The following is a 72,089-nucleotide window of genomic DNA, read 5'->3' on the forward strand; positions in this document are numbered from 1 at the left end:
CTGGCAACATCTGCATCATCTGCTCTCTCCAGCATGCAAAAACGATCCATGCCAGCGGTGCCCTCTTTGCAGACTAATTGCCCAGTAAATTAAGTTGATGTTTTTTTTTTTGTATATGTGGCAAAAATCCTTACCATAATTTTTTTTAATATAAAGATACATGCTGGTTTCATGAGCAAAGAAAATAAAACATTTTAGGAACATGTCCTCCAACCTCCCACTGACCTGTCATATTCCCTGACCAAGTCCTTTGGTCTTGTGGAACTGTTGTGCCAGTGGGACCTACACCACAATAGGTAGGTGGATTTAACTCTTTGCCTTACTTGAATAGCTAAACCTGAGATAATTCAGCTACTTGGGGAATACACATGTAGCTGGATGTGTATAGTATATAAGGATGTGTAATAAAATGTGGACTTATGTAAAGAAAATATGAATTCATTTATTCAGCTCCCGTGTCATTAACATGTGTATAGAATGTCTAAATGTATTTAAAGCATAAAAATGTGAAATGAATAATTGCAATGCCACCATCATCACCACCCAGTTTGTTTTCAACATCACAAGTATAGCACCATAGCAGTGAACAGATATATAATACAGTCAGGAAATTGGCATATAAACTGAACAATATGTGATATATTGATTTATGTGAGTGCTAGAAAATCTTTAACTTAACAAAAAGAAAGTGAAATGAATGACAACTTCTTGAGTAAAACAAACAAGCTTGCCCCATACATCACCCATTCTGAAGTGTCATTTAATCATGGTAAAGTGCAAACTGTCTGAACTGCAAATTGGTTGCACAAAATAATGACAAACTGTACATCCACAAAGAATATTCAAGTTCCTGAAAAAAAATTCACAACATAAGATATTGTATTATCAGTCAATCTTATACTACTACAGAAACCCTGTACATGTTTCTGTTATAGCAAACATTCTGTTTATAGCACGTCTGAAACATCACAATATAGCATGCAATGAGCCTTCACAACATAGACATGGGTGTCTTTCTTTTACAACAAAAAAAATCAATTTATATCCCGTTCACAGTTTATAATTGCAATTATGCTAACACATAACACAACCAAACAAGAAGACACATAATTACAGGGCCAGTAATTACAAAAATCAATGTCAATGATGCAAAAGTAGACATTTTCCCATCACGCTGCTCTGTAGTTAATAATACTAAAAAAAAATTAAATAACAATGAGCAAGTTTGTGGTCTATTTTTTACTTCTTGGTCTATAAAGAAAGCTGAAGTTCAGTGCTGTTCATGTTCAGGCTTGTTGTCATCCCTGCGGCACCACAACTGGCTCACAGGTAAGATTTTGGATTGGCCATGGTCTGTGGTTGGTCACCGTTTCTCTCAGTGTGACTGTGTAGATCCTGCAGGGGTTTGCACAGTTTGGAACTTTTTCTCTACTGTAAATCTTATTTTATGGGGTGCCTGTTTCGACCCATCCAGTATAATAAACACCACACCTCTGCCTGCATTAGGGGGCTTGTAGTGGTGCTTCGCGTCTACATCTTGTTCACATCTATGTACAGAAAAACTGTAGTCCAACAAGTGCTGCTTTAGGCTGGAAGGGGCTGGTCCCTGTCTGGGGGGGGGGGGGGTTCATCCAGTGGTGAGCTCAGATCTGGATGGCTCCAACGTCTCTGCAATCTCCCCAAGCGCATCCAGGAGCTCTGTGAATGATGGCCTCCGAAAAGCCTCCATCTTAAACATGGACAAAAGAAGCTGATGGTCAGGAACACAATCACAGAGACTACAGCCCATTATGTTGAATCGGTTATTTCATATTAAAGGTTATTGCTGAAACTGAAAATGTCCTACATTACTGGCCTGAATATAAGTCGACGTTGTTTTCAAGAAAAATTAAAACGTGTTACAAAATATTCTAGTTGTCATCATCTTACTGTGTTTTGCTTTGTATTGAACACACATTTAAGTTGAGCTATTTTTTGAGATTTTGTAAAACAACATTTATGCTGAGGCCAATAAGATGAGTAGGTTGGTTCTAGGCTACAGTAGAATCATTAGTCTACTCTGCAGACAAGGAAACTCAGTCCAAAAACAGTTCACGCTATTATCCTTAAAAATAATGATGTACTCAGTACTAGTGTGCTTGAATTGTATTATAAATGAAAGCTTTCTTATTAATATGAGATTACATTTGTGATGACACAATTTTAGCTCATTTATTATTTATTTATTTGTTTATGAAGGCCCCTGGTGGTCTAGTGGTTAGGATTCAGCTGTCTCATAAACATGGCCTGGGTTCGATTCCCAGTCAGGGAAGTTTTGTAAGGTTTATTGGGTAGTGGTGGCCTAGCGGTTCGGGAAGCGGCACCGTAATCAGAAAAGTTGCCGGTTCCCACTGAGGTGCCAACTGAGCAAAACCCGGTCACCACACACTGCTCCTCGGGCGCCTGTCATGGCTGTCCACCTCTCAGCACATTTCATTGTGTCACCGTGTGCTGGGCTGCAGTGTTTCACAATCACTTCACTCTCACTTGTCTTTTTTGAAAACTAAGCAAATGTCACAATCCTCCAGGGCGGGATCCAGGGTGAGCTGGGCATGATTGCCGGTCCTGGGGCAGTGAGTGCAGTCCCCGCCCCTTCTTTCCCTCCTTTAAAAGAGCACCTGCACCTGCGTAGGTCATGTCTGTGGGCCATACTGTGTCTGGTCAGTGGGCTGGCAGGGCCAGTGCCCCAGGCAGACCCCAAGCAGGCCTCGCCAGCATGTCTTGTCAGAGTCGGTGGGGCGTGTGGGGGCCAAGTTCATGCAGTGAGAGGGTTGTAAAAATGTTCCCATGGGAGTGAGCCTTTCCTTCACTCCTTTATCCCAAGGCAGATTCCATTATGTTTTGTTCATCCCGCATTTCAATAATCTGTTTTTTGTTTAAGCACCTGTGCCTGGGTCCTCCCTTTCCTTGGTGACATCAATCCCTAACTGTTAATATCCTTTGGAATAATTATTATTTGTTCAATCAATTAAAATAATAGGCATGTAATTATAAAGGTTAAGAATTAATTAAGAATTATGGGAGTTGTAAGTAAATAAATCAAATAAAAAAACTAAAAGAGAAGATCCCAAGATCTTCCTGGTTAGAGAGTGAGGAGAACAAATACTAAATACACTTTTGATCACTACGATCAGCAGAAGGTTCCTGCCAGTCACTCACTAGACAGCAGCTGGCTGCCAGCTCCAGCAAACGTGATGGACATCCAGTCACCATCTTCCTAAAGGTGGACACATCCAGGCCATAATCCTGTCAGCCACAGACAAAGCAAGGCATCAGACATCACAGCGGAGACCCATGAAACTTCGATCTTCAGATTTCAGTGAAGGGTTGCATGACAAGTACACATGTGGCAGGGCTAGACTAGCCTAGCAGGTAACCTATGATCCAGAAGAGCACAAAGTCATAGGTTCAAACCCCACTTAATACCATTGTGTCTTTGTGAGCAAGACATTTAACCCTGAGTGTCTCCATGAGGGGACTGTCCCTGTAACTACTGATTGTAAGTCGCTCTGGATAAGAGTGTCTGATCATTGGGTAGGTTTTTTATCGCAGAAGCACAGTTACAAATCAACCCAGTTTATAAAGGAGCATTTTAATTTGCTGGAGATGGGAGGGAATCCATACCTGTGTTCTTGGAAGGATTTCAGGGTCTGCAGGGATTCTGGCCAGTATCTCACATAGCACAATCCCAAAGGAGAACACGTCAACCTGGGAACCAGGAAGAAAAACGGTCGCACTTCAACCATCTGTTTGCCCACAAGAGAGTTTTGCAGTTATCTTTTTTTTAATAGTCATTGCCATTTCAAACTCGTTACCTTACGGTCATACGGTTCTCCCCGCAGCATCTCCGGTGCCATCCAGAACGCAGAGCCAACGAACGACAGTTTCCTTTCCTTGGCAGGAAGCTCCACCACCTCTCTGGCCAATCCAAAGTCTGTAACCAAGGCCTCTTTGCCCCGTGTAGTGACCCGAATCAGACAGTTCTGAGCAAGCAAATAAAAAAATAAAAAAAAGTAAATCAGGAATCACAGCACTGAAGCCAAACATTCTTTCCTTGTTTTCTGCCATTTAACACTCGTTAACAACTTGATCACAATGAAAGCCTTTAATTAGTGATAACTGCACATCATAAAAGCTCCAGTGTGACGTGTCCATTTGCTGCATACTTGCCCAAAATAAAACCTTTCATACTGATTCATGTAGAGTCATATATGTTTGCGTACTTCGGTAGGTCAGGCAATAAGCAGATTTACAGTACAGGCCAAAAGCTTGGACACACCTTCTCATTCAATGTGTTTTCTTTATTTTCATGACCATTTACGTTGGTAGATTCTCACTGAAGGCATCAAAACTATGAATGAACACATGTGGAGTTATGTACTTAACAAAAAAAGGTGAAATAACTGAAAACATGTTTTATATTCTAGTTTCTTTGCTCTGATTACTGCTTTGCACACTCTTGGCATTCTTTCAATGAGCTTCTAGAGGTTGTCACCTGAAACGGTTTTCAAAAAGTCTTGAAGAGGTGTTCAGCACTTGTTGGCCCCTTTGCCTTCACTCTGCGGTCCAGCTCACCCCAAACCATCTGGATTGGGTTCAGGTCCGGTGACTGTGGAGGCCAGGTCTCCACTTTTTGTTAAGTACATAACTGCACATGTGTTCATTCATAGTTTTGATGCCTTCAGTGAGAATCTACCAACGTAAATGGTGACTTTTTGTGCACACTGAAGAGAACATGAGCTTCCGGGATTTGACCGACTGTTCATAATATTGGCCACAAGGTGGCAGCCTTGCTCAGCAGAAAAAAAATATTTCAGGAAGAATTAAGATCATGTTTCATTTTAGATCCATATTTCTGAACTTCCCCATAACAAAGACCATTACATTTGGCCATTAGTAAAAAGGAAAATACATGAAGAACATCAAAAATTAAATAAGATCTGATCAGATCTGATCATGAGGTCCTTATATCTTAATGTCTGCAATGGGCCATATTCTTAGCCTTTGTTCTTACCTATATCCACAATCAAAGTGCAAACTTATGCTCAGCCATGTCTCCATGCTACGGTCCTAATGGGCTGTAATTGAGCCGGATTGAGGTGCCAGCAGAGTAGGCGAGACAGCTGATCTGGGCGCAAACCCAAGGTACGTGTTACGCAAGCAGTACGCTTGCTTCCTGGAACCAAAATTGCTGATGGATGCAGGGCAGGCTTGGTTCTCGCTGCATCTGGATTGCATTAGTTCTGGAGCCATAACCCCTTCTCTCCCAGCCGGCGCGGTATCCTGTGATTATAATGCTATCTGGGGAAATCACTCCAATGCCAGACCCAACCACTAAATTTAGCATACGATGCTATCCTGAGAGCCAAAGGACTGGGAGAGTTCCTGGAGAAAGAACTGGGTGGGTTTGGAGCAGAAGGGGAGGATCTTGGAGGATGAATTTGCTGCTGAATTAAAGACTTCAGTCTGACCCTGTAATATTCAGCCCATATCATAAAAATAGGCCCTATTAAAATAATACAGTAGGTTACAAGTATTTGTATGAAATTGCAAAATCTCTGAACATAGCTGGCTGCCAGTAACTGGTTTACACAGGAGGCACATTTATTTCTAAAATTATTTATGATTGACTGTCAATACCATAAGTGAGGATTTTAATAATCTTAATCAACTAACCTATATCTGTATTGACTTGGTTAAATAAAATTGCATACAAAAACAAAAGACTAACATACAACTTTTATTGACTAAAAATAGACAAAAATGTCATCAGATATCATTGACAAAACGTTGACTAAAATATTCAAGAATAATTCTGACTAAAATATAGGGCTGCACGATTTGGGGAAAAAGACATATTGCAATTATGTCTTGAATTTGCAATTATGTCTCTGCAATTGAGATCAATATTGCGATATGCGATTGCGATATGATAAAGGACACTTGCTTGTATATCAATGAAAAGTCGCATACAAATTACTAATAAGTAGTTTGTATGTTTCACTTTGAAATGAAATATTTCACTATAACAACTTGAACTGCCCAGTGCTTTCAAAATAAAATATTCTACAAAATTAAATAATCACAAAAAAACTCTTTTACATTACTGTCGAACGACAAACCCTGGTAAGGCTAAACAACTGTTTTGATTATATTTGGCCACTATAAAATCCCGTATTATAGTTCTTACGTTTCACCAAAACGTTGTTTGGAGGCTGACTTGAACACAGGAATGCATAGCCTTGCTAGCTTAGCTAAGGTTAATATTTGTAAAATGAGGTGAATTTCTTTAGGAAACCTTCAAAGTTTGAGAAAAGTTAACTAAACAGCTAAGAACAGTCTAAATAGTTAATGCCTACGTTTAGCTAAAATGTTGTTTGGAGGCTGACTTGAACACAGGAATGCATAGTTTCGCTAGCTTAGCCTATCTTAGCTAAGGTTAAGACTAATAAAACGGGATTTTACAATGGCCAAATATATTTAAAACAGTTGTCCAGCCTTATCTGGTTTTGGTTTGGAGCGTACAGCGGTTTGTACAGCCCCAAGCAGCACAAGAGTGAGGCATTTTTATGCACTTCTCTCCCTAGACATGTATATGCTTCACTCCACAGCACAGCCTATCGCAATATGGCGGCGGCGACGTTGACGTACATGTACCCATATGAGTCACGAATCTGAGGTCTCCATTGAACCGAATCGAAAGTCATGCGACCAAACACGTCACATTCGACTGAAGTGAGACTTTAGTCAGCTCGCAAACTATGAGAGAATGACTGATATGTTGCCGATTCAATCCATGTACTAATCATTTAAATCGCAGTTTTTTTGCGTTCATGTAATCGCACAGACTGACATCGCGATTACGATTGCGATTGCGATTAAATTAATCGTGCATCACTACTAAAATATGACTGATATTTAATCAGAAATTTGACAAGACTAAAATGAGTATGGACGTGACCGAATAATAAAGACTAAAATGACAACTTGATTCAAAGACAAGACTAAAACTAAAATTAAGACAGGCTGACAAAAACAACTATACAACACACTGTGAGTATTAACAATAATTCCAGAGTCTCCTGCTCAGTACTGGCTTGAGAAAAATAGTTTGAGAACAAAGGAATCCAATGAGGAAACATTTCTGATAAAACATGAAAACATGTCTTCCAAAATGACCATGCGGGCATCACAATTAGTTTTTAAAGAAAGTTTTATGAACCACATAGAGGAGTGAGATTCAGTGGAGCAATCAGATTTCTACAAAACTAAATAACTTCACTAGATTTTTGTGTGACAATTTACAATCACCACCCCCACCATGAAGGCACAAGATGAGTGAATGTCTTGGCATTCTCCAGAGACTGGAGAACCAATGTTCTGAAGCTGCTCTGTTGATTCATGGTTACCCAGCAACTTAACAACCTCTATGATTTCACAAGTCTTGTAAGTTTGCTCATTCAACTAAAGGCCTTTCCATTCAACACTTTGTTCATGCTCAACCTTTCACCATGCTGGAAGAAAACCCAGATTTTTAACAACTCTCAGCATTACAGTCTCCTTTTTCATTCCTTCCTTGCATTTTTCTTTTGAAAATGGGAAACACATCGCCATTTATTCCTAAGACGAATGGTCTGTCCCTGGAAAAGTCACAATGTTGTATGTCAGTGGTGTCATTGGCATTTGTAGTATTGGTCGTCACATGATTGATGGGTAAAGGGGGGAGTGAGCAGAACCCGTCTGGCCTTTAAGCTCCCAGACAATCAACGTCTGTGTATTTGTGTGTGTACAAATTGTGTCTACATGCTTGTGAGTGTGTGTCCTGTGTCCGGTTATTTGCAATAAACCTTGCCAGACATCATTATCATGACAATGGCCTGGCCTTGCTGGTTCACCCCTCTCTCAGGAGGCTTGCCGGCCGCTTGTTTGAATCCTGGCAACCAGTTCCTCACTACGTTACACTCCTGAAACACGGCAAAATAAAAACAAGACAAACGACCAAGCTTCTTGTTTTTTATGTTGCAAGTTAAACATGTTTTTTTGTGCTGTAGCTTTATTTACATTTAATTTCAATATTATCAGGGTGACATTGAAATGGGATCAGAATAGCTAAGAATGGAAAAGAATCTAAACTGATACCCTACAACAATACACATGCAACAAAAATGCATTTCAAACAAACCACTGTAGCGTAAATGTTGCGTTTAGACACATTAACATATGTCCACTGCATACACACTCATTTTGTTTAATTTTATGAACGGAAATTTGTGGATCCACGTACTCGGTCTTGTAATTACTGTCTGGATTTGTAAACAAATTAAGAAATCAGATTTACCAGCTGATTTGAAAAAAAAAAAAAGTCCCCAAAACTTGCTAATCACAGATCATAAAGGCCAAGCAGGAAGCGGGCAAGAAGTGAGAGGAAGTGCAAATTATGGTGTGCTAGTTTGAAAAGGAGGTGCTCTCAGATGGATGTGATGGGTTTAAATCAAGAGATACTTGAAGCAATGCCAGATGAATGCCACACATGGAGGAACACAGTCCTTGAAACATAAACCTTTATGACTAAGTTCAAGATGGAACAGACCCAGAAGTCTCACGTCAGGCAAGTATTTTTGATTAGAACCCGGGCAGAATAACACATGAACTAGACATGTTTCATTAATGAGAACCACCTCTCTCACATTCTAATATCAGATTCTGTTTATACCAGCAGGGTTGCAAATGAAGTCAGTCAATGCAGCAAACTCCTGCGTTTTCCCTACTCTGTTAATCATTAGTTTCACTGTATCTGAAAAACAGTGAAGCTGTTCGACTTCCCTTCACTGCATGTCTTATTTCGTCCATTTTCACACTAGTAAAATGTGTTCTACAAACTCTCCTGTTTCAGGGAATTTCTGGAGGTGTAAATTAGCAACCACCACTAGAGACGCCTGGCTGTTATTATGGAGGATAAGTGACTAAGAAGACCAATGCTGACAGATATAGTCTGCCAAGTAAGGAAAGTATCACAACTGCATTTTGACTTAAGATGTCAATATGAGCATGACAAAACACACAGTTCAGAGAAACCAGATTAGCTAAATTTGCCAGTATGCCAAAGGCCATACCTTGGAGTTGAGGTCCCTGTGGTAAATGTTCTTGTAGTGCAGGTAGATCATGCCCCTGGTGATGTCACAGGCCAGGTCCACTTTCTCCCTCCAACAGAGAGGCATTTCCTTCCTCGCCAGGAGTTCTTCCAGACAGCCGCCACTAACATACTAAAGATTGGAGACACCCTCTCGTATTGGTCAACTGCATTTTTAATACTGCATTTCATACCACTGTAATACAAGGGACCAGTGGTGGCCTAGTGGGTACGAGAACAGACTCGTAATCAGACCCGTGCGAATCCCGAACCGCAAGGTGCCACTGAAGTGCTCCTGAGCAAAGCACCGTCCCCACACACTGCTCCCCAGGTGCCTTTCATGGTTGCTCACTGCTCACCAGTGAGACACATTTTGTTGTGTGCACCTTATTCTTTGCTGCAGTGTTTCACAACGACAATCACTTCACATTCACAAACATACATAAGCACACTCACCTCCAGAATTGGATATAGCTTGTCTTCCTTGACACAAATACCAAGATATCTGTAAACAGAGAACATATGTTCACAAAATTAAAAGCACTGACAAGCAAGTGACCAGCTGAGCAGTTCTGAAACTTAGTCGAAATTCTTATTTATATATATTTGCTGGATTAAGTTAATAAAGTTAAGATGCAAGTTCTACTTGGTAAATACAACCTAGCTAAAGACTGCTGAGATTACATACGCCTCTTTATGGCATCATTATTCCCTTCAACAACTTTGAAAGACAGAAGAAACACAAACAGAACCAAGATCTCAATCTGATCAAAGATATTTGTGAGATTCTGACCTGTATAAGAGAGCTTCAAACATCTTGGTGGTAGTAGCCTAGTGGGTAACACACTCACCTACAAACCAGAAGACCCAGGTTCAAATCCCTGAGCAAGACACTTAACCCTAAGTTGTTCCAGGAGGGGACTGTCCCAGTAACTACTGATTGTAAGTCGCTCTGGATAAGGTAGTCAGATAAATGCTGTAAATGTAAATGTAAATCTTGGCTCCAGATACCTGATGCTTTGGTGTATCAGAGCTATTTGGTCAAGTAATCTTATGGCTAATTGTTAAATTTATGCACATTAGTGAATAAAAGTATAATTATCATCCTGGATTCAGTGAAATCAATACAAAGTACAACATACTATAGGTTTCTATAAAACTAATGTATGAAATTATGTTATTATTAAAAAAAAAAAAAATATTCAAGGTTGTACCAAATTACATTTTAAGTTATAAGGAATTTTGGAATTGAACACAGCGGGGCAAAACCTGAACTGTCTCTGTGGCTCCCCAAAACAGAACAACATGTAAAAACGAACAAGACTTACGGCTGGTTCAGCCTCCTTTGTGTGTGTATGGAAAAAATCTCAGGTTTTGGACCAGGTTTCTAGGTTCTGTAATACAGAGTACTTGTTAACTGTATTCTGATAGCTTCTGTTTGCATGTTTACGCTCACACAGGTTCATTTGATATGTGCCTAACCTGACCTTGCATAATGTAAGAGGGGAAAATGATGCATTATGATTGATTCGGCAAACAAAAAGCTCAACTCATTTATGCAAGAATGGTGTCGCATAAACCACGGCTTGGTTAGAAGTACATGTATTAAAATTTGCTTAAAGTAATACCTCTTCCAAAAAAAAACTGTCAGTGAACAATTTTCCTTTTTGGCCACATTTACGCCACCAGTTAAATGTAAAGCTTTGAAAGGTGTGCAGTAGCAGCAGATTGCATAATCTGAAATGCCTCACGGCAGGTGTCCAGGTGGGACGTGTGAAGGGCATATCTGAAAAGCAAGAGGAGTGTGAATAATTGATGGATGCCGGCACTGAAGCTCACCGAACAATGTTGGGATGGGAGAGCTTCTGAAGCAGGCTGATCTCGCGCACGATGCTGTCCTGGTCCACGTCGTTCTTGTAGATCTTTACCACCATCACCTTGCGTGTTGTGCTGTGCTTCACCTGTGTCACCATGTGTAAAAAAAAAAAATAAAAAATCACTTTTGACAATATAAACAGACATGGATGCATTTTCTTAATATAATGAACATGATAAAAAAAAAAAAAACATAAAATCACAACACAATGACCTATTACTCCAAGACTTGTATATAGTTAATATTCATACTAACAAACTAATAGAATGTAATTGTTCCACATGGTGACCTAAATGCCAAGATCAGTGCACATTTACTAATTACAGCTCAGTGCATGCGTGGACATTAACCAAAAACTGCACATAACATTGCTTTCTTTCTGACAGTTTCAGCGTGTTTTCTCTCTTGCTCCCCATTCCCACCACTTTTCTCGCTCTCTGAGCAAATGAGTCACTCTCGTCTGTGTTATGTGCCACACACTCATAATTGGAAAGAGGGAGGTGGGCGAGGGCAACAAACACATGCTGTACTGTTGGGCTCTACTTGCTCTCTTTCCATGTGAGAGCATGTGATCAAAACATTACGCAGGAGATCAACCACCAAGTGATTACCTTGTACACTTTGGAGAAGAACCCACTCCCGATGAGCTCGGCGGTGAAGTTCTCCCAGAACTCGAGTTTCCGGACGGCCGTGCGAAGCTTCTGCCAGCGGTCCACGTGGCAGTACGTGTCTGAGGACTCCCCGTAGAGTGTTGGGCTGGTGGGCTCTGAGGAAACGTCCACCTCACACATCCTGGAGATGTCCGCTGGAGACAAACATTATATCTTAATATCTGTATCTATACATTTCAGAAGAACCTATCTATATAAACCTATATAAACCTAAGTATCAACTTACTTTCAAGTTTATTAATTAAGGACAAAAATAACGTATTAATTTAATATAATAGTGTAGAGGAACATGACAAGATGAAAGAGAAAAAAAAACAAAAGCACAAATTTCAATATGGTAAGTACTCAATTATCTTAATGAGAAGAAAAGTGCTTCCCCTACCCAGTGCAGTGTGAGACAAAAGATGTGGAACATCTGCTCAGCTCGGACCGGCCGCACTGCTCAAGTGTGCTGTTTATCAAAGGCCACAAAAGATGCGCCCGGAAGATTTCCTTTGAAAGATGATTTAAAAACTCCATACAGGAGGCTTTACTGTCCCGGCCCACTCATCTCAACGAGACACTGTCAGCATGAGGACATTCATTTCAAAGTGAAATCTGAAGGACTTCTGTATTATATGTCATGAGAATTATGTTGATTGCAATTTTCCCAATTACAATTGCAATTTTTTTATGATTTATAGTCAGGCTTAAAAAAAAAAAAAAACAAAGGCTAATAAAGTAAGAAGCCACATGAAAGAGTGACTAGCCGCCAAATATTAGTTTTTGACAAGACATGCAAGCTGCTGTTTTTTTGCTTGGTGGAGCTTCAGACATATGACAGGTTGGTGTCATTGGCACAGGAAGCTGGTGACGACTGACTCATCCACATGCACTTTATTACACATCAGCGCCTGCATCTGTCTTCCAACCAAAATGTCACACAAGCATGCGAGGCTGCAGGTCACAGCGATTTTTCAGTTTAGGCATGTTGACAAAATGGTTCTTCCCGCACCAGAATCCAATGTATTGGGACATTAATCTAGAACAAGGTTCTTAGACTGACCTCAACTAAAAATTCAGACCTCATCATTGTGTAGTTATTTTATTCTGAATGGCTTCTCATCTGGAAAGACAAAAATTATCGATAATCTGATTAACCCTGATACAAAATACAAGTACAATGTGAGCATAGATTTATCGCACATTGTTAATAAGACATAAAATACCTGACATTGTGTCTTTAATTCTAAATATCTTCACTTATATTATTTCATTAGCTGATGCTTTTAACTAAATTTCAGACAATGGTGTATTTTTAAGCCATGCTACCTCGCCATTGGTCTTAATTCTGTACTTTCTGAGCATAACGCCCATTCTGATGGAGGTGAAGTATGAGGAATGAAGAACTAAAGTCCATGTAAAGGAAGGAGATGTTTTTAACACCTTTAACACCCTAAAGATATTACAGATACTAACTGCAGAAACTGTCTAAGATGGGTGAAATTGTGGTGTTTTACCAGTACAAGCCAGACCACATAAGCATCAGAGGGTCTCCCACTCCATCGTAAGATATATGCACCTGTCAGTAATGCATACTGACATCTTACAAATTCAGCTCTGGTGGTGCAAAACATGTATCTCTGTACCAGTCCAGCAAAGCTGCTAGTCATGGGAATGAAAAAGCGGTGATGCCAGTGGAAAGCGCCGCCTGACACGTTGACACAACTGGCCCAGCTCATGTCGATCAAGACCGAGGAATCATCCTCAGTTGTTCATCATGAGAGGGGGGAAAAGAGAGAGAGAGAGACAAAAACAAAAAAAAGTCACACATGCGACCTTTGTCTCTCCCACAAGGAGCAAACAATTGTGAGCTTTCATGCGACGACCCCCCCCCCACACACACACACACACACACACACACACACACACACGCCTGCCAAGCGATTGTCCAATGAGGGAAAGTGCTTACACTGCAGCCTGCTTCTGTATTGCTTTCACACTGCAGCAGGGTCTCCCACGGCCAAAGCGAACTTTTTTTTTTTTTATCTGATCCCTTTGGAAATACCTCTGCAGGACACTGTGTGATCGTTACGCTGGCTGTGGATTTGTTCTAGAACCGAAACTTTCGCGCAAAGTCTTACATCAGCGCTCTCTCACCTTCTTTTTTTTATCTGAAACAACTACGACGAAGGTTAAAGCAACCTCTGTTATCACACCAAACACACACCGTAAGCAGCTCGACAGTTCTGACGTCCGAAAGCTGAAGTTAAGCCACAGCGTTAGTTGTGTCAGATTCACCGAAAATAAGGAGGTCACAGTGGGGTGAGAGATCTCTAACAAGGGCCTTCAGTCACCAGCCTTCCATCGGAAGGAAGCAGACAAGATCGCAACGTTGCCTGAAGCACCCAATGTTACAAGATGGGTGACAGATGTGAAGGTTAAACTGATATTTACTGAGCGGAAAGCCAATTCCCAGCAGGCTGTGAGGTGGGGTGGCCATGAAAGAATGACAAATTACGCACATGTGAAGGATGCAACTTTGGGGCGGAACACATGGCCAAAAAAGTAATAGATGGTGGTTATTCTTGGCCAAATATTACACCACACAACATCATAGATAGGGTAAAATGATTAAATCACAGATTTGTAAAATGCTAATTGTCTGATTTAAAGAGTAAAGGTTTAATAATAAGTCAGTTGGTGAGAAAAATCTCATTGTTCAGTAAGACAGGGAAAATATACAATGTTGGTGATGCTAGTGGTATGTGGTACATAACATGTATCTGTGAATTGCTACTATAAATAATGGGAAGTATTCCATATGATGTCAAAGTTCCAAAGATTCCACCCAGTAGAACAGGAGCCTTTTTTACACAACCAACAACGTTTCGATTTCCTCAGGGTGGCTGCCAGTTGGCGAACCCGATTACCTCCTACTGTGCTCAATGTCACATTAAGGAGACTTAACAACATCACAGGATCCATGGCGCTGTCTGCACCTTCACAGCAAACACAACCAAGAGTGATACAGGAAACAGGAATGACATGGTGTACTTTTACACATAATCAATACTACCACATTGCCTTCGGGTTAGGCTGGAGATGCTGATTAACCTGCTTTTTCCAAGGGTTCTGAGGATGTCCTCAAGACCAGCATGAGAAGTTCACTTAGGAACTACATCACATGCCTGGTGACTCTCTCTCCCATTATTCCCACATAAAACAAATCTACAGTAACTGAGAATATAATCAGATTTACAGATTTACTTACACAATATCTAAACATATTGTGGTTTAATTATCTGGTTTTGAAGGATGAAGTAGCGGTTAAGGAAGCGGCCCCGTAATCAGAAGGTTGGCGGTTCAAATCCTGATCCGCCAAGGTGCCACTGAGGTGCCACTGAGCAAAGCACCGTCCCCACACACTGCTCCCCAGGCGCCTGTCATGGCTGCCCACTGCTCACTCAGGGTGATGGGTTAAATGCAGAGGACAAATTTCACTGTGCACTACAAGTGACAATCACTTCACTTTCAACTAAACTAACATAGAAATCTGCAATCTTAATACTTAATAAATGGTCTGTCATACTGACAGGCCCACTAGAAAAACTAAAAAAAAACAGATTTTTGGACTAGAATAATAAACGTGTTCCGAAAACTTTTTGGGGAATTGTGCACGATCCCACTGAGCCAAACAATATGTCAAACTGCGAAGAAAGAAAAGCCCCACGGCATGACATAAAAGTCGAGAATGTGTGCATTCAAGTCGGGTGTGTATTACCAAAAATCCCCAGAAAACTTTTTTTTTTTTTTCTCCCCCAACACTTTTCAAAATTTGGTCCGGGTTTGAGGGCCCCACCGAATCAACAAATTGGTCATATTGTGCAGAGAAGCCAAATCAACTCCCGGGTCAGTAGCTTCAACGGCTACCCGCAGGGGGCCAAAAACCTGTTGCAACACAAGAATAAATGGTCTGTCATACAGATAACATCATTTAGTCCAAATCCAAAATGACCCTTCACCCTTTTTGAAAGCAAAGGAGAAATATTAATGGTTCCTGTGGATTTCTGGAAGGAAAATACCCATGTGTGTGATACGGACATAGTTACAGTAATGGTAAAGTCAAATCCCACACTGTACACTGCAACACTATGCAACAGTGGAACAATCTGCAGGTCCACGTGTCCACTCTTCATGACATTAGCAGAAGCCAGCAGAGCAAACGCTGAGTTACTTTCTCATGCCCTAACATAAGACGTCTGTGACTTTGGCATTTAACAGCCTGGAGGATTAACTCACAAAACAGAATTTCGGGGTCGACTGAAAAGCTCAAGTCAGTGCAACTTTAACCAATTTATAGAACATCGAAGCATTTCCTACGAAGGTATGAATGATTTAAAGATATATATTTATATAGCATTCTCACCCATGCAAGCATTGGATGAACGCTGTGCTCTGTTGCTGACCTCACTTGCCCCTCTTCCCTGTGACGCCTTTTCTTGTGAATTCCAGCCTGAAATCCGAGCACGCAACACGTGAAGGTCTGCTTCAGCATGGGTCGTGTTTCCTATCAGGCCCTGAAAGGCTCAGCATGATGGCTAGGCTGATTCTCTCCTCCTCCTCATCCTCCTCCTCCTTCTCACATTCCCACCCACACGCGCTCCACAGGCGGAGCCCAGAGGGTGGGCATCACGGCATTTCTGAGAAGTTTCTCTGCAATCTGCGGCTGTGAACAAGCGCAGGTAGGTGTGGCCACTTCTGGTTGCCACAAAACTGAGATTATGCTCTTCTGAACATATGTGGTGTATTTTGGCAAACCGCAAGCTTGCATAAATCAGAAATCATAACAGAAATCCCTCTCATGAAACACGCATAAAAGCATTGAAGAAAAAAAATATATATATATTATGCAATTTGTCACATTAATACAAACAGTAAATGATTCAAACAAATGTGCAATATAATTGTGTATATATTCAGTAAGAATGTATAGTCATTTTTTTATTAGATTTTGAAAAAGAATCTACTGAAACCCCAACCTAATATTTCATATACATTCTACTCAAGCGGCTGGATCTGGAAATTGAAATAATTCAACATGAAAATAAAGACAAATTGAATAAATACTGCATAATCATCCAAAAGAAAGGAGCAAAGTTGTGAGAATATTCCAGCCACGGCCAGGCCCTGGTCTGTGTGTGGGAACCCTGGCAGCAAACGCAGCTCAACTCATCAGAGATCAATTGTGGGCGAACAGCTTCCCGCCAGCATAATGACTGTTGTGAACAGCACAGCATTTGTGAAATGGGAGCGACGCTGAAAACCATAATTGCGCCGGGTAAGTTCATTCTTGTGTCTTATATCAGAACTGAGAAAGGCCAACTGCCAACATCGCCGCCACCGACCAGGGATGTGTATGCAAAACACTGAACATGTCTATTCCTTCACATATGCCCCATAATGATACAATATCGCCCATGGTGTGGACTGTCCCGTGAGACGCTTTAAAGATAAAAACAGACCACTTATGCATTAAAACTGTCCTGGATTTTTATGTCCCTGAACACATTTGTCCAAACCTATAGGAAATAGGAAGAACACAATGTTTTATGACCTCCGATGGGGATGATCTGCAGAGTCTGCAAGGTTCTGCTCCAGTACAGGAAGGGAGGCAACCTATGGGCGTGGGATCATCAGAGAACATGCTGAGATTGAGAATATCGGCTCCAAAATCCTATTCACTTCAGCTCAATATGTAGACCCGAGTTTGGCCGCTAGTCTCAGGTTGCACAATGAACGTGACACCTGATTCACAGGTATGAGAAAGTTTGGAAAATCTGCAGCTTCCAACCCTCGTGGGAACCGGGTTGAAAAGCCACGTTGCCAGAAGGGCACGCCCTTCACAGACCTCAGTGTGGGAGAGGCCCTGAGCCTGAAAATCTCCTGGTTATGTCACTGATTGGGCCCCCGGCATGGGGACTCATTAGGTCCTTCCGCTCCAATGCCCCAGTCCACCCCAGTGCACTGACCACCATACACAGGGGCCCATGGGTGTCACCGGACTCGCTCCCCAGTGCCTCCGAGGCAAGCGGTGCATGTCACACGGGTCACAGAGAGGTGAGAAGCAAGCAATTATCTGAGCTCTGACACCCATTAATATCCATGCTTTTTTTTGTTAATGGCTCAGTATGGCTCAGACACACATACACACATTTAGATACAACAGAATACAGCTGCATCAGAAAATACTCCTCACCTCGTCTGTGTAAACACATCTTTACTTTTGAAGAGAACACTGAAAAAAAAAAAAAAAAACAATGCAGGGTCCATGGGCACAGCTGATGTGGCACACTGGATTTCCAACAGGGCCGTTCTAAATGCCCTTCAAAGGCGCAGACAAGTGGGAATCACAATGCAACATATTCACTCATTTCAGAATTTAAATGCACACTTCTCACTGAAGGAAATAGTCCTTCAGACCTCTGCGGTTTGTATTTCGTCCAGAGTGACCCTCTGGTGTACCGCGTGCATAATATGAGATAACGTACCAAACCGCAGAACAACAACAACAGCAGCAAACTCAATGAGTCGACAAACTCATCAAGGTTATCAGGGCAGGAGTGCTGATGCCTGGCCTCAGTATCGGTATAAAAAATCTGTGGGACGGCCCTCATACGCACCAGTCGAACATACAGCGCAGTGACATGGGGGGGTGGGGGGATGGGGGGTGACACAGGGCATGCATTTTTTTTTTTATTCATACACATTACATCATATACTTCCTAAAAGGTGATATAAAACTAAAAGAGTTATAACCCCTACTGAGCAGATAAGTAAGGGGGAAGTTGTGGCTGTGCTTTCAGTTAGAGTAGAGAAGTTTGTAAGCAGGCAACCCGGGAGCGTGGCGCTCCTTTTTACTTACTCCACTGGTTCAATATGCTATTCATATGCATCTCGAGGGAGGGAGGGCCGGCTGGGCCCGTAGTCCGTGCGCACAGAAAAACCCAAGCAGGCCGGGTTCAGCGAGAGGCTTTATCCGGCTACTGAGAAGGGCACACACACAAAGCACATACAAGCAACAATGAGCACGCACACACGCACACGCACACACACACACACACACACACACACACACACACAATGTGAACACACACTAGGTGACATGAAGCCAGCCTGGTACATACTTTATGGGGAATAAACTACTATGAATGGTAAAAAAAAAAAAAGCAGTAATGCACGTTTAGTGCACTTCACGCACTAACCTTCATGCACAGTCCCTGAATATAAAGTTTGTCTTAACAAAAAAACATCCAAGCAGAAGTTGACAAAAGCAGGATTAAGCGTACACGAATCGACTTAATAAAAATGTAAAAGTTTCATAGGACGAGTACTTACAGGAGTTGATTTATTTTGACTTATTTTTTTTTATTTTTGTCCCCCTGTGATTTAAGCACTAGAGCTGCTCGCTGCTGCCTGCCGCGTTCGGCGTCTCTTCCCGGCGCCCGACGTCCGGCGGACGTGGCCCCGCCCCCGCCTGCTCCTATTGGCTGATCGCGACAGCGCACTGTCGATGACTTGGTAGAAGGTGTAAAGCGGTGTGTTTTTTTCTGTCTTTTTTTTTTTTTTTTAAATCACCATGTAAAAATGTGTTTATATAAACACATACATTCATACATTCATATGCAACACTTCGTCAGTGCTATCCGTAATTCACAAGCTAGATTCTAATCCAGATCAACCAAGCCTTGGTTTGTTTTACACTTTATGCTTATGCGACAACCTGATGTGTCCACCCTTTTTATTGAATGTATTTTCAGTTTATTTCACTGTCTGCTCCAGCTGGATGCCGTTTTGTCTCTACTGTGTGCTTCGCTGTGTGTGGCTGACGACTATGAAGCCTCCACCAGCCTTAATCTTTACTCGAATGCTTAAATTTACATGGACAAAATGTCACAATATTACAGAGTGTGGAGGTAGAAAAGCAAGAGTAGGCGGAGAAGAAACTCTTGTTTCTGGGCCATCTGCTAGGGCTGAGTCTGAGCGCTGCGTTTTTGAATCATCGGCCTATTTACAAAAAGCTACCCACGTTAAGCATAAAGCGATTTTTCAATTAAAAATATAATTAAGTAGCAGGCTCCTCAACATTTCTGTCAAATGGTACATTGGTACATGAGTATGTGTGAGACGGGCAGTGAGTATGTGTGGAGAAACTGCACCATCAGCTGTTGGATGTGTGACCTACAAATAAAAGACTGGCACCTGTAATAGCAGCAAAAGGTGGTTCTACAAAGTATTGACTCAGGGGGCTGAATAATTACGCACACTACACTTTTCAGTTATTTATTTGTCAAAATGTTTGGAATCATGTATTATTTTTGTTCCACTTCTCAAGTGTACACCACTTTGTATTGGACTTTCATGTGGAATTCCAATAAAATAGATTCATGTTTTCGCCGTAATGTGACAAAATGTGGAAAAGTTCAAGCGGGCCGAATATATATATATATATATAGAGAGAGAGAGAGAGAGAGAGAGAGAGAGGTATAAACTCACTAGGATTTTGTATTTAGGAACATAACATTTTAAGTATGAAACAGACACACAGACACACACACGGACTCAAATACAATGCCCTATTGTTGATTAATTTAGGTCAGTAGGATTTTTGTTCAAAAATAAATCACATAATCATACCAGAGTGACCCACACAGTTTTATTAATGTTAATGTAAATACATGAACAGATAATTTGCAGATGCATTCTTAAGTACAGGCAGCAATTTAGACCAATATACCTACCTTTACCTTTAATTGCATATTTCATTTTAATTTTGTCACCTTATGTTATATGTTTATAAGTCTCCACATCACTTGTTTTGCTGTCCTTTCCATCTGCAGCATTTTAATTATAGGGGATCATTAAATATTCAGTTCTTCTGTCCAACGTTCACATCAGTAGATCAACTTAAATTATTGTTACTTTTGTTTTTTAATAAAGCTAATTGTCTGCACTTTTCTGAACAATCAGGAAGATTAAAACACTTTACACACAGCACTATTATTTGATTCTGAAGCACTGAGTAGCCTCACCCCAAGTTGTCTCAGTTTTCTTTTTATTAGCACGTGAACGGGGCCTTCTGAAAATCTGCCCACACGTGCAGCATCTCGCTCGGCGTGAAGCCGTTGGCAATGATGAGGCTGAAAAAAGTGCATCTGTCGTAGTTCAGGTGTCGCACCTCAAACAAGTTCCTGGTGAAGAAACGGCTGGTGGAGTAGACAGGACTCACGCCCAGCACCTCCAGACACAGTCCAACATACACGTCCTCGAGGGGTAAGGGCCTGACGAACCTCGAGGCCCACGAGATCTTTTGGGCGAGGTCGGCTGAAAAGACATACCCAGCCCCTGAGACGTAAGGCGGCAGGGTGGATTGTGGGTAGACCTCTTCGGACAGGTACCACTTGCTGCTTTTGTCCCGGCGAGGCCGTCCGTCTCTGATTACTGACCCCGTGATGTAATTCTGCTTGGCGGGTCGGGGCAGGCGTCCGAGGAGTTGATGCACGTTCAGGAAAACATCTGCATCAATCTTCATGGCGTATGATGCATGCTGGCAGTGGCTGGACAGCCAGTTCATCATCATCATGGTCTTGATGGTCAGGTTCTTGTAGCTGTCAAGGAAATCCATCTGGATGATGTCACCGTGTCCACGGCTCTCTTCCTCCAGGCTCTCCTGGACGCCCTTCCCGCTGACCACGCCCAGGAAGAAGAGTGTTAACACTTCCACGTCTGAAACCAGACCACCCCGACCCCAGGTCTTTCTCACCGCTTCTCTAGAGTCCAGATCCCCCGGCGCCACCGGGACCATCAGAACCAGGAAGGGTCTCCTGTCGTCCCTCCTGCACGCCGCGGGCTGGTTCAGGACGTACTTGTAAGTACTTGGCGAGATTATTTCATACAGCTCCATCGGTGTCGGCGTGCGCTGCTGCTTCGTCTTCTTCAAACACGCGCGGACCAGACAGACGGCAACGAGTCCCGCCAAGATAAAGTACCTGGCCATCCGCCATGTGTGCGCCCTAGACATCACACTCCCTTAACGCCGACGCCCGGCCACCGCCCTTCCTCCGAAATGTCGACGGCGAGGACCTGCAGAAAGGCCCCGGCCGAGTTCTGCGCCGCAAGGAACTGTTGCGACCGAGCAGACCACGTGACGCAGCGGAGCGCCGCTGTTTACATTTCACTTTCGCTTTCGTGACCCCGCCGTGAACTCTGGACGAGGCGATGTAGGTTTCACTAAAACAATAGTGGCAGACATAAAATGTAATTCATGTACAGTACAGGCCAAAAGTTTGGACGCACCTTCTCGTCCAATGTGTTTTCTTTATTTTCATGACCATTTACGTTGGTAGATTCTCACTGAAGGCATCAAAACTATGAATAAACACATGTGGAGTTATGTACTTAACAAAAAGTGGTGAAACAACTGAAAACATGTTTTATATTCTAGTTTCTTTGCTCGGATTACTGCTTTGTACACTCTTGGCATTCTCTCAATGAGCTTCAAGAGGTCGTCACCTGAAATGCTTTTCCAACAGTCTTGAAGGAGTTCCCAGAGGTGTTTAGCACTTGTTGGGGTCCAGCTCACCCCAAACCATCTCGATTGGGTTCAGGTCCGGTGACTGTGGAGGTCAGGTCTCCACTTTTTGTTAAGTACATAACTCCACTGAAGTTTTTTTTGTGTAAAAGAATGCCATTCAGCAATCCAATGCATGGTTCCAATGTCAAACCAGACAGGTAACACTTGATACCATTTCTAATAATTCAGAATTTTGAGTGGGCACAGAGATCATCACCATATACAGAAAATGGTCTTTATTTCTGAAACAGATTTCTTGGCTGTAAGCCTTGCTGAAATACACTCCCTACAGGCGTGATACAGGTACTGCAGCCTGCTGAGCAGGATTTAAGGCAGAACTGAGAGTCGAACAAGGAGCTACTTCAGCATTGTATTTTACTTTATTATTCTTTTTTGTATTATTTAATTTAAATGTATGTATTTTTCCCAATATATATTTAATAGATGTACTGTATATAAGAACTAAAACATATAGTAAGAGGTTTAATAAGAAAAATAATTGAGAGAAATAAGTTCACATTCAACATGCAAACGTTTAAACAAAATGTTGGTTTATTGAAATGAGGGTTACAAACAAAAACCTGTCAACTGTTGTTCATCCACTTCGAAAAAAAATTAAAAAAAATAAACAAAAGAAAAATTAAAAATACCAACAGAAATGCAATTTACACAGTTTTTTTCCAATATGTTTAGTCTACTGGTATTGTAAGGAAATGTCTGGGAGGAGTTGTAGAAAGACTGGAAAATGCTGTCTTCTTTTTTTTTTTTTTTTTTACATAATTTCAGTGTGTGTGAAGTATATAAATGTTTAGTACTCAACAAAATGGAAAGTTGCCATTTTCAACTAAAGTCTCTTCTGACTGCAGCCTGTGCTGTGTTTCCATTCATAATATTCCTTAAACATTCACTTTTTATTATAACAGGTCCTGCCTTGAACTCTTTAGAAATTAAATCAAAATATAAAACAAACAAAAAATTTTAGCTAGCTCTGTGTCCTAAAAACCAATATGTTGCAGGAGTAAAATGGCAAACCGTATGCATATTTTACAGCGAAGGTTCATTGCACAGCGCCAGCACAGACGAAAATGGTGAGCAATTCTGAAATGAGAGATCTAATGTGCGCGGCATGCCAGGTAGGTATCCTGAATATTCATGATCAACTTAGCACTTTCTTTCTTTCTTTCTTTCTTTCTTTCTTTTTTTTCTTCTTTCCCTCCAGTAAAGGGGTACAGTAAAGGGAAAGGGAATGGACAACTGGTATGTGCCACACACACACAAAAAAGACTCCAAAGCTATTTCCCTCAACTGTGATGGACGTAGTGAAACGTTTTCCTTTGTCTTTTATGTACAGTAAATACTGCTGATGTGTTTGCTCCTGGGTGGACATTAGGACTGTTTAGTAAACAATGAAAGAAGTTGTGTAGAAGCACCAAGACTAAATGACATCAACAAAGAAAACGTGGCCCTCGCTGCGAAAACAAGAACAATATCACCGCTGTCACTGGTGTCACAGAGGACATTGTATGTTGTCTGAGGGCGAAACAAAAATGTGCCAAGCCAGACTCAAATACACCTCCCCCCCACCCATCGTGTTTTATTTCAACCCACCGTCCATGAGTACTGTCTTTGGTGCACCCGTGTACAATATAGGCACAGTTTGGAGGCTTGTCACGCTCAAACTCTGAAGTCCATACCTTGACAGCATTATGTTCTGGTCACACCCACGCCTGGGTTCTTCCTCCTTGTTGTAAAATCAACCAGCAGGGGTCAGACCGCTTGGACAGTAGTAGAGAAGGAGGGAGAGAAATGGAAGGAGGTGGCTTGGCTCAGGGCAGCGACTTTGGTAGCTGAAGGGAGTAAGATGAAGGGGGCGAATGGGGCTGAGGGAGGAGAGGTCATGGGTTGTGCTTCTATGATCGTTTTCTTCTGCCCTCAAAATTTCTGAAGTTGGAGGGTCGGATCTTCATTTCAGCAAACTCAATGGAGTGCTCATGGCCTTTCCAGTGGAACCAGTTGACACCCTGAGGGACAAAGCAGAAAATATTTTCTCAGAACTTGTTGATATGCAATGTTTCTGTGTTGAACTGCACAAGGCCCACTGTTGTACCTTGCTGTGACTGTTGTCACCATATCGTCCCATGATGTTGACCCGATGGCAGTTCTTATACCAGAAGGCACCCTTGTAGGACAGGGCACAGTTGGTGACAGCAATGTCATTGTCGTGATCGTAAGTTGAGAATGGGCGCCCATGGTGGTAGGTCATTGAGTCACCTGATGTCACAAAAAGAATCAGCAGCGTATTTAATAATTCAACAGTGTGCACCTTGAGGAACACTTGTACGTCACAGCAAACTGTGGCTGTACCTGCAGTACCGCTGTAGCCTCCAACGTGGACCTTGAAGCGGCCACGAGGTTCAGACACGGAGAACTTGTCATAATGGGCGTAGGCCGCTTCACCCTTGTCCCTAAGATCTACCCGAAGCTCATACTGCCCTGTTGTGGTAATCTTGTGCAGATTAGAGAGACCTGAAAGGAAAGATATGTTAGTCTGACACGACTGAAGCCACGACTATAAACATTGATTATCTCAAGAGGTAGATATAATAGGCATCAAGTAAAGCTCTTGAAGGTGATGTATTAGAAGCAGGAGAACATTGACGACAACCACTCTGTGATGTTGGACGATTATGATGAAAGCATCTCCAAAATAGATGGTGTTGTTGGTCGTTCCCAGAATATAGTTAGTACCAACCAAAGTGGTCCAAGTGGGTCAATATGTGCCCACATAATGCCGACTGCTGATCATCAGAACATCTTTAAGCAGGCTAAGGAGCCCTGGCACAGGAAAAAAAAGATTCAGGAATGCTATGAGGAACTTAAGGCTCAACGTGTGACATGTTGCCATTTATAGGACTGAAAGGATCTCATGGTGCCAGAGAACATCTTGGTGCCAGTTACCACAGGACTTCAATTGCTGCTTCCAATTGGTGGTAGTGGCCTAGTGGGTAACACACTTGTCTATGAACCAGAAGACCCAAGTTCAAATCCCACTTACTACCATTGTGTCCCAGAGCAAGACACTTAACCCTAAGTTGCTCCAGGGGGACTGTCCAGGGGGACTGATTGTAAGTCGCTCTGGATAAGAGCGTCTGATATAATGCTGTAAATGTAAAAAAAATTTTAAAAAGCTTCCATAGGTGGGAACTTTTCTGGTAGCATGAGGGGGATCTACAGAACGTTAGGCAGGTGGTTTTTAATGCTCATTCTTAACTATGTGTCTTTCCAAAAGTAGAACTTACCCAACCAGAATTCATCGTTCATGTCTCCAAAGCCTGCGGTGTAGTTTCTCCAGTTACGGAAGAATTCAACTTTACCACTCTGGCGCCTGACAAAGACCTAGGGGAAAAAAAGACAATCAAATAAAATAAAATGCCTAAATAAATCCTCCACAAGTTCAACATATAATTCTTACAGATCCAGCCCACCCAATAAAAATACAGAGGAAAGATATGTAACTCACAATCCATCCCCCACCGTCCGTGGTCATGTCGCAGTAGACCTGCAGAGGCTGGCTCTCGTCCCCACGCAGGTAGATGGTGTAGAGCCCTGAGGTGGTGTCTCCATTCAGCAGAGCCTGCGCACAGTCCTTAGGGTGTCTGTAAAGCACACCAACTGAACAGGCACAGAAAGCAAGTAAAACTCTGTACCAGTGTTTATATATCAGTGAATTTGGGGAAATGTTGGGTTCTGGCATTGCCGAACCACTGATGGCGCCGCATGGCATGAAAAAACTCACTGGTGGTAAAGAGGGTGGAGATGATTCGGCTCCTCTTGGGCCCTGCAATTGCTTGTAGTAGAACGGTGTATTCCGTGGAGGCGCTGAGCTGAGACATGCTGTAGGAAGTGGCTGTGGGGCTGAGAACCACTTCCTGTCAACGGCAAAACCAACATTACACACTTTTGGTGCAATTCGAGGAACACGGTTCCTTTAAGTGTCTCGTAATAATAATTGAACTCACTCTCATTATTGATTAAAATGAACATTATTATCATCACTATAGCCTACCCTGAGGGTTTTATCAGCGGACTCGTAGGTCAGGAGGTAACCTGTGATCTCAGCACGGGGAGCCGTCCAGGACAGCATTGCACTCTCCGTCTGAATGTTGCCGGCAGCCAGATTCTGAGGTGCATCCACGTCTGTGGTAGAAGGCAGAATGTTCAATGTAGAATCAATGTTTGTAGCAAATTAATTATGACATTTACTTATTTCACTTGAGGATTCAATCAGACAAAACGGGGTTATAATTATGATTGCACCCATTAGGTTTTTGCAAGTGTCTAAAGAGGATTTTTATACAGTACATACATTTTCAGTCACATTACCATCGTGTCCCTGAGCAAGACACTTAACCCTGAGTGTCTCCAGGGTAACTGTCCCTGTAACTACTGATTGTAGACGGTGAAAGGGTCTGAAGGTTACCGGTTGTGAACTCCGTGGTGGTGGCTGCGCTCTTGGCAGAGTCCCGCACAGCATACACTTTGACGGTGTAGTGGGTGGCAGGTATGAGAGAGGTCATCTCAAACTCCACAACATTACCCGAGACTCGCTCCATCACTGGGGAAACTGCACAACACACAAGGTGACAGCGGCCACCGCTTTATTGTTAGCGGCCTCTTGAAAATATTTTCAGACGGTGCTTTTGAAAAAAAATGAAGCAAGTGCAGAGACTTGCTCTGTTAAAATGCCACTAGCTGGCACTGTTACTTAAGGGTACCTGTGTCAGCGCTGTAGGTGATGACGTAACCGTCCACAGTGGCAATGGAGGGCTGCCAGTGCAACAGGGCCTCGGTGTCTGTGATGTTCACTGCACTCAGACCGCGTGGCTTGTCCAGAGCTTACAAATGTACACACATAAACAATAATAAAACTCAGAAATATGTCACAATAGCCACTGCATGGCTGACTGTAGCGTCCGATTTCTGTTTAAAATTGAGAAGGCTTTTGGTAAGGTGGCTCTCACCTGTGGTGACTGTATCAGAGCCAGGTTCACTCTCCTTCAGGCCCTTGATTGCAGTAACGGTCACTTGGTAGGTCACTCCAGGGGTCAGGTTGGGAAGCACTGTCTGAGACACAGCTCCATCCACCATCAGAGTTACTGGACTCCCTATTTAGGGGGGAATAAGACATATTCTTCTTGTAAAACTGCTGCCTTTTTTCTTTATTGCAGTAATGTTAAAGTAAATGCTTAATTAAAGATATTTAAAAGCATTTTCACTTTCATTTTAAGACCTCGAAATTGTTTAAATTATCAGTTGTTTGAACCATTTAATTACACATGGGTTAAGTGTGATCACTTGCCAGTGGAGACCATGGAGATACAGATCTTATTTACCACTAGAGAGCAGTAATTTAACAATATTTACTTATTTGTAACCACAAGATTGCTTTTAACTGGATTTGTTTAAAATATTTCTTACCACAAGAGGGCAGTATTTAAACAGGATCTAATTTACAGTATGGCTTACCACTAGAGTGCATTATTTTACCAGTATTTATTTTACAATATTCATTACCACTAGAGAGCAGTTATTTAACAAGATAGATTTTAAAGTATTCTTACCACTAGAGGGCAGTATTGAATTATATATATATGTTCAGATATGTTCAGCAGATACTTTTTTATAGTGAGCTTTTTTATTACGTATTTGCTTTCATACCAATAAAAGCTCTATATAAAAATTAAAAAAAAAAACAAAAGTGAGAATATTCTCCACCTCCTGTTCTCTGTATTTCATGTCAGCAAGTGTAAATTCCCACACAGTAGTGGCAGTAGTTATTATAAACCAGCCCCTTAAAGATGTCAGATCCAAAATAAGGGTTTCATCAATCAACATCTGAGTCTTTTTTTTATACATTATAACACCAAATCAATTTCAATAGTGGGCACTGACCTCCATGAATGGGCACATAGGTCACCCGATAACTCTCCACCCGGGTACGAGGAACTGCCCAGTGGACAGTGGCAGATGTGTCAGTGACGTCTGAGAACCGGATTCCCTTTGGTGATCCCAGGCCTGGAATAAACATATTCAATATCTATATAATTGTTATTCGTCCATTTAGATCAGCTGCCAAGAATGAAGCATTGCAAATATTACAATGTTCTTCAAGTAAAACTAAAAGCTGAATCTTGCATGACAGACACAGAAAAATTATGTTGTTACTCCCATTCTGGTGGATGCAATCATCACACCCCAGGCGAAGACAGTAGGCCAGTCAGGGACACAAATATACTTGGAAAAAACATAGACCCATTCACAAAAAAAAAAAAAGGATTTGACAAATGCTTCCTGGGTGGTTCTTTAAATCATTACTGACCAAATTACTAGAACTAGACATCACCACGAAAATGAAAATTCAAAATTTTACTCTTGGTTTTTAAATCCTTAAGTGGTGCTGCACCACCATACCTGTCTGAGCTGCTCACACCATCATGCTCACTTCTTTCGTTCTTCTGAACAGGAATTGTTGGTAGCGCCAAAGCCAGACACGCCAACTATGGGTGATTGCGCTTTTGTAATTTTCAAATTATGCAATGATTTTTCTTTAGAAATCAGGTTAGCACCATCAACTCAAATCTTGACAAAGACAAAGTTGTGCTCTGAATATCGATTTTGATTTGTTTTAGAATTTTCCCATGCTCTGTGGTGTATTGTACACACCTAAAGGTAGAGAGAGAAGCATTTTTATCTCTCAAACCTCCACAAACACGTATGACATGGGCGTTAGATGCTAAATTGCAAAATTGCATTTGGATGGACTTTATAATGTTTGCAAATCAACCGTAGGTGAGTATGCAGAAGCCCCGGTAGAAACATTGATCAAGAAAAGAGAAAGATACCTGTGTGAGCTACACCATAAATGGATGGGAAGCGTCGTTTTGAAATGACCCCGTAGAGCTCAATTTGGAACTCTGTGTCTTCAGAGAGACGTGTGAAAACCTTTGTCCTCTCATCTTGGGACACTGTCACCTCTTGGAGTTGGGAAGCATCCTTAGCGTTGCTAATTTTAATGACGAAACTATCGAAGATGTCCTCTTGGACTGACCACTTAATCTTAAAGCTGTCGGGTGTGATGTCAGATACGAAGAGTTGGTCCACTTCCGGTTCAGGTTCTGGATATTAAGGGGATACAGGATTTCCACCACTGCAGATTCTAAATACACTTAGTGATTATCAGGGTACATTTACTTTTTTTACATTACAGATGAGTGACAAATTAAAGCAAATTCAGGTGAGTAGATAAAATTTTTGTGTTGTTATAATTTGGCCTCTTCCACTATCCTCAAATATGATGATGCCTCCATCCAGAGGAAAACAGGCATCATCGAAGGATTACTGAGTATGAAAATAATGTAAATCTCATTGTATGTCCTTTAGTTGTTTAGTTTAGTTGAGATTTGAAGATTATTAATCTCATGTCCTTTCTGTATATTTGTTACCCATCTGTAGACAACAATAATAACAGGCATTAATGAAAACCTGAACATGCAACTATTACCAAGCCAAGTAGATGGGGTGGGACAGAAAAGTGAAAGAGATAATAATGAAAGTTGTAAGTAGGTGCAAATGGTAACCCAGCCAGTGGGGACGGTGTATTTCTTGGTGCTGATGCTGGTCCCAAGCTCGAGTAAATGGGGAGGGATGCATCAGGAAGGACATACGGTGTAAAATTTTGTCAAGTCAATTGTGTGGACAGCCAGATCAGATGATTCACTATAGCGGCCCCAAACAGGAGCAGAAGAAGAAATAAGTGATCTGGTCCGGCAGGGGCCACTCCAGGTCCGGAGTTTCATGTTGGTCCTGTGTTATTATGTTTCCTGATTGTGTTCACCTGTGTATGATTGTATAAAGCTGCCCTGTTCGTGTCTGTTCACGGTTGGGTCATTGTATGGTGATGTTTCCCTTGTCCTGTCCACCATGTATTAAACCCCTGTTTCGTGACATCGTGCCTATGCGTCCTTCTTCCTCGCCATTAGTTAGCGATAGCTTTACCAGAAATAAAAGTTTTAATTGCTTGTAGATCATGGTTTATTCAGAAGTGTTTAACAGTCAGTAGGCCAGGCTGGCAGCAGGCCGCTAGCTGCAGTAAAACACAGGATGTGTTTATCCTCTGATAACGTTGCCGGGCTAATTAAGTCAAGGAGCTTTCAGAAGAGCTGAAGAATCTCAAATTGGAGTAGCCAGTGAGTTTTCTTTTCAAGAGGCTTTGAAGGCAAAAGTGTTTTCAATTATTTTAAACAGCAAGAATCTCAAAACCATGGACACATGAAGTGTGCGACTTTTCTACATCTAGGTCAATATTGTTGTTTTCTGATTTTTTAAAGATGCGTTTGTTGGAAAAATAAGTGTCTGATGCGGAAAGCCAGCGAATCCTGCTGAGCTGTCAGTCTTCATTAGGGCCAGGCTTGTTTCAGCCAGCCTGTCAGACGGGGTGAGGGAGTTTATTCTTCAGGAGTGCTAACATGTGGCAGCCAAGGATCACTTTCCTCTAAAACTGGATTCGCTTAACTCAATCTGCATTTACAAAGGCCCGTCTGTTGTTCGAGGAGGGTTCGAGGCGCCAGCGATCCTGGGGAAAGGGAGTCCTGATTGGGTCTTCGGCCCTCCGAACAGTCCAGCAATGCCCAGGGCCACGTCGCTCACATGCATTATGAATAATATCAACTCATGGCCATTTCCAGCTTTCCCTGTTGTTCCCGTTGGCTGCCGAGTTTATTCATTGTGGATGCTCAGTTGTATTTTTGATTGTTTTGTAAATTTCACTCTCTGGTTAAACCACACATCGGGCGGCGGCGGTAGGAACGCGTCTCGTGTTAACAACCGGGTTCCTCTGCCTGTGGCCCATTAGCATGCAGAGTTGATTGCCGTGGCCCCTGCAGTCCCTGGCTGACAAATGCCAAGAAAATGTGAGAATGTGAGCCTGAGAATGAAGACCAGGCCGGAGTTTGAGAACCCGACACGCATACTGAAAAGATCCCTGACAAGAAGTGACAAAAACTCTTCAGGATCACTTCCCGGGCCATTCCCCGACCATTTGCACTTGATAAACTCGTCAGTGGAACGCCTCTACGGGAAACATTTTAAACATCCAGTTGCACTTTATTTTCCCACCCGTCTTTTGCACATTCTGTCGGTGTTTGGCTACTGACTATTTTGCATACTGGCCTTGAACTTTAAAGAACTGGGACAGGCCGGGGCTGTAATTTCTTCCTCGTGCCGAAGTCTTCTGTAATCAGTAGCCCCAAAACATCACCTTCTGCTCAAACTCACTTTAATGACACTGTGGGTACAATGGGCACTCTTTCAAAATCTTTACCCGTCAGATGGACAGATAAGATTAGGAAGTCCATCCAGCAGGTACGCCGGCTGTGCCACATCAATTAGATAGTCTGTCAGCAGCCGGGCCAGGTGGTTTCTTCACTGAAGCTGTGACTAAACCAGCTGTTGAGTGGGGATGTGCAGAGATATTTTCTGTGAAGTTAGATGTTTGCCCAGTTTCTCTTGTAATTACTATAACGAAGTCTAGGAAACGGGGCATGGGAAAGACAAAATGGAAGCATAATGGAAAGTCATCATATTTGCTGGATCAGGTCATGATGAGTTCAGTTCAACCACTGCTCTCCACCAAAGTGGAAATTCTGTTCTCACTGCGGTAGGTTTCTGGCTATTCCAATAAATTCTTCTGCTGACCAATATACTGGATGTGACCTTCATCTTTTTCTTGACCTTGGTGGGCACGTGACAGAGCTGCAAAATGATCTGTGGAGACCAGGTCTAGTAGAACCCCTCCCACCCTCTGGACTGCCCAGTCTTTTTCACTGCGTCTACATGAAGCCTAAGCAGGTCCAGGCTGACCTGAGCTGAAGAACACTGGTCCTGGTATCTCAAAGATCTGGCCTGCTAAGATATTTCTTTGGCATTGTTCAGGCTGAAAGCATGAAAAAAGTGATTGGGATGAATTTGAATTATTTGACTAGATGTTAGTGTCTAAGCATTGCATGCAGCATGCTCTAACTAAATTTACCTCAAAGGTAATGGTATTATGTTAATGAAATGAGATACAGAGGAATGGAGGTAGTTCAGATCACGGCGACCAGGTGTACCTGTCGTAGCCTCAGCAATGACAGGTTCTAAATGAAGGCCCCTGTGGAGACCACGCAACGTGACCCTGTACAGGGTGGCTGGGAGGAGGTCGGTGATGTCCTTGCTGTAAACATCGCCCGGAACTGTGAAGTTCTGCTGCTCCTCAGCACCCTCGGCTTCAACCTCAATCAGGAAGCCCTCAAAGGCCCCCCGCTCCAAGCTCCAGGACACCAGGAAGTTGTCCCATGACACATCTGACACACTCACGCTGCCCATCAGGGGCTTCTCTGCCTCTGGGTGATAAACACATCAAACTGGCATTAATGGCACAGGAAGTTAGTAAAATCGACCAAGATGGAAGATGGTGAATGAGATGGTTGCATGTGATCATTTGAGTAGAGGAAGGTATTTTTTGTCTTTCCTTTCCGCTCATCCACTTGTTTTCATTGGATCCAATCCCAGGGACTGTGGTAGGGACTCTGGTACAAACGTTATAATCAAGGCAATTTGCATAATGAGCATTCATTCAGTGAAAATCGATGGTAATCACTAAACTGTCTAAATAACATGGAATAATATTCCATGTCATGGACTTTTCCACAAAAGTCAACATGAAGTCAGCCGTCTTGGTGAGTAATGACTGGAAATTCCCATGCTTTATTGGAGTTTAATCGATCTCCATCTGTTGTTAGTCAACACATCCATTCAGTATGACACTTAACTTAAACTTTTTTTTGAGGTTATAATGTTTCCTCCATGCAGGGGCTGTTAAAATCTGCAGGCACCTGTCTCTGCCTGAACAGCTTGGGTATTAATGGCTCTGAACAAGCCATTAATTTCTGAAGGTCCTGTGTAGCCTGCCTGAACAGAAGTACACAGTACACTTCAAACACAAGAGCAAGCCATGCAGTGCCTACACAGTCCTGTAATTGAATGCATTTTTTGTGGTGCGTGTCTGTGTGTGTGCAGTCGGCATTCAGACAGGAGACAAGCAGGTAGCCAGCCCTCAAGAAGGACTCAATAGGCCACCATTATCTCCTCTCAGTACACATTCAAGTGGATGGGAAAATGGAGCACAGATGGAATGAAAGACAATGAGGATGATGCAAATGACCCTGAGCAGAATCAGCTTAGCAGTTGCTTTGGAGAGAATTGGGGTGAGAAGATCACAGTTTAGGAGCTGCACCGTTATATAACAGTGCAAGGGGTGTTAAACCACTATTTTCAAAAAGGAATCACCATTTGTAGCCTTGTCAGAGGTTTGCATACCAATTTTCATACTGACTTTTTCTGTGATTCTGTGATTGACATTCACTTCAATTTGTTTATGTGTTTGGGGAGATTTATCTAATCTATAAAATGACCATGCTACTGCTAAATCAGTATTACTTTGTGACTATAGATAGTCTATGATGTTTATATTGTATCACTATAATCATTATTGTTACATGAAGCACTCTATACACTTAATAAATATTAAAGCACAATTTTGGGGTATTGTGAATAGGTATTTTTTTTGTAATTTAATTTAATTAAAAATATGTTGTAAATTTAATTATTATGACTGATGATTATAATTTTGTGTCACATTGTTAAATAAAAGGACTTTAGCCGCAATCCAAAAGGAAACAAACGCCTAAGAACTGAACCTTTTTAATTCATTTTGTTATGTCTTATTCAATCTGGTTCAGGAAGCTGGGCGTCCCCTGCATTCCTTGCATTAAAAGTATTTTTTTGTGGGTGCAGCTCTCCCCAGCAGCTCCACAGCTCATTCGGTCACAGCCAGTCATCCTATCCATTTTCAAATGCCAACGGCAAAGAGATGCGATGAACACAAGCATAGATGTGGAGGGACATTTCATAGGGACTGTCTTGAGGTCATGCAGTTTTTGGACATGCAATGGCTTTTGCTCTACTACAAGTATTGTAGGAGCTTTTTTTCCTCAACATGCAAACTCTGTTCTTAATAAAATTGAGCCCCAGAAAATTATTCATTTAAGAACAGAGGTCAACCAAATCTCCTGCTCCAGGCTCCTAATACTAAAACAAAAACTGAAGTAAAAACAGGGTTAAATAAATACACTGTCTTTTGTATTGCTATGCAATCAGCTATGTAAATAACGGCATGGTTTTTATCATGAGGTAATATATCCTTTATTGATCCATTTGACCTTCAAGCACTCCAATTCAGAATCTTGTAATCCCCTGAACATGGCATCCCAACGATTGAGAAACGCTAGCAAGTTAAGACTCCCTACCCCCCATCGCTCCAGTCCCGGCATAAGCCTGTGAGGAGTGCCATGCGTGTTTGCCCTCCGTGTCTGGAGATAATAATGGCCCTGCCTAAATGAATGTCACGGATTATAGCACCGCCGATTTCGGAGACTATGTTGTAACAGGGGTCTCAGCATGTGGCCCATTTATCAAGCCACCCCACAGTTCATCGTGGTCAAATCAGACAAAAACAGAGGGGAGCAGGCCCGCTCTGACAATTATCACATGAATGAGCTTTGTGTGGAGCCCAGACCTTGTCCATTTCAGGCTCCCACCTTTGCCAGATTTGAAAAAACAGCCACATTTAGGCCTTCTGCGCTCTTCCCCCTTGTGTCATATCAGTTTATGCCCAAAGCTGTGTAGTTTATAGTTACGATCGTGCATAACTTTACATACTTTATGAAATGTTTGGTTTGGGGGGGTGCGGGGGTTAAACAGCCCACAGGATTTGCTGCTATGATCGCATTGGTCTTTACCCATGTTTCTTCAAGGAGTGAAATAAAACCAAATGCAGTAAATGAGGGTTTGACTGAGGAGCCATTGAAATTCCGAGCAACAATGAGTTCGATTCATGCCCGCATTCGACTTCAGTGCCAGATACCAGAATGAGAATGTGGGTACTGGTGAGAAGTTGTCCAGTACAAATAATAATGAAAAAGCCTATCCAGTCATTATCCAGTCAACAACTGAAACCACAAGAGATTTTTTCCAGAATAAAGGACTCTTTCTACACAGCATAGAACATTAAGTCTCCAGTGATGAAGGTGAAATACCAAATTTGGTACTGAAATGGACTGACCTGTGGATGCTGATATGGTGGCTGGACCGCTCTTCTTCTGTCCTCTCTCTGCAGTCAGGGTGATGGTGTACAGCATGCCAGGACTCAGGCCAGTCAGCGTGAAATCACTCACACCGCCCGGCACCTCCAGCTCCTCCCGTCTGCCATCGGCCGACACAAACACCAGCCTGTAGAGCTCGATCTTGGCCAGTGGTCTACGCCATATCAGGATGAGGGTGCTCTCTGTCGCCTCGCTGGCCTCCAAGTCCTTTGGAGCATCAATGTCTGTAGAAAAAGTAACCAGTTTAATTTACCAGCATTTATGTGGCATTGAATGCATTAAAAAAACAATTGTCACTGTAACAGATCAATAACAGCTAGTAGCATGTCCTTGATTAGTTTGGTAAAGCTATTTACCTTTTGTTTTGTTGTGGCTTCAAGATCGGTACTGGCACAGCAAATTGTTAAAATCATTAAAAGCACATAAGCTGACCAAATTTTTGAGAACTTCACAAGAACTGAGCTCATTCAAGGAGCATGTGAATGTATCAGAAAATACATGTTTGTAATTCAGATAATACACTGTTATACACTCTGTACATATTAATTTATTTAATCAATTTATATTACAGACCTACTATTAGTTAAAGGTGCAAAACTCCATTTTATTTGTCATTGTATGTGGCTCAGTCTAATACTGACCAGAGGCAAATCTTAAAGAAGGAATCATCTTTACCTGTCACAGCATTGACAGTTGCAGGTAAACTCTCCCGCTCATCCTTAATGGCAGTCACGCCCATCCCATATTCGGTTCCAGGTCTCAAGCCTTCCAAAAGAGGGACAGAAATGAAATGTAACTCCTGATCATTTTATCAGCTGGCCGTGTTTGAAATAGGAACTCTGTATCCTGCACTTGAAAAGAAAGTATAGTGTTTCCTGATTTGTAATTCAAATGTCTCCCCCAACGTTGGCTTTATTAACATTCGACTTTGATGTGGAGCCACTTGAGTCCAGCTGTCCTCCGTAATAGGGAATCGCCACAGGCCAAACACAATATTTGCGACAATGCAAAAGGCATAGTGATCGCCTTTGGCGCTCTGCAAATGAGGGCCCACCCCATCCAAATCTGACTCATTTACTACTCTTAATTCCTTTATTAGCCCCAAGTGGGGTCACCACACAGGAGTCTTGCAGACTGAAATGACACCTAACGCTGAGGAAGCTCATTATCAATAAAATCGCAGGCGTGACGGCAATTACCGATAACAACTGTGTGGGAAAAGAAAGAGAAAGAGAGAGAGAGACTGCAGACCACGCTGCAGTACCGCCAAGGACAAAGGACTGGGACAGACAAAGAATCTATTACCCGTTCTGAATATGTTTTATCTTTGGCTGTTTAATCCTCACCGGGAGTGGAACACAGTTGGTAGAAAGTGACCACCTCAAAGCGCAGCATACAATGGCTCAGCTAGGCAAAAATAAGGCTTGACTTTAATTGTATGACACTAAAACAAGCAGTCCCCTCCAGCAATTTTCTGATAAAGTGACACTTTTTCTGGCCCGGCAAACATTTCCAGAGACAAAAAGAAACCTCTGACAATAGGTGCATTGAATCCGATACTGGCAATTTAGGGTGCTTCCTAGGGAAAACAAAAAAGCTTGGCTCAAAAAGCATTTCACCGTTTCAATTTTGCACAAAAAAGGTAGAGACGCTTTGAAGCTTCTCTAAGCAAAACAACTTGACGGAATCAGTCAATCTTTATTTGTGTCGAACATCAATATTATATTTGTATCGGATATCAAGCTCACAATATGAATCAGATCCATGGCTCAAAGCCCCTAGCAAGCAGGCCAAAGGTGACTCCTGGGGCAATAATGGAAAGAGGAACCGAGACTCAGTCTGGGAACCCATCCTCTTCTGGCAAGCAGTGAGTTTCTTACGTCACGTAATGTAAGTTACATCAGTCCAGGGTGCTGGGGTATTATGGCTATCGAGACGTCTTTGTGTCGTCGTGTCATGTTGCAGGCCAATTTACAATTAACGGCTAACTTTGCTGGAGAGCTGAAGTAGGAAACAGATTATCATAAATTATGATTGATAGTTCTTGTTCTTGTATTTTACTTTTCATCCTAGTGGCTAATACACCCGCCTAACCACCAATGTGTCCCTGAGCAAGACACTTAACTCTGAGTGTCTCCAGGAGGACTGTACCTGTAACTACTGATTGAAAGTCACGCTGGAAAATGGCATCTGATAAATGCCATAAATGTAAATGTGTATATTTTGTATATTCTGTATTTTTCTTGTTCTGTTTTCTACATTCATGTCTGCACTGAAGGAGTTGCTTTTAATCTCATTGTACATGCATATAGTGACAATAAAGGCACTCTATTCTCTATTCTAACTCATCAAGCAAATGTGCTACTCAAGCAAATACTCTACCAGTGATCTTAGCCTGTGTGGTGTCTTGGGGACCAGTGGGGAAAGTCAGCTCTCCATGCTCTCCACCAGACAGAGGGCCATACTTGACACGGTAGTTGATGACCTTGGCCCTGCTGTTCCTCCACTCCAGAGTAATGCTCTGATCAGTCTGCTCCACAGAATGCAGGTCCGTTGGGGCATCCAGGTCTGGAAAATACCATTGTAATTGTGTTGAACAGGATCAGTGGGAATTCTTTCCCATGGACATTGGTTCAAAATTGATAAATACAGGGTTACACAAAATACTTTAAGAACATGTGGAGGCCAATTCCATACCAAGAGCTTTATAATAGCTTTTAAATGTTTATATATACAGATGACTATTGATGCTATTTTAATTGTGATGATGCTCCTATCCACATTGTATAATTGTATAGATGCAGCCTATAGTGTAGGGTGGTAGCAGCCTAGTGGGTAACACACTCGCCTATGATCCAGAAGACCATGGGTTCAAATCCCACTTACTACCAGGGAGTAGTAAGTGGGATTTGTGGATTTACTGCTCCAGGGAGGGACTGTCCCTGTAACTACTGATTGTAAGTCGCTCTGGATAAGGGCGTCTGATAAATGCTGTAAATGTAAATGTGAAGTTTTCCGCTCACCTGTGAGGAATGTCTCAGTGACCGGCACGCTGGTCATCTCCCCTCTCTTTGCCATCAGAGATACCTCATACTCAGTGTCAGGGTGAAGGTTGTTGAGGTGGTACTGGGTGTCAAAAACCGAGAGGTCCGCTGTGTTGCTGTCGGTCCGATCAAAGGTGGGTCCATAAGAGATGCTCATGCCATCCACCTGGGCCACCGGTTGCCACCAGGTGACCAAGGCAGATGTATCTTTCACCTCGCGCACATCCACCTGGCTGGGTGCATCGATCACTGGAGGACCGGCGAGACAGAAAAGCCAGGATGTTGTTTTATTCACAAACAGAATTCTCACTTTTTTGGATATTAAGATTATACACAGGGAGGCTTTTCTTGAGGGATTATAAATACATTTATATATGGCATTTTCCTAACCCGCACTTCCTTTAGATCAAGTAGTCCCAGAAGACCCCACAGCTCTTATTGAGGGTAAATTGATTCGTCACATGCAGCAAATTTTGAGAGCTTGTCCTTCTGCGAGCTCTAGATAAACAGAGAATCTACATTTGAGCTTAAAGAAGGTTTGAGTGAGTGTGAATATGAACTGTGTCTTAGAATGCTGTTTTATCGACCCCAAGGGAATCGTATGTATTTTTTCTATTAGCTCCAAAATAAGTATGTAGATCTGAAAGGGGTCCTTATGTAATGCCGACAGGACTTGAAAGACTGTCCATATCCAAGGTGAACTGTGTATTTCAGAAAAAAGGCCATTTCTCAATGCCAAAATGCTTAAATATTTCCAAACCAAACAGCATGAACGGGAAATACCAAGCCCATAATGTTTTTGCCACATGTGGCTTTGTTTTCCCTGGCACATTGTCTGCCATGCTTGAATCGTAACGTACGTAAGGAAGAGGGGCCTGGAACCTTTTTTGTGGTTGCACAATAACAAAAATGTTTCTAAACCACGTGTAAATGGAACACTGGCCCGGGTTTCAACACGTTTCAGAATGCAGGCCTTAATGCTCAATTTTCTGCTCAGATATGATATTTGTTTGTCTGTTCACCATATTCCTTTTAATTTGGCCAATATCAGATTTCATTGAGAATGGTTCACAACAAAAGCATCATGACGCACAAGTGCAGTAGCAAAGACGTCACTGTATTGAAGCAAGAAATCAATTTGGTGCAGAACGTCTACATGCGCTTTGTTGCGATGATGAGGAGAAACATTGTGGAATTCTTGTCTCTACCACAGTATACTTCCACAAAAAAACATTTATTTTAATTTCCCCATCCAGGCTGAAATCTCACTGGAAAAAATCTGAACTTTATCTCCTTTATGGCTTCATATTAAAGTGGCCCAAATAAAAAATTGAAAACATTTACTTGTCCATATTACTTGTACTACTTACAATTTCTTGAAAAAATCTGTCACTTACAGGCCAAAAGTTGAATGAACCAAACTATGAATGAACACATGTGGAGTTACAAAAAAGTCCACAGTCACCAGACCTGAACCCAATTGAGATGGTTTGGGGTGAGCTGGACCGCAGAGTGAAGGCAAAGGGGCCAACAAGTGCTAAACACCTCTGGGAACTCCTTCAAGACTGTTGGAAAACCATTTCAGGTGACGACCTCTTGAAGCTCATCGAGAGAATGCCAAGAGTGTGCAAAGCAGTAATCAGAGCAAAGGGCGGCTATTTTGCAGAAACTAGAATATAAAACATGTTTTCAGTTATTTCACCTTTTTTTTGTTAAGTACATAACTCCTCATGTGTTCATTCAAATGGTCATGAAAATAAAAAAAAACACATTGAATGAGAAGGTGTGTCCAAACTGTACTGTATGGGCAAAAAATCGGATTTGTAAAGTAAAGTGAATGTCATTGTGATATACAGCACAGCACACGGTGACACAACAAAATGTGTCCTGTGCTTTTAACCATCACCCGGGGAGCAGTGTGTGGGGACGGTCATTGCTCTGTGGCACCTCAGTGGCACCTTGGCGGATCGGGATTCGAACCGGCAACCTTCCGATTACGGGGCTGCTTCCTTAACCACTAGGCCGCCAATGCCCCATTTTGATGATTGGACCACTTTTGTGTCAACGCAAACTAAAACTCTGATGCTGTTGTGCATTCCCAAACTGAACCAGTGTGGGTTGCATGACCTTTTTGTCCATTTGCTTACCCACAATTCAGTTCTGCTGCATTGTACTCTGCTTTCAAATTTCACAACCAGTTTGCCAGCAAGGACAATTTCTTGCAGTTGTTGTCAGTGCATCAAATAAATCAGGCATCATCCAATAAAGAGCAATGAGACATTTTTAATGAGATCGAGTGAGGTCAGACGTTTCGGGGTAGCTCAGATTAAATGCCACCGCTGAAGGAAATAGCACACCTAGACTTTAAATGTCAGCGAGAGAAGACAGGAATCGGCTTCCACAGCAACGGCTGTGCACCGATCCCCCTTGAGTAGCCAATGTATCTGTGAGCTCCATCACCTTTTCAAGTGAGAGAAAGACAGAGGGAGGACAGACGTTCTATTAGTCAGCTGGTTCTATAGTTAGAAAGTTTCTTTTTTGCCATTGATTTTTTTTTTTAAAGCACCTTCAAAAGCTAAACTACGAAGTGATTCATCTTGATTCAAGTTTAATCCTTTTCTGTTTTTATCCTTGAGAAGTTTTTTTCCTCTTTCCAAACTGGCACTTGTTAATGACTTAGAACAGCTGCTCACTTGTTACAACGTTCTGCCGCGCAGGGGGTCCTCTTGTGTGGTTCTTTACCACCTGCAGCTTGACTTCGTACTCCTGGCCAGGCCCCAGGCCGGACTGCTCAAAGGTGGTCTCGGGTGGACTAAGAGCATTCAGAATCTCTCCATTTTCCTCTTTCTGTGAACGCAAAAGGTAAAGAGAACATCATCGACGTTGCCACTAACTTTGCTGCCCAACTGCATTCTATAGATTCTTAATTGACACTGCTAAGTTAAAATAAAATTTACATTGAGGATATAATGAGATGAAGTCTAATGTTGATTTAATGAGCAGACATAAAACCTGGCATTGGAAAAATGGAAGTAATGGAAAATATTTAATTGAAGAAATGCTACTGATTCATTACTCTGGTCAACCCCTTTTATCAGATATTGTAATCATTGACATGAACCAGTGAATAAGCCTACCGAGAAGTTCATGAAAGGATAGAGTTTGGATGTGTTTTTGGTTTGGGGACAAAAAACAAAGAGTTGTGGAAACAATAATGATTCTGCGGCATATGGTCACTTGAACTGTCGCCAGAAGGTTCCTAGATGGTTTTACACAACAAACCACAGAATGCGAGACAGACAGCATCCTCTGTGAATCAGCCGACATCAGCTTTCTTTTCTCAGCTTGAGGCTTAAAACTAAATACATACCAGGCTACTACTATTTCTACCACAGAGCTATTTGGACAGGCCTCCCCAAAGTAGTGATGGGATAAAGTATGTGGAGGACTCACTGTATTTCGGAAGATGAGATTCCAGCCATCAAAGGGGATGTCCAGGGGGTCCCATTCTACCTCCACTGAGGTCTCCCTCACCGATTTGAACTTCAGTCCCTCGGGCTCCGGCAGATCTAAGCAGATGATTAATTAAAGGGACCATTAATTTACAGAAGCCCACGACAGACACAACATAAACCCGGAATTGGTCAGTAGAGATTGTTCGAAGAATCGTCAGCTGCTTCTCCTTGACAAAACAAGAACAGAACAGTTTCCCATCCTCCTGTGGCTCGGAACCACACATTTCTCCACTAAATTATGGACTGCAGTTACCTTAACCATAGGGGAAGTAGGAGAAGTAGAGCTTAGGCCATAGGAGACCATAGGGGAAGTAGGAGAAGTAGAGCTTAGGCCATAGGAAACCATAGGAGAAGTAGGAGAAGTAGAGCTTAGACCATAGGAGACCATAGGAGAAGTAGGAGAGTTTGAGTTCAATTTAGTCAGGTTGGGTCGAGCTTGTGCGTCAGCGAACATGAACGTCTGGTCTATTGTATCCTATCCTTTCCGTATGATTCACTGCTTGTAAATTTGTTTCAGTGATTGGTAATCGTGTTTCACATGTTTTAAACTTGTTTTATTAAGTGTTCATTTTCGATTCTTGGCCAAATTTTAATTATTGCAAGTCAGATGCTAGCCTCTGGTGCTTGTTTTAAAGCCACTCATGTCCTTTCCTTCTTAGTCTAGCACCAGTAGTGTGCGAAATTCAACCCTTGGTCTTCAAGATGCATCATGTCCTGTGAAACATATCAACTGTGAAGTCCTGTCCTGTGAAACATATCAACTTTGGTAACCAGGCATATTTGTATCCCAAGTTTTCCATACAGACTACTTACGTGTGGCCACTCTCGCGCTGACAGGGAGGCTCATTTTGTTGTTGAGAACAGCGAAGACACTGATCAGGTACTCAACACCAGGCTCCAATTCCATGATGGTTGCAGTGTTCCTTCCACCAGGCACTCGCATGTCCAGCTCCAGTCCTCCAACAGCAGTGGGAACGTAGGTGATGAGGTACTCAGTCACCAACATCTCGTTGACCCACGACAGGTCCACTGTCTCTGGGGAGACTTCAACTACTGTGAGGTCTTTGGGCGGAGAGACTTTTGAAAGAGAAAAAATCACAAAATCAAGGTAGATACAAGGTATTTCTGGCAATATGTTTTTCATGGGAATATGTGTAAATGAATGCAAAGGCTGTATCCTTTTTTTAACTCCACCTACCCTGTGAACAATCATCGCCAATATATCCCATGTCGCAGATGCAGACTCCATTGAGACAGTGTCCTTGGTCATTGCAGTTCCCAGGGCAGGTAAGCACTGAGCAGTCTGCTCCAGTGTAACCCTCAAAGCACATACACTTCCCATCTACACAATACCCACGGTCAAGGCAGTTGTTGGGACATGTCTTCTGGCTGCAGTCCTCCCCAGTAAACCCTCTGTGGCAGACGCACTGGCCCTTCACACATTGTCCACGGCTGTGGCAGTTGTTGGGACAGGTCAGTTCACCACAGTCTTCGCCAGTGAAGCCAGCATGGCAGACACACTTGCCATCCACACACTCTCCCTGACCAAAGCAGTCATTGGGGCAGGTCTTGATGCTACAGTCTTCACCGGCAAATCCCTCTTCACAGACGCATTTGCCATTTACGCATTGGCCGCGTTCCAGGCAGTTGTTGGGGCAGGAGAGTTCTGAGCAGTCTTCTCCCTGATAACCCGCGTCGCAAATGCACTCCCCATTCACGCACTGGCCCCTGTCATTGCAGTTGTCGGGGCAAGAGAGTATTCCGCAGTCCTCCCCTTCAAAGCCTGGATCGCAGATGCACCTTCCATTGAAGCAGTGGCCCCTCTGGTGGCAATCATTGGGGCATGTGAGTTTAGAGCAGTCCTCTCCAGTGTAGCCTGCGTGGCAGACACACTGGCCATTCACACACATGCCACGGTTGTTGCAGTTGCCAGGACACATAAGCTCCCCACAGTCCTCCCCGGTGAAGCCCTCGTCACATTCGCATGTGCCATTGTTGCATCTGCCGCGATCGAAGCAGTCATTGGGGCAGATGAGCTCAGAGCAATCAGGGCCTGTCCAAGGCTCATCGCATGTGCATTCATCCTCAACACACCGGCCTCTGCCCAGGCAGTTGTTCAGGCAGTTGGTCCGGGAGCAGTCTTCACCGATGAAGCCTTCCTCGCAGATGCAGGATCCATCGATGCACTCGCCATTGTCCCCGCAGTCTACCAGACACAGCTCGATCCCACAGTCGTCACCGGCAAAGCCATCAAAGCATTCGCACCTCCCATCCACGCAGCGACCCTGGTCCTGGCAGTCGCCGGGGCATTCGGGGTCAGTGCAGTTTGGGCCCTTCCAGCCGGGTTCGCAAATACAGCTGCAGGTTTCCATGCTGTAGTTGCCACGGCCATTACAGTAGGGCTTAGTGGTAACTTCACCTGAGGAGCCACATGAAAAGGTTAAAGTGCATTTGAAGATATGCCACAACACCCAAGAAAGGAACACTGAGACGATCCTTGAATGATGAGTTATGATCAAAGAGGTGTTAAATGCAGCACCACTCCTCTGTTTTGACATCAAAGGGATTACTGACAAAGATCTGCTAACATTCAAAGATTTCACCACATGACCCAGCTCTTACCTGTAACCTGAGCTCCACAGCATCCTGCCCCACTGGTACACTGCTCTCTCAGACTAGACACCTCAGCCTCCAACATTTCCAAACGGTTCAGGAGATCCTTCAGGTCAGGAAGGTGGTTGTCACATGCACAAGCCTGCTTGGGGATGTTGATGCGGTGGGTGAAGACTATCTGGTTCTCCCCATCTACAGTGTGCTCTGTGTGCATGTCAGACGGGGCAGATTTGGGATTTAGGTCTGTTGTTCCAGGCGACTCCAGGTCCACAGAGCAGAGGGAGGTGGAAGGGACATTAATGTTGTAGACGTGGTTGAAGACCACAGGCTGGTCCGGGTGTGGGAGGCTCACGTTTTCATTAGGTTGAGGATGTAAGGTCTCTCTTCTGTGTCTAATCACCTTCTTCACTAAGCCAGCACTGCAGAGCTGGACCAGGATGGTTGTAAGCATACAACTCAGGAGCAGCCTTTTCAACCTCATGATAACCAGTTCCCGGTGGGACTCAGTTTTGTTGAAGGCAGGGTGAAAACTGGAACTGATCTGTATCCCCCGCAAATGCTGTTATACACTACAAAGAAAAGAATAGAAAAGCGTTAGGCTTATCACGTCACAATATAAGTGTGTGAGTTCTTGCAACAGTGACCTAAAATGTACGTTTGCTTGTTTTATCTTGCCTGCCATTGTGGATCAAAGGCAGCAAAGTGTGCGACTACTGTTGCCATCTCCAAAAGAACAACTCAATATGGTGCTGTGACCCATTTTCACAATACACAACACAGCAGGGGACCAACACACGGGGTTAGTGGAAGCCGACTTTGTATTCATTCTCATAACGCTGGCAAATAATTGATGCCCACGTGACGTCTGACCTTGTTCTGGAGTTTGTTTTTCTGCTTCCATCAGGCAACACCTGCACTGGGTGGAATCTCAACATCACATGATGCTTGAGACCACAGCCCAAAATGACAGATTAACATGTGAGAAGGGAGATCATCCGCACTGGTCAGTGAGTGAGTTATGACCCCACATTTTGGCAGAAATCTGCAGATCAGCAGTCCATTTCCTGTCTGCAGCAGCCTTCCTGCCTTGTTCGGTGTGTGGGTCATATAGAACCAGAGAGACGTGTTACTTCTCTTTGTAGAAAGAGCTTTTGTTTTCAGCAGTGAAACTTATGAAAGCTTTTCTGCCGCAGGTCAGGGAGCAAATTAGCTGCAAATATCAACACGGTTCCTGTGAAATTGGAACGTGACCTTAAAGAAGTGTGGCTGTGAAATGCGAAAAATGAAATATTGACTCAGCACATTTATTTTGCCTCCCATATCAGTCTTTTTTAAATGGCTTTTTAATTGAATCACAATCTTTTTTTTTAGTAAATCCTGGACTGGGAAGTAATCCACATGCAGTTTAATCATGAATAAACAAATGATTCATTTATAAACCAAGCTGTATTAAGAAAAAACAGTATTTCCCTATCACCCTAAACAACGTCACAAAATTAAACTCTATCCATAAAGTACTTTATAACGACCACAATAGTAACTGGGTGGTAGTAACAAGGGTGGTAGTAGCCTAGTGGGTAACACACTCGCCTATGAACCAGAAGACCCGGGTTCGAATCCCACTTACTACCACTGTGTCCCTGAGTAAGATACTTAACCCTATGTTGCTCCAGGGGGGACTGTCCCTGTAACTACTGATTGTAAGTTGCTCTGGCTAAGGGCGTCTGATAAATGCTGTAAATGTAAATGTAAATGTAACTGTGGCTATGGGTGGTCAATCATAAAACCCTCAATGTGAAAGGCACTGAGCAACAGTGGGGGTCATAAATCTCAAAGGCTGTGAGAGGCCGGGGGACTGACGGTCAGTGACACTGCCAGGTCATCTGCAGGTAATTTCCTGAGCGGAGCTGCCGGGACCGCCGCTCCTCAGCTGTCCCGTGATTAGCAGGGCTGACAGATGAGCCGGAGCGGGAGGGATCCCACGGCCCTGCCCTGTGGCCCTGATTAGACAGACGGCAGTGAGCACGTTCATGATGGATGCAGTATGGATGCATGCCTGGCTTGATAGATTGGTGGATGGATTTGACGTATCCAGATCTGGGCCCTTGGGGGTATTCAACACCCACACCCCTGATCCGGATTCCTCCTCCCACTGGAACCTACCCCCGGTCCCCAGGCATCACAAACCAGGGATTAAATCAAACAAAATAGCCAGAAAATTGCTTTGAGGCGCGATGAGGGTTTTAGTTCTAGCTGAATGGTCAAGCTTTTTCACTTACCGGACTGGCTTGTCTCCACAAGGATCTCAAATAAAGGTTCCGAGCAGCACTGCGAGACCAATCCAGTCTTTGTCTAACCATCTAAAATAACGCTTAAACCCTCTGACCAAGGAAAGTCAGTTCCACGAAATGAATGACTCCACAAAGCGCCACATTGGAAAGGAACCTGACAAAATCATCTTTTTTAAACATCTTTGCCCCACTTGCCTACTTAAGGAGAGGTATTAATATGCAGAACAGTGAGGGGATCTTCAAACCAGGGCAACAAGGCACCAACAGTAGTTCTTTCTCCCCTCCAGGCTAAACAATGGCAGACTCCCTCCTTTGGCACTATGTCAAGACATTTGCTGCGGCCAGGGCAAAATGCTAATGCTGTTGAGTACTGGCACATACAGATGGACGAGACACAATATGACTGGCTCTTTTTAATGCCGTGCCTTGTTTTCCTTTTTGAGTCAGCTTCTCAGACCTTTAACAAAACCACTTGGCTGCTATGGATCTCATGCGAAGAGAATTGCACCAGCGGGAACCTGCTGGCACACATTTTAAGTGCAAGTGGTCTAAATTAGTCTGGCATTATGTGTCTCCTCGATGCTGACTATGGCAGTTGCACAGTTGTGTGGCTACCGCACACGGAGCCCATGCTTTTATGACTCGTGAAAAATTGTCCATCAGCACATTGGAAATAAGAGGCCGGTCAATTTCACGCACGCATTTAAAAAAAGCAAAGGAGTGCCAGCATGAAAGATGCTCTGTGGGTAAACATTACGAGAAGTGTTTGCTTAACCTTTGGGATCGTAGCACAATTGAGATTTGAAGGACTACTTTACGTCTTTGGCTTTCCTGCTTCGGCCCGTAGTAACCTTCAGCCTCAAGTGTTGATGATGAATTACAGCTACACAATTCAATTTATGGAGTGCTGCAAACTCTCAAAACAATCATTGGGCTAATTTGCAAACTGACTGCATTTAATGAATCAAATTTGCACTCTTATTCTGAATATTTTTCAGAAAAGGAAAGCTGCTGTTTAAAAAGTAAGTGTTTAAAATTTGCAGTCAATGAAAGTAACTTGGATTAGACGTCTGACTCTCTTTCTTTATTTCTTATAAACGTTGAAGGTCAGAACCCATTAAAAGCTTTTGTGTGTGTCTGTGTGTCTCTCCCAGTTTTTGTGACTATAAGTGTTTCTAAAGTTTTTTTTTCTCACCTTCATGGCTTTCCGATGGACTTGTCTGAGACACATTTTTGTTTTTTTATCGTGGTCATCCTTGATGCATGTTCGTATGACAAGAATCTGCATTAATTCAAAGGTTTTGGGATGAGGAACTTTTACCATACAGCTAATCAAATGGCCATACAGCTAATCAAGCAAAATACTGGATGCACTCACTGTATAATATAAAACAGAATCCATAACTGCTGTGGGTGCCTTTGAAAATGATCCCAATATAACATCAAAAATAGACATCCAAACATCCAAACCATATCCATATTTTCAGATTCACATAGGACTATTTTACATATGGATATACAGGTTATACTTATTGCCACATACATACATATTGTTTCACTAACACCTTCTCCTGGGGATATAATAATCACAGTGAACATAATACATATATAAATATTTAGTTACGGTCTACAGCTAAATGTAAAAGTGTCTGTCTCTTTCTCAGCTTCTGTAGCATTATCAAGCTTGCCTAGTTTTGTAGGTCAACCCCAAAAAAAAAAAAAAGCGTTAGCTGTCTATGGGAGACAGCCTTAATCTGGGTCGCCCGGCAGTGCTGAATGGGCGCTCATTGTCTCGGGACTAGATTCACCTTGAGAGGTGCCATCCGAATGCTCTGGCGGTTACTGTAACAGTGCTCAGATACAAGGAAAAGCTATTCCCACTACTATACTCACAGCACAAGATTTGGATTTGGATTCATCACTGAACCCCCGAAGTAAGAATTAAAAAATGGGCACCCTTTCTACATTCATTGAAGCTAATGGGACATAAGGTCCTCGGTATGGTGTCAGAGAACTCATGATTCAATGCCCTTCAGGTGGAGGTAGATGTAAACTTTTTCATCTCTGAAGTTACTCAATAATGAGTTGTGGAGTCAGCCAGTTGATTCTGATGCTGGCAGTTGCATGTCGTAATCATCAAACATAGTTTCTTTTCCAGGATTCATTACAGCATGTTTGTTGTTTAGATACTGGATCAATGGTGGTATTCATGTTCTTGGATCACAAACGTGTTCCTAAATCCTGTCTATTCTCTTTCAGAATATTCCACGAGTATCCAAATGGTTCATGATTATAGAGATGATGTAAATTGCATGATGCGGCCATCAGTGACCAGCTCGTCGTCCAAAACGACATCTACGGGAGATTTTAGAAGCCACTCCACCATCCAAGTGGTAGCAGATATCACAGTATCTAATGAATCATCTCATGGTTTTTTACCTCTGTCAATCCTCACCAGAAGATCCTCCACTGAATTGTAGACTCAAAACTCATGCACTGTCAATTGTCAGCTGAGTTATTAGTCTCTCAAATTGTTCAAACCCCACTTCAAAGGGTAATCATCTTTGCCCAAAGACAGGGTTCAGCAATCAGGTTCAAAGTAAAATCACTTTTTTATCATAATAACCAAATATAACCCTGCAGCATTTGAAGGCTCCTCAAATATCACATGAAGTGACCCTTGACTGGTTGTGTCATCCTTGGCATTTAGGTTTAAAGGAGGCATTGTGGCAGAAAACATGCACTGAAGGCAAAAGGGACTCTGCAAAGGTTTTCTTCAAAACTACCCATTGGAAACCTAAAATTGAAATAACGGTCAGACCTGTAGATAGCCCTGAAGAAATGTAACCAAAATTTAATCAAAGTCAAACAGTGTTCTATGACTCCAAACACTTATTCTGAGGTCTGTAATGACGCTGGAAGATCTGATGGCACTGATAGGAGTGTGCAAGAGTGATAAGACTGCCCAGGGGGTCCGAAGGGGTTTTCATGGTTCCTCTCATACTGCTCACAAAGCTCTTGGGTACACTGACATTGCCAAAGGTGAACAGAGCAGTGCTGATATGGCTAAAACTGAACTGAAGGTCTAGGGAATGTCTTTCACAAATGCTTAAAGCAAATCTATAAATTATGTTTTTTCCCACAAGAGTTTTGGGTGGGGTGAGGGGTTGGAGGAAGGTTTGACTTATTGCTATTCTCAGACTCACTTTACACTCCGAGCACCAGTGACCTTTCATTTATTAGTGTAACCTCAGTTGCTGCCAGAATGTGTTTTTTTTTTTGTTTTTTTTTATGAACAGTCTAGTTCTCTTTTTTTTTGCGCATGGTTGCCAGGACCTCTGTGTTCAGTCCCCTTTTCATATTTTTTTTCCTTTTTTACAACCTGGTAAAACGTGAGCCACTTTGCACTTTTTCATAGGCCCTTAAGCTGTTGTACATCAGCTTAAGGGCCTGTTGTACATCAGATACATCACATAAAAACCACACTGATGACAAATCATTACATTTTTATTATTGTATACATTTCTTGTGCATTATATATGTGACGGCAAAGCAATTTGTTGCTTGGCACTGTCTAATGAATATGTGTCATTCATTATTGCCACTGGGTGTATGCTGTTATTGATGAGCTGCATTATTCGCAAGCTCTTTACAACACATGCATGCTGTATGAATGTACCATAGGTGGCTGGTGTTTATCACCTCACAGAACGAGTTAATTAAGGTGGTGTGACTTTTTAAAGAGAATTCCTCTCTGCCAATCACAAAGCAAAAATGTCTTATTATATATATTATTGATGACTTTTCTTCCCCAAAGTAATTTAGTTCATCAACAGGCTATGGAAGCTTAGCAATATATTAGAAAAAAAATTGACCTTCTTAGTCAAAGGTATGTGAGTATTGATTGGTTTTGCTCAGCCAGATTTTAGAACCAGACCAAACTGTTTATTATTAATACAATTATATTCCAAAACCACTTTCACTAAGTGTTGCTCTACTACGACACAGTATTATTTTGAAATTCGAGCCACAGTTGGGTGAAGGTAACAGAGTGAGACGGGTGAATTATGGAGGTGAGTGCTCTCAGGTTCCATTCACCTTCCATGCAGGTAACCCAATCTATGGCTCAGATGAGCATGGCGCTTCATGACAGGTCGCTGTCTGCCCAACACTCGTTCGTTCGTTAATCAATTTGCTTGGACTTCATGACAATCAGGCTGCCGACGACCACTTAGGCACAGGCAGAGAAATCGTCTATTCACACGCACTTCCCGTTTAGGGGAGCAGACGGAGTCAGGGGGCTTATTTCATGTTTGCATAGGAGAAGAAAATGCTTACCGGCGAAGAAGGAATAATTGGCGTCTTTTTTTTTTTTTTTCCAGGAAACCATTTGCAGCAGCGCTCCCTGGCAGCACTTCCTGACTCTGCTGGATATTTCACTGTCCTTGGTCCTAGATCCGTTCTCACTAAAACATGACTGTGTTCAGTAGTGGAAAGTGTGGAGCACAAAGGGGACAAGATCCATAGAAGTCTACAAACTTTCTTAGAAATAATAAATAATAAAATATTAAAAATTATTAAAAATTATTCTCTCTGGTTTAAAAATCAACTTTTTGCATTTAAGACCAAAATGCAATTTATGAGGGGAAAGTCGGATTTTCTCCTGTCAGGAAATAGAGACAGGAATGTTGGCTGTGACACTGGGACATCTGTTTAGCGCTGTCTGAGGCGGAGGCACTAAGTGTGTTGCGTGGTCCTGCTGGAAGAGTCACCCATTCACACACATGCATGAGCCCAGTGACCTCTGCACCAATGGGCACCCCCTCGCACACTTCCTATTTTAACCCATCTGCTGTGCTGAAAAAGGCCTGGCTGATCCTGGGCAAGTAATGGTGCATGCATTCCACCGCGAGGGGGTCACTGGCTCGGGTCCACAGTCAGATGTGCCGCGGTGCTGGCCGATCGCATGTGCTCACCCCTTGGACGCAATGAAGACGTGAGTCACACAAAAGATCCTCCACACAGCCTCAGTGGCCTCTTATGCACCCTTGCGCATTAGCATCAGACAGACATTAAAAACCATCTGGGACTGAAGCAGTTTAACGTGCTGCATTCTTAAGAGGAATCTTTTTAAAATATATTTTCTCCGTTGGCTTTTAGACGACCAGCTCAGCTGCATTTATGGAAAAACTATGGGAAAGGAATTAATCCCTAAATGGATTGTGATTATTATTAAGGTGGTAGGGAACTGGATCACTTCATCCATCTGATAAGTGAATATTTTAAGGACATTATTATAATAACAATCACTATGATCAATTGGTACATGTGCACAATTTTTATATATATATATATATATATATATATATATATATATATATATATATATATATATATATAAACAGTATTATATAAGGCAGGAAATATTGCGGCACTATCTATACATGATAAAGGCTTCATGATGAAGAGCAGAAATGGAGAAACATACATGAAAAGTGCTGAGCTGAAAATGTATCCTCTGATATGCCTCTGTGACATTTTCTCTTCAATTATGCATTCAGAAACCATCGGGAAGCTCTGTGAGGTCTAGCCCCCACCAAGAGAAGCCCACTATGGGACAAGCTTCTCCAAGTGCATCGCCACTTTAGGAGGCGCTGGAGAAACAGCTGTCCAAACAAAAGCCCCATTCCCATTCCCACTCATACTGGAGCCGAGCCGTCAATGGAAGCTCCGCACACAGCATCATAAAACATTTACACATCACGCCGAGGCAACGCCAATCAGCAGCAGGCACCAGGATACAACCGTCAAGACCTGATGCTCACAGGATGGGCTGGTACTAAAAAGTGCCACCAAACACATGGTCTTGACCACACATGGTGCAACGTATCATATTTCGGCAGCCTTCCAGACTCTTATTTTGAACCAGACCTTCAAATCTAAAGAAATTATAAATTCATATTATCTTTTATTAAATCTAATGACACATTCATAAAAAAAGGTTTTTGAGACTTTGAAGAAAGCGAGAAATTTGAGGTTCTAGATTGCCTATAACAATTCTCTCAAGCCACTCTGTGCCGGGGGGTCCTGGTGGTCTCCCCCCCCCTCCCCAGCCCCCACTCAGTGTGTCAGTGTGCACGTCCTCTTCTCTCAACACACTTCCTCCGTTCTATATGACAGACACACATATACACACACCCCGAAGCAACAGCACACACACCAGAGGACTCTCATGATGAGCTGCAATCGTGTCTGCAGGTACAGCAGCCCACGCTGCCTCAGCCTGTCTCGGCACTGAGCTCCTCCACTCACAGAGACGGAGGGAAGTACTGGATGGCCGTTGTCAACTCCCCCCCCCCGCCGCGCTACCCCGCCGCCGCTACCAGTGAAAGCCTAGCAACACTCAGCAGAGCCCAGTAATTGCAGAGTGCCAAAAAGAAAAAAGAAAAGATGAGAGCAACTTCCCTCATAAACTATAATGGACAGCCTTAAGCGATTGCTAATAGAGCAGAGGGAAACGCAGCCTTCTGAAGGGTCTGACTGGAAGCCAGGCTTTCCTTACACAGCCCCTCGTTTCTGCTGAAAATCTCACACTGCCCGTGAAAGCAGAAGAGATGACCAGCTCGGTCAGAATCCACCCCTCACTTCATTCATAACTTCTTACACCGACACAATTTTACCATTCATTCATTCACTCCTGCACAAGCATGCTCAACTATAATAAAGACCATATACATGAATTTCTATCATGGGCCACAGAGCATCCAAATATCAGGCAAATGTGCCAAGTTAACTTACCTTTAGCAGATTCTGGGGGGGGAAATAAAAACCAGTGCGAGTGAACCAATGTTGGACAAGTGAGACAGAGAGGAGGGGGAATAAAAAAAAAAACTTGTCTGTCTTTCTCTGCGCTTCAACGAAGTGTCTGTAGTGTCATTTTATCTGTCTCTCTCTCTATCTCTCTCTCCAGTTCTCCTCTTTCAGCCGCTCTCTGCCATCTACCCTGCTGATGCTGTAGCCAAGGAGAGAGGGGAGTGAGTGAGTGAGTTAAAGGGAGAGGGAGGGAGAAAATCCCCTTTCTCTTAAACATTAGACACTTTGCGGTCAGACCCCTCTCCCCACCTACTTCTCTTATATATTAACCCCCCCCCCACGCACACACACCCGCCCCGCCCCACCTTGCTCCTCCCCTCCCCAGGCCCACCCCACTCCCCCCACCTCGATTGGAAACCGAGGAGTTGAAACTGGATGCCTTCAGGCTGAGAGAGAGAGACCATTAGCTGCCTCTGTATCTCCTTTGGATGCATTCTTACAAAGTAAACAAAATGCAGGAGATGTGACTAAGCTACAGTGCTAACTGTTTCAGCCTGAACAACGCTCCTGGTGGTGGATATCACACCAAGTAAGCCCAGTCATATTCCGAATTGGAAAGCTCTGTTGTTGACAAAAAGTAATAACTGTTCATTTAATATTCATTCCTTGATGAATTTTATTAAATATTCCAAGATGAACTCCAGGTAAAGTAAAATACAAGACTAAAGCCTTCTGTCTGGACAGACTTCCAACTTCAAACAGCACAAGAAAATGATGGTGACTGCTCTCCAGGCTTGAGGCAGAGAAATGATGCACGTTGAAGATCATTCTCCAAGAGCCACCATGGAGGACGAGGTGATGCTCATTAAGTCCGACCGTGACCCTACAGGCCCTCCGGGGGGGTGTGGGGGTGGGAAGTAGGAAATTGGGAGGGGGTACGCAAGGCAGTGGTGGAAATAGCGGGGTTCCCTCTGGGGACGAATCAGAATGCTTTGACGAGAAGATCAACCCCCATCAGTCTCTGCTCAATAAGTCATGAATCAATGATGATATGCCTGGTCAACGTGGGGATTTAATCTAGGTCTCATTTCCAGCCGGACCGAAAAAGGCGCTACATTTCCAGACACCACGGCAAACAAGTAATTGAATGCTAACAGGACGAGGCGTTTCAGCGACGCTAAAGCCAATAGGACTGTCTGATTTGATCTACCAGGTGGAAAAATAATCTTCCCAGTCAGCAGGATGCAGCGCTTCTCTAATGCACATACACAGTGATGAACGCCTCTCTTCTGTGTGTGTGTGTGTGTGTGTGTGTGTGTGTGTGTGTTAGCATTGTTTCAAAATGCACATGTCAAGCTTGTGACATAGAATCGTCGTTGAGCATGAAATATGGGTCCAAGAATTACAATGGAAATATAATTTACCATAAAGGACAGAATATAAAAATATTGTCTAAAATGGTGCTTTTGTTTTACATCTAGGGTCTAGACAAAATTTGCATAAATAAAATACAAGTTCTTTGATCTGTGGTACATGTGGTACATGTGACATGCATCTATAAGATGAATGATTTCCCATATCATTATCATTTTATCTTCAAATAAAACTACTTTTTTGTGAACAGAAGATATGAACACCGACCTTGGATATAATTCAATATTGGACTATACAGTATTATGTATAAAAAGTATTTATTCTGCATATATTTCTTAGTTTCACTGTACTTTTTCCCCATAGCCTAATCAGAGCAAGAAAGTTGCATTAGAAATCTGTGAGAGCAATCGATGCTGAATGAGGTCTGAGGATGATGATAGGCTATAAGCAACCGGTTGTATGTATATGTATATAAAGTCCGCATGTCTATGTATAGCCTGGTTTAAAATGAGAGTGCGAGTGCATGGGGAGCAAGTCGCAGGGTCCCTGCACCGGTGGTTCGACGCAGAGCTGCTCTCCATCTGTTTCTCTTCTCACCTTTCTGTCACACCCCACCTCCCTCTGTGGTGAAGGAAGGGATGGGCGAGGGGGAATTGCTGTGGGAGAAGAGCTCCCTCTGTTTGTCAAGCCTCCGCAGCCGTGGTGACATTCAGGCAACGTTGAGAGGCGAGCAGGTTTGATTTCCCAGCTGACAGCCACACGCATCTCCCCCGTCATCCAATTTTTCTTTTTTTTTTTTGGGCTTTGCCAAGTCCAGAAAACTAGACACTTGGCTGCTTATGAGAGTGCTTTATTTCTGGATTCATGGAGAGAAATTTGGAGCTCACACTTGTAGAGGGGGAATAGTTTTTACCATGCTCCTTCTTTAAACCAGAGCAGATTTCAGCTGCCATTGTGTCACCTTTATAGTATACGCAGGCAGAACACAATTTCATGGGTATGAAGATACAACACAGTTATTATCTCACAGTTATAATCTCACATGGAATAATCAGAAAAAGAAGAAGCAGGATCAGTATACAGGAATTCAAAGTGTTTAATGGGGAGGAAGTATCACCCTCCAGAAAAAAAATGCAGTGTGGCCTTGATGAACTGTTACGCAAAAAAAAACAGTCTAAGGTTACTTAGAGAGTATCTCCAGTGTACCGTAGTGGAAGTCTTTAATTGGGCGCAGTTCAATTGGACACATGAGGAAAGGCAAAGTGTCTCTGGGAAACAAGCCACTTTCCACCAGTGACAGCGAGGCCCTAATTATAACAGAGAGCCCCCACAGCAGCACAGAGTCAAAAAAGAGCGAAGTCGGGGAGAGGTTAAGAGGTAGGAAGAGGGCAAAGCTGTGCTCTGGGGCTATGGAGTGCAGCCGACCTGGAAAGACCTGTATACCTCATTAAAAATGAATTCACAGGTTATACCGGGACTTCTCCTCCTCCTCCTCCTCTCGCTCCACCTCTGAACGTCCCCACCCCCTCCATCTCTGGCCCTGTCATGCATAATGCAGTGTGTGGCTGGTACTGTGAGGGGTTAAACAGGAGAAGGTCACTGTGGATGGCTGTCTGGGAGGTTGGTCTGCTCTTCCAACCTGTGTGTTTTATAAGGATGTAGTGTTTTAATGAAGAGTTCATTGAATAGGTGAGACTCATTAATAAGCCTGTGGCGAGGTGAGATTTTGCAATGCAAAATTGTATTTGGAACCCTACTGCATTATAATGTACTATGTTGGTTAAGTGTATAAAGAGAAACAAAGCTATTCATGTTTGTTTCTTAATTATTCACTCTGCCTAATTATCTGGGAATTATTTGGTTATATTCTGTATTCACTTCACAGAAATCTATAACTCTAGATTTAGACCTTTTACCACAAAACGCTGATGTTGCAGCAAATAGCTTCATTGCCCAAGATCTAGTAGTAGTAGAATAAACATGATTTTTTTTCATATTGTATTGAATAGTATCCTATTATAAAATGTGTTACTATGCTGATTTACAGGCAATTCAGGACCAGGTCAACCCCCATTTCAGGCACATGTTGAGACAATACGTCTGTATGACAAAAAAACAGACATCAGACATGAAAAGGTTATGCATATAGATTTTCATTTGCAGGTGTATAAAACACATATGGCCTATTTTCCCAGGATAAAAAACATGGTCACAGTCTGTTTACTTGACATATTCCCATGGGCCTTATTAAATCTAAGAAGAAAAACATGCCTTTTTCTTCAAGTTGTGCTGAAAGTCGATAGCTGTGAAGAATCTTTTTTTTTATCCCTCTTCTGTGTGTCTTGGCCTCCAATCAATAGCATTTCAGAGACGTTTTTTCCACAGCAAGTGTGGGCCATGTGCCCAACAACAAATAAATAGTTGCTCTTTCACTACATATCAACCATTGTCTTACAGTGACTTGGGTCAACATCTAGGGCCTACAGTGAGAACGGGAGACCTTGATTGTTGATACTGGGTGAACCCCATGCTACTGACAGTACAGGAATGCAAGACATGGATGACTGACGCTTGCCTGGCCGTGCATAATGTCCAGAGAGGAGTAACCCTGCCAGGTCTATTGTCATTAATAAAAAAGAGCAATGAAAGACAAGAAATGTTAATATGCTGTCTGTGATATACAGTTGCATGTGGCTTTTGTAACACAGTCTTGTAACAGAATCAGCATAAGTGCTGGTTGTGATTTTCAGTGGGTTCTGCTTGGACATAGGCGGAGAGTAGTCTTTCCTTTCACTTCGAGTCAAAACTCTGATTGCCACAGATAACCCAACTACTGTGGAAGCTTTTTTATTTTTTTATCCTTGCAAAAGCATTAAAAAAAGCAAAGATGCTAATGATGAGTTAGGTGCAAATACATAAAAGCATGTTGATGCATTTTATTAAAATATTATTTGCATATTATTAAGCATAAATTATGTTGTATGACATGGTTAATTCTAAATCTGGCATTAGCATTTTAATGGTTAACTTTGAAAAATGCAGTTTGGTGATAGATTGCACAATGATTGCTGAATTGCAATAGGTGCTGAGTGCTCTTACCTACTATTCTAAAGAAAATTTCAAGGTAAAAAAATTGTAAACCTTCACAAAATATTCATTACATGTGCAATTAATTCTGTTTGTTTGATTTTATATATATATATACATCGATCATAGATCGATGATATAGATCAATGATCTATAGAAAATAAATCGAATATATATCATTAGAATTATATATATATAATTAGAATTATTTTCTATAGAAATTTTGAGACTTTCAGACAAATCTTTTTACCTTTTTTTACTCAGAGGAGGAGCCGGCAGATGATTCATTAACATGATTCAGGTACATCAGCTACAGAACAAGTTTTCGAGATTAACCTGTCTTCCAAGTTTTACACCCGTGACTATCTAAACCCATGAGCTCATCTATGGTGTGATACCACACTTGACTGCATGCTATAAAACTTGGCAACACCTTCACACAGGACAAGTGGAACGGCAAATTAGAACGTTAGTCATACTATCTGACTAAATGCTGTAGGCAACCATTTATTACATCATGCCACAGATTAGAAACCAGAGGGAAAGTTGGATGAAATTTCCTTGCCAGTCCTATTTAAGTCAACAGCCTCTTAGACTCAAGGGAAACTTGGATGATTTTTTTCTTTATGGTCTAAATTCAGGCTGTAACCTTTGTCTACCTCCTCCTCTCTCCCGCTCCTGACTTGTGGGTTTTCCTTTGCCCCTCTGCACCCTTTGTCTGCTCCCTTAGAAAGCATCCGAGAAAGAAAGGATGAATGAGAGGGAGGAGGCAGGACAAAGGGAAGATCAGGGGTCTGCTTGGGCACAGATGAGGTTATGGCTGCCAGGCTTTGGGAAGACTGGGTGTTCATTGGTCAGCCACAATGACACAAGTAATCAGAGAACGTCATGCGTCAGCGATGTATCGGCAACACTGCCTCACTTTCACTCTTTATCACCTCATAAAATCTGCAGTCTGAGCAGAAGAGGGACCATGAGAAAAAAAAGAATCTTGCAGTGATACTGAGAAAAACGTTTTCTGCCAGCTAGCTAATTCTAGCCTAGATTCAGCCAATGGAGATCAGATTATCAGACTGTTTGAGGTTTCAAATCATTTATGAAACATGCATGCACATTATCTGTAAGTAAATTGTCGGATTTGCTTTTTCTATCAGTAGATAAATTAACTGGACTTGTTTTTTTATTTTTATTAGATTTTTTTGGACAGCATTCATTTAGTTCGACGAAAATATTATAGGGTGCGTTGTACGTATAATAAATATTAAAAATTAGTGGTGACTCGTTATTGTAACTGCATGCAAATCACTCAATAATTTTAACAGAGCAGTAAACCTGCAGCTACGCCAAGACTGCTTCCGTTTCCATCAAGTCAAGATAATTGGAAATGAATCAAATATACAGATATAAGACATCAGCATTCATTACACACTCAATATTCATTCAAAGTGCACCGGCACCGAGCCACGTTTATACTTTTCACGTCATTTTCGATTCCATCTATATACGAAATGTCAGCTCCTGTGTATTTGGCCATTTCGCTCTCCTTTTTTCCTCCGGACCTGATATTTCAGAAAGCCCCCCCACACTCACGTCCCCCAGCTACCCCATCCCACCCCCTTCCTTCTCCGTCCGCTTCTTATCACCACTTCCTTTCATGTGCACATCCCTATTCCCTTGTGTCAGTAATCCAGCAGGATGCTAAATAGAGGACAAGTCACACTTCAACACTACCAGCAAGCTCCGTCAACTCTTCCCCTTGAAAACACACAAACACATTTGCCACAAACGCATGCAAATCATGCAAATCTCAGAGGAGCAGATATCATAGTCATGAGGAACTTGGCGAGCTTAGCTACGCTTCGTTAGGAGAACTCCGCTGGTACGCTGGCCTTTGGTTGCTTTGAACACGATAAACATGAGGAGTGGGGCAAACATAAATGCTAATTTATTTACTTAACCTATTTATTTTGGCCAAATTGGAACAAACAGCGCGGGGCGCGTCTATCACAGGACTTTAATGGCAGACATTAATGCAGCCACAGGCCCAGCGTTGATTATAACAAACTGCATTGACCTCGGTCATATGAATATGGTCACAGCTGGCACGTCTCAGGAGACATGCATCTCTGAACATGTAACAATAAAAAAAAAAAAATTACATTTGCTGGAGAACATACCACTGCGTGGCTGTCTGTCTGTAAGGGCTTTTGTTTTATCTTGAGGTTGTTCATTTGTTTGGATGAATGTTTTCTTTTATTTTGATATTAAATTACATTTTTTGACAGTGTGTCAAAAATGAATAGACATTCTATTTGAACTATGTGTGTCTGACCTCTTTTCCATACGCTACAGAAAGAAAGAATCTGTATAAAGGAAGGGGTTAAGGGGGCTTAAACAGGGAAATCGAAAGCCCTTTTCTGGGGCACTTTCCTCACATCAGGAGGGTCAGCTCCTGACATCCAAACCAGGGGGTTTTCCTGACAGATGATTGATGATGTGGACAGGTCAGATGGGCGGCACATGCTCCATATACCACTGACACACATTACGGCTGCGAGACTCTATCCATCCCCAGCTAGCCAGCATCAATCACGCTACCTGTGACAGAATGCTAATCCGGTGGTAATGCATCTGTCACACGCAGCTGTCTGTACTGTCGCATAGTATGCATTTCCATACACCTTCAGAAGCGTTACTAGTGGCATGTCATTTTATAGACAAATCAACAGCTACACAACACAAAGATAACAGCAGCCAGGGGAAAATACTGATGAATTGAGATCAACTGGAATGTACCCTTCACAGTCGTAAGGAAGCAGGAATTATATATACTTCATAAACATAATGGCGACCAACCCCTTGCTGTACAAATGCCAATCACTGTAAACTAAGAGTGGCCATTGTTGCAAGCCCCGTGTTTGTGAAGAGAGAGAGGAGAGAGGTGTCAGGAGAGAGGTGTCACCCAATGACCGCTTCGCCCATCTTTTGCCCTTTTGTTCACATCCTCATTGATGGCTGTTAGTACAGCCATAAAGCTGTACTGAAAAGCACAGGGTTCTGCTTTAGTCAGGAATCTGCTTCAGTTCCGATTCCAAAAATGACTACAAATCACCTGCATCTCAGAACACAGCAGCTTTCGGCCCATCCATAATAAAGCTGCATCTTCAGGGATTGAGGGAGGTCAAAGGTTGGGACACACGGTGAGCCGGTGGTCAGAAGGTCAGCCACATGAAGGCTACAATGAAAGAAAAGCTGGAGTCAATGGACACATGAGTGTGTGTAAGAATCAAAACAGCATGATGTCCATTTGCTTTGATAGCATGACATCCAAGCCTCCACTGGAGTTGTACACCAAATCCATCCATATAGTACAGCTCCATTAGACATTAGCACTTAATACTGTGTCAAAAGAATCACTTTAGGCTACAGTCTACAACCGAACCATTAGGTGGTAACTGCACTTGTAATAGACGAGTACAACCATAAGGGGCAATGGTTGGCGCAATGGGTAATGAAGCGGACCTGTAATCAGAAGGTTGCCGGCTCAAATCCCAAACCACAAAGGTGCCACTGAGGTGCCACTGAGCAAAGCACCGTCCCCACACACTGCTCCCCGGGCGTCTGTCATGGCTGCCCACTGCTCACCAAGGGTGATGGTTAAATGCAGAGGACAAATTTCGTTGTGTAACCGTTTGTTGTGCTGTGATAGTGTTTCACAATGACTCACTTTCTTTCACTTTCATATTCTGTCAAATTTGCATCATGTTTGGTTTGTTTACTTACTAACAAACATATTCAAGACATGAAAAAATTGTGTTGGAAAATTGAGGAGTCTTAAGCAAACAAATGAGGATTCTTCACTATTGTGAAGTGCTAATTACAGCAGTTCTCCAGTAGCATCTGCTTCAGAACACAGCCAAATGATTCAGATTTAACACTTCAAGTCCTGCTAAATCACTGCAGGATGATGACATCTGAAACAGAAATATGATCCAAAGCATCTTTCATTTATTCTGTCACAGGAAGCTGGGGAATGGCACAGGAAGCTGGGGAAGTTTTTTTTTCTCTTTTAATAAATTAAATTACCACTGCACATTCCTACAGCTGGACTCCTAGAGTGTTTGGTCTGTTTTTTATTAATGTGTCCATGCAATTTAACAGAAAACATACAGTATATGCTGTATGTGGCATAAGCTGCACACATGCATTTACACTATATATGCAGCCTGTAGTCTGTGCCACATGTTAATAAAACTAATAAAAACTTATATATATATATATATACACACACACACACACACACACACACACATGTGGTTTCATTAACCTCTGCCATAAGTAAACCTATATGGACATACCAATGCCCCATCCTCATGACAGAATTAAAGGTCAGATGACAGCATTCGTCAGATTTACATATATTACTATAATCTATGAAGGCATAATTTATGGTGCCTTTTGAGTCACATTATCAATGATGCATTATAATCAAATGTTCTTTTTGTCAATATTTTCTTCATACATACCCACAAATAACCTAATTGTCTCCATGGAGACCTACCATATGATGTCAGTCATGGTTGACATGGCCTGACACGGTTGAAATGTTCACCTTCTTTATGCAACATGAGGACAAAAAACTAGATAATGAAGATGAAACCAAGCTCAAATGAATAAGACTGATTATTTCAACACAAGTGATGAACAGGTTTGGCTGTATTTTTTGAAGCCGATGAAAAATGGGCAACTGTGAATCAAGGGCAAAATTGTGGTGCTATACAACGGGATCAGAACTGGATCATAATAAAAATCAGTTCCTGGCATGTGATCATACTTACTTCAACAGAAAAAAACACATTAAGCAGGTTGTGCAGCATGCTCCATTACTGTCTCCCAAAGAAATAATGAGCCCTAGACACCTCTTCCTATATGAAGAGCTGCCCAGCAGCCTGCAACGGTCATGTTAAAATGTGCTCTCAGCCGTTGCCTAACATAATACTCTGTATAACCCTGATTCCAGTGAGGACAGCACATTTGCCATGACTAGTTTTGCACCAGAGTAAATGAGCCCGTAAATCATAACAAAGACTTGATATGAGTGCACATTCAAGGCAGCCATGATATAAGCAATTATAGCCAATTAGCTAGAAAAACACTGTGTTCAAGAAGGTTTGGCTGACCAACCATCAGCAAGCAATTCAACCTGTGCCCTTCTCCAATAGACTTGTCACTTCAAATCATACAGATTTTGTACATTTGCTGTAAGGCTCCTTCTAACTCATTTTTAGAATTAGTCTGAGTGCTGAGATTCAACATGCACTTGTGTTGAAACGACTTCAATTCATATTCCATTTGTTGGTGCTAATAGAAGCAATCTTTATTAGTTTATTATTGGATCATATACATGGGTGTTATAAAGGGACTGTCACGGCCATTTGGCATGGCGAGGCAGGTGATCGGAAAGGATGAGGCGGCTTGATGAAGAAGAAGGACGCATTTGCACAACGTCACGATACGGTGACGAACATGATAGGGGAGACATCCGGTAACTCGTGAACACATAATATAACAAAGACCCAATGGAGAACATACACAAACAGGGCAGCTTTATACAATTAAACACATGATTAGAAAAACCTTTACACATGACTAATGTGAAACTCCGGTATCCACTTCCGGACCGGATCATGACTGGGACTTGTCAGCATTATGTCAGATTAGGTTTAAGATCGTTATTAACCAAATAACCAAAATTAATCAAATGAAGTCCTTTGAATGGGTGTGTTATCTCCAGCAATATTTGTGCTTTCATTGATTTTTTTAAAATAGATTGTATTTTGTCAAATTGGATTTTCATGAAATTTTCATCAACCAGGATTCCAATTGAAGTCACAGAAGTATGCTTCTGGAAAGGAAATTTAGCAAATAAAATTAAACAGAACGAATGAAGTGGAGCCAAATTTCTCTGACGATAACAGTTGAAAGTATGGAAGTAATAATTCTTAGACAACATGGTAAAAACATTTACAGTAGGAGCCTGTGCCAGAATTTCTGTGCAGAATTTCATGTCTATTCTCTGGCCTTATTAAGTCTTTTTCCAGTGCTGACTTAGGCTTTCCACATCTGTCACTCCCACACATCTGTAAATGTAACAGCTCCAGTCATCCAGGCTGCCTGCAGAGTGAACACATTTAATTCCACATCCTAGAACCCTCATAAAAAAAAAACAAGATTGTGAAAAAATCTGCATTCCCATACGGTGTGGTCTGATTTACAGGTAAGTGCGTGGTAGCTCCAGTAAGTGACTCTTCATTTGTTCCCATCCTGTCATGTCTTGTGCAACTGAGGGTCAGCCTGAACACAGCCTGGTCTCCTCACTGTAATTACGGAACCAGCTTCAGTAAAAACACGGGATGCCAGAGAAAATTTCCTTTTGGCTGTGCTGTAAGGATTAAGGCCCCTTTAAATCTGTTCCATATTTAAATCACAGTACAGAAGCTTGCATCATACAATTATTGTATATGCCTCCTCCAGTTTTAAACTCTGTTTATAAAAATATCATTAAAGATTGTGTTTTGGGTGACAGAAATATTTACAGACTAAAAAAAATGGTAGTAAATTTCTTCAAGATACAAAATTTTCGCTTGTTTTTATTTATTTATGTAAGAAGACACCAGACCAAACAAGCAATTTTCACCAGTTTTAAAATAGTGCCTTTAATCTTAAATTAAAACCAAATTTTAGAGGGTACTATGCTATTGAGTAATACCAGATCTTGGGGTGAGGTTGACCGCTGCAATTGAAGAATCTTTTGGAGAAAAGATACCTAGAAAGACCCTAACATTTACTGTAAAACAAGAAGATGCAGGTTAACATATATATATTTCTACATTTCTGAATGCAGCGTTTCCATGTACATTAAGGGTTTGTGTGAGAGAGAGGCTCTGGCTGCTCTCCAGGATGGGTGAATGAATGGTGGGATGAATGGCGGAAGCTTTCCTCTGAGGTTCCCAGGAAAGCCCTGTTGCTGTTTGAATCTCCAAACAAGTGTTTCAGCATGGGGAAAATATTAAAAATGAGACAAAAATGACACAAAACTACCATGAAGGTTTTTTTTCCTTTGTATGATACTCCATACAAATAATATTGAGTCCCCCGTGTATAAAGGCATTTGATGGCAAGTAATCTTTTCAAAATTCTCAGTGTCCTTTCAGGTGAAGTGCAAATTAAAATTTATTGAGGAAAATATCATCCAAGACATTTTAGTCAGGAACATGCTTATGTTTCACTAACTGAATTATGTTGCAGAATTTTACCAATTACTGTTGCTATGACAACGCAATATTATTTTTGTGCTATGGCTCATTAAAATCTGACTGGTCAAGACAGGAATTCAGTGTATATCATCCAAAATGTAACAATGATTCAGTATGATAGCCTTATAATATGCAAAATCTTATTAAAACCATTATCAAGTAAGGATTTTGTTTTTCAATAAGACAACAAATACTGTATATTATTTGGTTACTGTAGACACTGCACAGATGATTGACTCAGAAACAAGACAAGGGAGGGTGCGTGCAAATGAAGCAAATCAAAGCGTGTCCAGATGAAAACCTGAAATGTGCGACTGACCTTTGAACTTGGATTCTTAATGTCAACGTTCCAATTAGGTGCAGCAGCAGCCAGTGTAAGCGAGCTTCAGAGTTCAACGTGGGGGCATTTTGCATCAACGATCCATTATTCAGCAGGGATGTCATGACAGGCCAGTTTTGTTCAAATGTTTCATATTCACAGAGCAGAGGGATGCGTAATGCCCTGTCTGATGTTTATAGGTGACCTATAGCTGCACTCTTGAAATCACAGAGCCCTAACGGCTACTTAGTAAATTAGTCTGAGCTTGAAGAAAGTATGAATAAAAAAATAATCACAATCCTTTGCCATTTGGATATCCCGTTAGGTTTCTTCTTTTAAAATATTGTCTTTTGTCTGTTCACACCTTTGCTGTACCTAATTAAATTCATATTTTAACTGCACTCTACCTTGTGCAGGAAATGTTCTAAATGTGATATAGCATCATTACTCCAATTGAAATCTAAAATCGTGTTATTTACTCGTACCTGTGTTTGCACAGAGAACACTGTTTTAAAATCACCAGAATGAGATTATAACCAAGAAATATATACATTCAACACCCTTCCTCAGTTTCTTTCTCATCAAGGCATTGTGAACAAAGCCGGCTCTGTTCAAACGGGAGCTTTCATTAACCCTCCGCAAGCTCCTGACATTGCAGGCATCCTCTCCGACTTCATATACCTTTGTAATGTGTCGTATGGGCCCTGCTTGGCTGCCTCGATTAATTACTGCGTGATAAATGCTTAAGGAAGAGGAACGTAGTGTAAATGTATTCTAGCTTAATATGCCGAGCACGACTCGCCAATCAAACTTGTGCCACCTCAGTATAGAATTTTACAATGGGGCTGAGAAAAACCCCCGAAGCAACGACTCAGTCCGTCTTAGTGGAAAGAAGGGGGACGTTAGCCCTGGTTCCACGCAGTGGGGATTTAGGTGTGCGAGAGTGACATGAGAACGATGTGAATGCACAACACAGCACTGGCCTCGTATAGCCTGTCATCACCCGTCCTCTCACTCCTCCAGGCTAAGGGCCGTCTGCAGCCTCCGACTCTCATTTATTTTCTCTCTGTCTGCTACGTCTCTTCCCAGGCCTGTCAATCAATACAGTCTGGGGTGAACGGCTGGGCATTTAAGCTTCTCTGTCCTTCTCTCCTTTCTTTCTTTCTTTTTTTGGAAAGTTGAAAGCTGTGTTCAAAAACCCCTTCCAGATGCCATTTATGTTGTAAATGGCTATGGTAGCTGTGGCTGTTAATAAATGACTGTTTTAAAATGGAATGTCTGTATACATGTAGAGAGGCCCATTATTAGCAGCAATTAGTCTTGATGTAACACCACAATGTCGAGATGAGGCGCAGATGCTAGTAAAGTGAAGGACAAGTGAATAACTTTTGTCACGACAGCAACATGGAACATGTGTAAGTAGTGTGAAAAACCTCAGTGCAGAGAGGTGCAAGGAGGTTGGCGAATCTCCACCAGTTTGATCTATGAACCTTCCACGGATTTTGACAAGACAAAAAAAGCAGAATGCAGGGAACAGATAGGTGAGAAATAACAGGAACAGTCTTACGTTGGAGATGAGGATTGGCCGAGTCTTTTTTGCAGGAAACAGCAATAATGACTGAGCAATGGATGGCGGCCATCTTGGATAGTTATAGGATTATCCGCGATGCTCCCGGTCACGCGGCTGGAATCACGTGATACATCCTCTATACAGTTCTGTGATTCATATCAAAACATGACAAATGAATGAGAGCTCTCATGAACATCTCTCACAACATCATAAAAACTTATATCCAATCTGGCCTTGCATCCAGACAGGGTTATTTTCTTAATTGGATCCAAAGCCAAAGTGGCTTTATTTGTGAAAATGCTGATATATTAGCGCAGCCTGACCTATAACCCCAAATGTGTCCTACATACAAAAATGCCAGATAAGACATTCATGGTAGGTCCCTGGTGGTCTAATGATTAGGGTTCGGCGCTTTCACCACTGCGGCCCGGGTTCGATTTTCGGTTTGTAAGATTTTCGGGCAGTTGTGCACTAGTGGTTCAAGAAGCGGCCCCGTAATCAGAAGGTGCCACAGAGGTGCCACTGAGCACGGCCCCGTCACCACACACTGCTCCCTGGGCACCTGTCATGGCTGCCCACTGCTCACCATGGGTGATGGTTAAAAGCGTTGTGTCATCGTGTGCTGTGCACCAGCGTTTAACAATGACAATCACTTCACTTTCACTTTTATGGTTGTGTTGCAGTAGCGGTCAAACCTCATAAAGCAACTAAAAGAAATCAAGAGCGCCACTCGCAGGTGTGGAGGTGTAAAACGGCATTCAAGCCATTCTCTGCATCTCAGTGTGGATGAAAACATTTCAAATAACGCTCTTGTGCAGACACAAGTTCTTTTGTAACCAAAATCTCATTTTAGATAAAAGTAAAAAAGTGTGTTGGATCTGAACCACCCACATCTGCTACGAGGTATAGGATACCTCTGCACACATTTCAGTTCCAATGGAATGCTGAGTTCATTAATGTAAGTCTGTTCATTGATTATTAGAAAACCCTAATGCAACTATCTGAAAACTGATTAAATAAGCAATCAGCAAATGTGGATTAGACTACAAAATGATTAAAAAACCTCTTGATATTATTTTTTAACATATTTCCAGTGGAAATATATATATAAATAACAAAAAAACATTTAAGTAGTATGCATCAGAAAGTAGTATGTGATCAGAGCGGGGACCTTGATCTCCATGATCCATGATCTCACCATGATCTCACCATGGACTTTGGCAAACTTTTTTTTGTTAGCTCCTACTTTAAACCTCACAGATTTTTTACCTTGGTCTCACGGAAACGTGGAATTCATCTATCAGCTTTGCAAAAGCAGGGACCCATTTGTCTCAATATTCATCCTTTTCCTTTAAGTACAACAGAGGGGGCGCGTCGTACTCAAGTCACCCGTGTGTGACTGACAAGAACAGCGGTCCCCGTCTCCCATTGTAAGCCGGGGTCTGCAGACGTCTGCAAAATCCATTACGGAGAAAGAGCATACATTGAAATGCTGGGAGAGTATAGAGCAGGAATGAATGGGGCACGGCGCTCCTCTTGTTTTTATTTCCGCTGTAACTTCCAGGATCCGAGCGGACTCGGCACCATCTTCACAAAGAGCCCAGTGTCTCTGTTTCAAGGTGCCAGAAAAAGGACACGGACACGCTCATCAATGTTACGAAAGTCCACATGTTATAAACCCAATCCAACATAAGGGTTCATTCAGTCCTTTTCAGGGTGACTTTTTGAACCTATGTAATAATAAGCTAATATGTTAGCAATGGTACAATATGGCCATTCACTGTAAAAAAAAATGTTTTTGTTTCAATTGAAGTTCAACTGAAGTGTAAACTATTTTTGTTTTGTCGTGCTGATAATGTCTAAATGGAGACCCAAATTAAAATGAAACATTATGTTATTTAAATGTTCTATGTTGACTAAATCTTCTATCTGCCTCGTTAGGCCAAGAATCAGACTCAATTTGAAATATGATTGTGGCAAGCTTTCATCACTCCGCGAGGAAGAAAGATACGTAACTCATTCTTTCAAAGAATAGCATTGCTTTATTTTGAAACTCAAGCCGGTAGGCGGAGTCAAGCAATCAACACCCACTTTCAGTATGGCTTACCCAGCAGCGAGAGGGCGGCCCCTATTATTGCCTGGTCCAGCACACTTCCTGATGGTGTCGAACTCTTCCACCTCCCCTAAATGCTTCACCCCCAAAGACGTAACACACATTCTAACACGCGACTATTTACATGACGTGCACAAATTCATTCCCACATTTAAAAAAAAACTGACACATTCAAGTAAATTGGAATATTTTTTTTTATGTAAACTTTAAACACCTGTTGAAGTCTATCAACATTGGTAAATTGCAAACGAGCATCACTGTATGTCAACAAAATATGTAACAAAAAAATATATATATATATATATATATATATATATATATATATATATATATATATATATATATATATATATATATATATAAAATATAATAGCAGCACTGCATTTAGTTTTATAGTTGAAAAGAAATACAAATACAAAAATATATTAATAACTGGTCAGGTTTTTGTTACAACAACCCCAGTGAATTGTGCCAACAATTAAAAAATACTAAATAAAAATGTCTGTTTAGAAGTTATATCCCTTAGAAGTTATAACCCTTTTTTCAGACAATTTAATCACAGATTGTATCCTTCAGTGACACACTAACGTGCCAGCTTTTTCAAACAGACTTTGCAAATAGCCTTTGAAATGCATTTAACATTAGTACAATTTTGTGGTTCAGATAGTTGCATTAGAAGCGAATAGGTGTGTAGACTGCCATAATGTGACGAATGTTTAGATGGCTCAAATTCTAAAATCAGATCATTCTAAAAACCTCACAAGGTGCTATTTCCGTGTCTCAAACAGAGTAAAAGGGGACATCTGGTCACCCTACATTAACATTTAAACAACATAGCATCTGAAAAATGAACGTGATACTACTTGGCAGATAATACAGATAATAATTAAATACTGGAAGTATGTATATATTCTAAGGTTGCTGTATAATAATAATAATTATATATTTATATTATAAAGCTAAATCTGCTGACTACTTTGCAGGTCAGTTGGTTAACATGAAGTACTCACCACATCAGACAAGCTAGCGGAAGTTTGGTGATTCTGGAAGAACGCCGTTTTGTATGTGCAGAGCTCCCTCTTGCTCGGCCAACATAAATTAATTGTGCACAGTAAAATGTTTCAAGAACTTAGTTGCCTTGATGAAACTTTAATAGTTGAGTAATTAAAATTATACAATATAATTTCTTTTTTGACACAACCATTAAGCTGCGCCACTGTATATTGCAATCAGTCACAATTAAGTTAAGGTCACAATGAGTTGTGTGATTTAATGTGTAGTATTTGCTCACATTGTTTTCATTATCGTGAAGTAAAGTTGAGATTTATCTAATGGTCACCTCTGACATTTACCTCTTATCTTGTGTTTAGCAGTCAGGTAGAGGTTCAGCTCTCCCCTGTCACTCACCTAATGATGTAAGTGAGTGATATTTATAGTAGCCCCTACTTCAAATCAGCCCCATGTGGAGGTCAAGACGGCGGCTTTCCTCTCACACCTTGACTCACCACTCAGAGCCCCCGGCCAAGAGGGTGGCGGAGCATGGGCTTGATTGAGAGGACCCTGGACCGTCAGCGCTGGTGCATCCACCTCATGGATGACATCTAATATGAATCAGATGGATCACCCAGTGCCTCCCCCAGCATCCTGGGTCAAATTACACCTCATATCTGCACCCCTGTGATTTCCCCTCCTGCAAACAATCACCTCCATTGTGAAAGCATTTATAGGAGCTTGAAATGTGCTGTAAATCACAAAGCCGGAGATATTATCCCCCGACACGCGTCCAACCCCTTTTCACAAGACCCACTCATCTTTCCCTTATCTGTTTCATGAAAGGACGTTGAGGATGAGTTGACGGGAAAAAATGCCCCCGACAGATTCTGGGAGTCTCTTGCAGACACATTTATAAACGAAGGTGCCCTATAGCAAGATACGGATGCAATATACTGCCTGTCATTGATGTGGCCCTGGCAATGGACACAGGAGATTATTGGCTCCTTCAGGCTAGTATCGCTACTAATCCCATTTCCTGAGGAAATCAAACATTCTGACTCACATACACAATTTATCTGCATTAACATGTCCATGGTGTATGAGAGTTTAGAAACACACAGCCATACCATATACTAGTTACTCCTATTTTCAGGAGGCATAGCAATGTAAAAGCATACAATTCTAAATTAATGCAGATAAACTAATGTGGTCTGTCTATTTCACGCTTATACATAACTATGTCTCATCTGTTTTGTCCACATGCTAATAGAAGATACTAATACTGCAAATTAAAGTGAGAGAGTATAAGCTTAAAGCAAATAAACTCTGCACTGGAGCTTCATCTATAGGTTTGCAGCCATTTAAACCAATTAACATGACAGCATTTTGACAGTATTGACAGTCACATAATGTTCTGGTTGGCAATTATAGCCTATTAATGAACTACATTATAT

The 72,089-nt window shown here is 42.1% G+C and overlaps 3 protein-coding genes across 7 annotated transcripts; all 3 read right to left on the reverse strand.

Moving 5' to 3' along the window:
- Positions 1-746: 746 nt before the first annotated feature.
- Positions 747-19,206, reverse strand: LOC114800021 (dual specificity testis-specific protein kinase 2). Of its 5 annotated transcripts, XM_028997071.1 has the most exons (10): positions 19,094-19,205; positions 18,621-18,741; positions 11,657-11,850; positions 11,009-11,130; positions 9,626-9,674; positions 9,153-9,302; positions 3,855-4,022; positions 3,664-3,747; positions 3,199-3,285; positions 747-1,729 (listed from the first exon to the last, which is right to left on the reverse strand). In XM_028997071.1, the coding sequence occupies exons 2-10, from the start codon at positions 18,649-18,651 to the stop codon at positions 1,628-1,630; spliced, it is 987 nt and encodes a 328-aa protein (XP_028852904.1). In that variant the 5' UTR covers positions 18,652-18,741; positions 19,094-19,205; the 3' UTR covers positions 747-1,627. The 5 variants fall into 5 exon arrangements, with proteins under 5 accessions (XP_028852904.1, XP_028852906.1, XP_028852907.1 ...); XM_028997073.1 differs by lacking the exon at positions 18,621-18,741 and having other exon boundaries at positions 19,094-19,206; XM_028997074.1 differs by lacking the exons at positions 18,621-18,741; positions 19,094-19,205 and adding an exon at positions 16,165-16,673.
- A 1,174-nt stretch (positions 19,207-20,380) lies between these two features.
- b3galt8 (beta-1,3-galactosyltransferase 8) lies at positions 20,381-21,917 on the reverse strand. The gene has a single exon (XM_028996669.1). The coding sequence runs from the start codon at positions 21,774-21,776 to the stop codon at positions 20,814-20,816; it is 963 nt and encodes a 320-aa protein (XP_028852502.1). The 5' UTR covers positions 21,777-21,917; the 3' UTR covers positions 20,381-20,813.
- A 941-nt stretch (positions 21,918-22,858) lies between these two features.
- Positions 22,859-54,142, reverse strand: tncb (tenascin Cb). The gene is made up of 23 exons (XM_028995490.1): positions 53,849-54,142; positions 44,769-45,328; positions 43,345-44,565; positions 42,960-43,223; positions 42,085-42,200; positions 41,325-41,478; positions 38,611-38,880; positions 37,970-38,155; positions 36,263-36,352; positions 35,548-35,811; positions 32,495-32,767; positions 29,231-29,503; positions 28,281-28,403; positions 27,350-27,493; positions 27,104-27,223; positions 26,809-26,952; positions 26,395-26,525; positions 26,125-26,257; positions 25,849-26,000; positions 25,628-25,724; positions 24,693-24,854; positions 24,436-24,599; positions 22,859-24,349 (listed from the first exon to the last, which is right to left on the reverse strand). Exons 2-23 carry the CDS (start codon positions 45,238-45,240, stop codon positions 24,239-24,241), a joined length of 5,064 nt encoding a protein of 1,687 aa, XP_028851323.1. The 5' UTR covers positions 45,241-45,328; positions 53,849-54,142; the 3' UTR covers positions 22,859-24,238.
- Between the last annotated feature and the right edge of the window lie 17,947 nt (positions 54,143-72,089).

This window comes from Denticeps clupeoides, chromosome 11, assembly GCF_900700375.1.
Source record: "Denticeps clupeoides chromosome 11, fDenClu1.1, whole genome shotgun sequence".
NCBI lineage: Eukaryota > Metazoa > Chordata > Actinopteri > Clupeiformes > Denticipitidae > Denticeps > Denticeps clupeoides.

What these genes read in the sequence shown, in the direction of transcription:
- b3galt8 (XM_028996669.1), bottom strand. Translation starts at nt 21,776, where the DNA reads ATGTCTAGGGCGCACACATGGCGGATGGCCAGGTACTTTATCTTGGCG.
- tncb (XM_028995490.1), bottom strand. Translation starts at nt 45,240, where the DNA reads ATGAGGTTGAAAAGGCTGCTCCTGAGTTGTATGCTTACAACCATCCTG. An exon ending in TTATGGTGTAGCTCACACAG is followed by an intron (nt 28,404 to 29,230) that starts GTATCTTTCTCT and finishes TGTTTATTCCAG; the next exon opens with GCCTGGGATCACCAAAGGGA. An exon ending in CACCTACAGCGCTGACACAG is followed by an intron (nt 26,953 to 27,103) that starts GTACCCTTAAGT and finishes TGTGTTGTGCAG; the next exon opens with TTTCCCCAGTGATGGAGCGA.
- LOC114800021 (XM_028997071.1), bottom strand. Translation starts at nt 18,651, where the DNA reads ATGCATATGAATAGCATATTGAACCAGTGGA. An exon ending in TCCCATCCCAACATTGTTCG is followed by an intron (nt 9,675 to 11,008) that starts GTGAGCTTCAGT and finishes CTCTGTTTACAG; the next exon opens with ATATCTTGGTATTTGTGTCA. An exon ending in AAATCCTTCCAAGAACACAG is followed by an intron (nt 3,286 to 3,663) that starts GTATGGATTCCC and finishes TGTGGCTGACAG; the next exon opens with GATTATGGCCTGGATGTGTC.